Source organism: Neolamprologus multifasciatus, chromosome 16, assembly GCF_963576455.1.
Source record: "Neolamprologus multifasciatus chromosome 16, fNeoMul1.2, whole genome shotgun sequence".
In the NCBI taxonomy this organism is placed as follows: Eukaryota; Metazoa; Chordata; class Actinopteri; order Cichliformes; family Cichlidae; genus Neolamprologus; species Neolamprologus multifasciatus.
Window position 1 is genome coordinate 27393147 of NC_140454.1, and position 72089 is coordinate 27465235.

At 41.3% G+C, this 72089-nt stretch overlaps 2 protein-coding genes across 3 annotated transcripts; both read right to left on the minus strand.

The window, feature by feature from the left end:
• Positions 1 to 6736: 6736 nt before the first annotated feature.
• On the minus strand, positions 6737 to 33723 carry efnb2a (ephrin-B2a). Of its 2 annotated transcripts, XM_085135428.1 has the most exons (6): positions 33276 to 33723; positions 32544 to 33092; positions 20910 to 21193; positions 13911 to 14003; positions 12595 to 12702; positions 6737 to 10888 (listed from the first exon to the last, which is right to left on the minus strand). In XM_085135428.1, exons 2-6 carry the CDS (start codon positions 32654 to 32656, stop codon positions 10479 to 10481), a joined length of 1008 nt encoding a protein of 335 aa, XP_084991554.1. In that variant the 5' UTR covers positions 32657 to 33092; positions 33276 to 33723; the 3' UTR covers positions 6737 to 10478. The 2 variants fall into 2 exon arrangements, with proteins under 2 accessions (XP_084991554.1, XP_084991553.1); XM_085135427.1 differs by having other exon boundaries at positions 32544 to 33723.
• A 4585-nt stretch (positions 33724 to 38308) lies between these two features.
• Positions 38309 to 49795, minus strand: LOC146500957 (arginine and glutamate-rich protein 1-A-like). The gene is made up of 4 exons (XM_085135429.1): positions 49241 to 49795; positions 44661 to 44886; positions 41100 to 41183; positions 38309 to 39605 (listed from the first exon to the last, which is right to left on the minus strand). Exons 1-4 carry the CDS (start codon positions 49570 to 49572, stop codon positions 39441 to 39443), a joined length of 807 nt encoding a protein of 268 aa, XP_084991555.1. The 5' UTR covers positions 49573 to 49795; the 3' UTR covers positions 38309 to 39440.
• Positions 49796 to 72089: the final 22294 nt, after the last annotated feature.

Genomic DNA, 72089 nt, shown 5'->3' on the forward strand with positions numbered 1-72089 from the left:
TTATCTCACTCAGCTGCAGCCGAGTCCGGTTTGTATCTACCCACGAACGTTGCAAAGGAGAACGCTGAAAATCAAACGCATCTCGGATCATACATGAGTTTCCCTCCGAGCGCAGCATTTTGAAGTTACTGTGTTTGGTATGCAAAGAGAGCGCTCGAAAAAACAGTACAGCAAGCACAGGTCTGCGTTCTCAATGGCCTCCAGAGAGATTTCATCCCACTCAGGCTCAAACTTTCATTTCCCACCGAGCTCGTAATCAGGGCTGACACTGGAGCCTCCTGGGCTTTAAGACTGTGGCCCTCTGTTCTCAACAATGTTCAATTACAGACATGTGGAGGGAGGTTAGCGCCTAAAAATCTGACTACTCCCTGATGATAAACTCTTCAGACTCCTCAAAACGAAAAACCCATTAAACACCCGCAACGCCTCGTCGCCTCTCTGCAGCGCTCGGCGGTCCAAGCCATGAAGGCGAGGGAGATAAAAAGGAAAAGTTAAATAGGAAAAACATCAGAAAGCAACCCTCTTCCTCATCAAAGCACGAGATGCTAGGAGATGACAGACCGCCATGATTTGAGGCTCACAATTTGTTTTCTCTTTTTGTTTCCTCTTTTTTCTTCTTCTCCTTCTTTTTCTCCCGATAAACAGGAGTTGAGCTCTGCCGCCGTCATGAAGGTATTTTCATTTTCAGCTGCCGCCTCATAAACAGAGGGCTGTGAAGACAATGTGGTTAGAAATGATGAATATGTAGCCTGTGGCTTTAATATCTTTAATGCTCGCCGCCGATGTGGCAGCGCATGGAGGGGTGTATTGGATAATGATGAAAAAGAAGAAAAAAGATGGCGAGTCCATCAGCTCAGAGCTTTGTGCTCCTCGGGGACTTTTCTTGTAGCCTGTAATGCTTCACCCCGAAAAAACAAGGTGGCTTTTTACCATTATCAGGCTTAATACAGGGTGAAGCCAAAATAACAGGAACACCTGGAATAAAGGTATTCAATAATTTTTCATAAAGTAAAAATTTCAAACTTTCAAATTAAGTGTGAATTATTCATTTTGTCTTAATAATCCTTCTTGTGGTTTTTGGTTAAGCCCCTGCACCCCATAATGGCCGTGATGGGCCTACATGCATGTACTACTGTTTGTGTACAAAAACGTTTTTGTATATTTGTGGCATTTTTTATAACATTAACATTTAGCAGTAAATCATGACAAAATAGGGAGACAATTAAATATTTCTTCATATTTTATGTTAACTCAAACCTTGTGGTCACCATTATTATAGTGAGTGCAGGTCGTCAGATCAATATTTACCTCTTTTTTTCTTTTTTACCTATACTCAGTTGTTTAGATTGTTCAGATTTCCACTTTCTTCTGAGAATTCTCAGGAATCTGGACTCAGACAGCAACATGATTTGATGAATTAATGATGATTTTTAATCTGAATCATCATTATGGTAAAGATTGAAATCTCAGTGCTAAAGAAATGTTGGATAAGTGTAAGAGTAATTACATTGGAATAACACCGATTTAACATACTTTGAGTTATTGTTTGCTATCTGGGAAACTCTGTTTGTTGTTGTTTAGTACGGGTCTAGAATGTTAAGCAGTTCCATTCAGGTGTCCCGAACACGTGAGAATTCTACAAAATGAGGTGGATGTTAATCAAACTCATGTCCCACAAGTCATTGCACAGAAATCATGAACTGGTCATGATTTTTCATGCTTCCTTTCATCTGACCATCTACTTAAATGTGTTCATGTATAAAGAAATTAATATCTTTCACTTTTAAATAGTGAAATCATGATATGTCTATGGCACTAGTCCATTGAACTCACTTTCAGACTTTCCTTTATTAGCAACGATCAGAAAAATATTTTAGAAATCTATCACAAACTTGTCTAAAACCAAAACTTACTGAATTCATGTTTTTCTACGCAAATTTAAGGCGGCACATTGGGCTCCTCTGAGAATTCAGAAATAATTCAAGCGTAACACCAACAACTAAAACATTATTTTTCTGTTTAGGAACAAAAGTAAGTGTAATTTGGTATCTTATTTAAATAATAATATGCTTTACTACATATTTCTGCTTTTTTCTAAAACAGTAAATTTGAAAATTAGCATTAAAAATATTGTTTTGATTAAAAAGCTTGGGATACTGGTACATTGGTTAATTTATTTAGGTAATTACTAACACTGTTAATTTAAGGAAGCTGTGACATAAACCTTGGGTGGAGTTGTAATAGATTTGTCATGCATTCTACTTCCAACTGAAACCATATTTTTTTTAAAGTCATCGGAAAATTTGTATCAAACAAATAACTTTTCCTGACTAGTGAAATTTCTACTATGAGACGAGGGTGAACTTAAAACAGACCTCAGTGTTAGAAACTGTGCTCTGGGTGGTGGTTCTGGTTCTGGTACAGCACTGGGCGGGGTTCAACAGGCAGATACAGGAGTGACAGGATGTATTCATGACTTGCTGTGGAGCGTAACGTAGCAGAAACCTCCTGTGTAGTCACCATTTGCAATCTGGGGTTGTTTTGCACAGGTGTTACATGTTGGAGGTCTATTGTGTGGTTTACATTACACAGTCGGATGTTTGTTATTTTGTTGGTTCCTGAAATCGTGGAAATTGTAATGGTCTTCTTATCCTAATCATCCAGTGGCTGATTACAGCCACATGAGCAGAGACCAGAACAAAAGGTATGGCTTCAGGGCTGCGTTTAGAACTTTATGCTTGATGCTTCCAACCCTGTAACAAGGTTTTAATCTGAAATTCTGTGCTTCATCATTTATCAGAAAGCAAACAGAGACTCTGTGACTTAGTGTTGATACAAGAGTAAAGCCAAGAATCTGACCGCCCTAATCTAGATTTGGCCATAAATGCTGGCCTGCTGGATGCCTGGCTGTCACAGCTATAATCTTGCCTGTTGCTTGATACCCCTCCTTGCAAGCTTTGGCGGAACAGAGAGTTATGGTGGCGAGTTGACGGCTGATTTGGTGAGCGGTTTCTAGCCAGCTATAGTGGAAGTGATGCCTGGCTTTCTGCGGCTGTGTTCTGGCAGGTCCATGTCCTGACTCACTGGCAGCGCGGCTGGTTATACGGGCTAGATGCCTGGATATCTTGGACGACAAAACAAGACTGACTCACCGGCTTAGTGACAATTTGGCCCTGTGCTGGTGCTGTTTCACAGAGTAACATCATCCCGCTGATAGAAAACAGGATTCCTTAATCACTGTGTCCACATTACATCAACGGAGTGGGCCAACCTACCCAGCCGACACACCCTCACCTTCATACAGACTGCGTTTGTCTGCTATGTTGTGCAGTATACTGTGAGTCTTAACAGTGCATTAACCTGCAACCAAAACCATTCCACCGTCATATCCCTTATGTTAGAGAGCTGAAAGGAAATAAGATGGTGCAGGAAATACAAGAGAAAGATATAGATCCTGTTTCAAGTCCATTGGTTGTCATATGTCTGAATAAATACAAGTTGCAGCTTGGTGAAACTCAGTATGGGGAAGCTGCCAGATTATGGGTGACTGATCTGGGGTTTGGGTTTGTTTAATGTCTTCCGGGGCATCTTTGTGCCTTAAGCTGAAAAGCTAGTTTCACTGCAGCCTTGAACTTTTCAGATGGTGGTTTCGTGTGAGAATATAAATGTCATGTTCAGTGGAATCAGATGTCTTCATGGTGGTCTTTAACTTCTCACAATTCACCAGGTCTTCATCAACCCATCTTGGATTAAGGGTAAGGTTGGGGTTTGTTTTCGCCACATGCTAAATGGGCAGGTTTTCAGAAAGTAGAAGTACTTTTCAGATTAAGCCTTTCACAGTGACCTTGGCATTTTTGTTAAAAGCCTTTTCCATTTGGATTTACATTCGGACAGTGATCTTGAGAATCTACTACCTTCTTAGTACAGACTCCTCTGATGTCCAGTTGTGTCTATGTGAGAGTACAGCAGGTGATTATCTGGGACCTTCCTCCTGGACGTGGCATCACCAAAAACAATGGCAATCCCATTGTTGCAGACATCTCTTTGTTTGTCCATTGTTATATCCACTTGGTACACAGAGAACCACTTGACCAGGTTTTATACTTTCCGTGTCTGTGTGTCTGCTTGGGTCCCAACGACATAAATTTCATCATCAAGGCTTTGCACAAATGTCCGTGGTAGCTGCCTGTTTTTTGTGACCGCGCAGACTGTTCTACAGAGAATGTGTATTACAATTGACTAGTTACGGATGTGCCCAGGCAACAAATTTCAAACAAGTATAACAGCAATGACTACTCGGCCACCGGGTCCCCAGCTGTCAATGTTTGCAGCAAGAGTATAATCCAAGATTTAGGCTTAAGGAGGCATTTCAGCCACATGCTAATGAAGTCTAGTTGCAGAAAATACAATATATTGCTTGACATATCAACTACACCAACATGAAATTTGGCTTTAACCTCCTAGGACCTGGCATCCACATGCGTGGACATCACATTTTGGGTTGTCTAGACCAAAATACAGCATTTTGCTCTACAAGGGCCTGATATCCACTCACGGGGACATTATACTGCCACTGTTCTATCGAAATTTTAAACAAATGTCCTCATATGTGGATCTCATTTTCTCAGAAACAAAAATCAGGTAAAAAACAAAACAAAATCTGGTAATTCTTTGTGTTTACATTCATCAGGTCCCAATCAGCCCGAATAGCAAAGAGAAATTAAAAATGCATGCCATGGAAGAGTTCAGGTCTTAGGAGGTTAAATTTTTAAGAGTTCAATTTGTGTATGCCAAATTGTTGAACATGCTGGTTTGTAACGCGTTGAAATCCTGAGTCATGCTATCAAATGAAAACCCCGAAGTTCACACAACATGTCAAATTTTTGTGTTGCTTTGTTTTGTTTGTCAAACCATTAACTACACCTGCCAACTCTTTGAGCCAGTGAGGCAAACCAACAACCCACAGGTCTGACACAGAGACCAGCCACCATTCATGCTAGTAAAACTTTGAAAAACATGCATCTTTCTGGAGATAAATCAAAGTCATGCAGTTCCGGTGTTGAAAAAAAGCCAGCAGGTCTCAATTTCACCATTTTATTCAGGCCATGTTAACAAATGTGCTCATGTTTTGGTGCAGCGGTCATGTTGAAACTTAGATTCGTTAGCTGTTTTCACACCGTTTCATATTCAGCATTGGAAGCATTCATGATATTCACGGGTATTTCAGATGAGCCAGTCAGCCTTTTAGCTCCAGGTCTTTGGACTGTGGGAGGACAACTGATCACCTGGAGGAAACCCAGCTGGCAGGTTCCAACCCAGAAAGGTGACTAAGTACTGCACCACCCTGCTCTGTTTCATTTATAGCAGATTAACCCTGCTCCACACTATGTGTCGCAACAAAACTACCAAAACCCAACCTGGGCCCATTCACAGAGGAGACGTGTAAGAACTGCTTATACTCATATCACAAATGGCGCCAGGATGTAGTTACATAAATGAAACAGGATGCTGCTGAAGATTTGCTAGTCTGTCATGTGCTGATACATGGGTTTCTTTCCATTACTGACGTAGGACCGTGCAGCTGTACCCCCGTGAACATCACCTTTAGGTCAGGTAGTGGAATATAAATCCTACAACTGCAACATTAATTGTACTCTCATTATAAAAACAAGATCAAGTCAACTTTGACCTTAACATTTCTTAGTTATAGCTTATAGCTGCTAACTTAAAATTTAAGCCATTTACCCACTATTTTTAGTGACTGGCTCCAACTTTTTTGAAAAAAATTATTTGTCTTGAGCTACCCCTCATTTCTTTGGATTTTGCTTCCAAAGAGCCAGACTTTCTTACAACTTTTTAAAGTAGTCTTAAGTAATGGTTCTCCAGACTTTCTGAAGGTCTTTTAAAGTCTTTCTTTCAAAACTGACTACTTTTTCACTCATATTCAAGCCATCTTGTATCTGATAAGTGTTAGAAGTACTGGCCCTAAAAAAACAAGTTCCAAATTACACAAGAAGTAACTGAAAATCAGTGACAACAGGTCTGATGGAGCGAGTCGTCATGTATGGAGCACGGTGGAGGCTCTGTCATGGTTTGGCACTGAGTTTCAGCCAGTGTTGAGGATCTTATAAAAGCCGATGAAAAATTATAAACTACTGTCATATTTTGATCCACAATGCAATACCAGCTTGCTAGAACAGAATAGCCTTCATATACTGTGTTTCCATGCACGTTTCAGTAAATCACCGCATGTATTTCCTATTTTTCTTGCAAAATATAAAAGGAATGAGGGGTAACTCAAGACTTTTGAACAGCACTGTAGATAATATTTTAATTTGACCTTGAGTAGCCTACACAATACTCCTAACTTCAAACCCATTCAGGACCACTTTAATAAACTGGAACACACACTCTGAGTAAGACCTTATCTAAACACCCGGACGTAACTAATGCTCCTGTGGCAGAATGGGAGCATATCCCTGCAGGAATCCAACATCTTTTAAGCGTTTATCTGCAGTCACTTCCCACCAATATTTGGCAGGAAGATATACTGTATAAATAAAAATGTAAACGACAGAACGAACAAAGAGCAATGAAGTTTGTCCTCTAGAGCAACTCAGCAGTGATAAACATCTAAAAGAAGCCAGTGAAACTGTAATAAAGTTGCCGCGTGAAACAGTCAAAAACAGACATTATTTATTCATGCAGTAAGAAACACAAAGCAGGCAGCAGCGCATCCATAGGAAAAACATTTTATTGAAAAACATTTTCAGTTTGTAACAGACTGGTGGAATGTGTGTCATTTATCCTCACGTTGAACTTGTTTTAAAGTTTTGAATGTTAAAACCATTTTTCACAGCCTGGCCATCTCATACTGCGAGGAAAAGGGGAGAACCGTGACATGACTAAAGAAAACCAGGGGGGACGAACAAACAATGCAAATATAATACTGTGTTACTGATAAACCGGACTGAACTCAAATTATCAACAGAACAGAAGAAAAAGAAGAAAGAAACAAAAAGAAACTAATTCAATAAATATTTATGGTACACACTTATGGCACAAATATGCAGCAGTCAGTTTGGCAACTTTTCTCTCTTTTCTTATTTTTTTTTAAAACCAAATTACAATGGAAACAGTGCAAAAGGGGAGGGAGTGGGGAGGACACGGGCTTTCCATCGAGCGCTAGCTAAAATACATAGCAAAAAATTCAAATTTTATACAAAACATCTTACTTTAAGAGTTTATAAAAATGATTTTATTGGGTTCTGGTCAATATTTACATAAGCTATTTACCAAAAAAGTAGTATGCTCTGTTTTACTGAAGTGAATTCCATTTTTCTGTACTTTCCGCTTCCATTTACGTTCCTAAAAAGGTGAATAAGGCTATTGTAACAACCCAGGATCCATATACAATACAAACATTAATGTATTTACAGTTTCTTACCTACAGAAGTACGGTGCAAAATTACTGAGTCAAGTGACCAAGGGCTGACCATACGAGCAAGGCATTTTACAGTAGCCTGAGGTGCTTCTCTTAGCTTGCATGCTGAGACTCTCACGGCGTCGCTACGATATTTCCAAGCAGGTCGGAGCACACCTGTCGACGCTGGGAGAGCGTTAGCGAAGCTAAGAAAAGGACGCCAGATTCAAAGAAACTAATAAGATTGTCATATTCTGCCGCAGACAGACAGCAACTAAACAGCCATTTCTCTTTTCTTAAATACCTGTTTGGGTGTGATACATATGCTTTTTAATTGTTTCATTTTTCACAGTTTACCTTTGTACTACGGCACACGGTCAGAACAGAAGAGGTTCAAATAATACTAGAAACGATGCAGGAACTCAAAGCTAACAGCAGGCTTGTGTTTTGTGGTGTTGGTTTGTTGTTACATCTTTCAGTGGTTAAGAACACTTTCCATAGGTGTTTTTTTTTTTTTCCTCAGAATCGATTTAAAAAAATAAATAAGAATTGCATATTTGCAGATTTTGTAGCCTCTCAGAGGCACAAACCTCAGATCATACAAGGCTTGGCTTTTCGGTGAAATTTGATCATGTACGAATGAGGATGATATATGTTCGGGGGCAGGCCTACGCCAAAGATATTCATGAATGTGAAGTCACTGAAATGCACACGCACACACTCGCACAATCACACGGAGAACATGAGGGGTGTGTATGAGGAGATTCGGGCGCACTGGGTGTTCATGGGAGTTATCCTTTGGGAGATGCTACACTGAGTGAGCGTGGGAGACACAGCTATTCTGCCCTTGTGTACACCAATGTGAGCTATTTAGGGTCAGGTTCACTCTCCTCCCCTGGTCCTCCTTCCCAGGACCGAACCAGAAAGAATACGGGACTCAGATTAAAACCGCTTACTCTTGGTATTCCTTTAACTTTCACCAAAAATATACGCATATAACGGCCGACAACCGTAAACTGAGCCGGAAAAATATGGGACTTAGCGGCTGATTCCTGTATTCTTTCCATTCTCTCCATCTTCGCAGTCAACTTGATAATAATCTGTTAATTCGTAGCTAACTGGGTTGAAAAACTATGGTGGTCTGTGGCAGACAACAGATTTTTTTTTAATCAAGTGGGTAAAAATCTGAGACTTGGTAGCCAGTTTAAGGGCCAGTGTCCAGCTCCTGGTTTATTTTACTAAGTCGGGAAAACAATCCAGGACTTTGTGGTAAAAATAAAATATGGGATCCGGTAGCCAACTCCTGGGAAAGAGACACCTCTATTCTGGAAAAAATACTATACTTTTAACCGGGTAAGAAAAATAAAAATAACGGACTCAACAGCTAACTTGTGGAAAGAATACAGGACTTAGCGGCTGACTTGCGGGAAACAACACAGGACTCCCGTATTCTTTTCCGGACCTCAGCAGGATTCCGAGATATTAGATAATCAAAAACCTAGATTGCATATTGTGCACTTATACCATTAATATATTAACATTACTTCTTCTCCTTACCGCCTGACCACACCTGTGCTCTGTATGTGTCTATCATAAATAAATTCTGCTTTTTATTTTTTTTTTTAATTTTTCATCTTTTAATGTTATTTTTTTTAAATGTACATCTATTTAATTAAAAAAAAAGGAAGTAAATCGAAAACTCACAATATGGAAATGCTAATGAAGGAACAGTAACGATGTCCCTGTGCTTTTTTTTTTTTTACATGTTTTTTTTAAAGGAGAGCACCGTTCACACTGATTTGGGGCCATTTATTTTAAGGGGGCCCTTTTATTCATCACTGGACCCCTTGGGGTAAACGTTACAGTACCTAGAGCTGTTTCAGCCAGCTAACCTCTACAAGATCTCGGGCCTCTTGGACTTTTAATTCCATCACTTCTCCGTGTCAAGGCCCAGATCAGAGGTGACTAAATCTGCCGGGATACAGCTGCTCTCCCATCTCCATCCATCACTGCGAACCTCTCTGTGGACTGCGAAGAGTGGAAGGGCCAAAGAAATAAAAAATAGGGGGTTAAAAGTGCTGCACTATAATATGAAAGTCCTCCACTCTTCCCAGAAGCCACCTGGGTTTATTTCTTTTTTGGACACTCTTGCCACTCCGAGTCACCTGAACTATACCAGGATATGAAAAACAGTCAACCGTAAAAGGAAAGAGTGTGGGCGGGGTCTATTTTTCTCTTAAAACCTTCAAGTAAGAGAAGCGACAAAATGTGGGAATGAGGCAATCCACACTAACACCCAAACAGTTCACATCGAGAGGTGAGACAGTGTGTCTGTGCCCGAGGGTGGATGTGTGTGCGTGATGGTGGGTGGCAGGATTAATGGGGTGATGTCCGTGAGTCACTCAGGAAAAAAGTCCCAGAGAGGATTGATGGGTGCGAGAAGCTCCACAGAGTCTTTTTCTGGCCAGTGAGTGTCAAGGGGCGAGGAAGCCGCCGTTTGGTGGGTCCACGGTCAGACCATATCCTCTTTTAATTCTCCACCTCCTCATTTTATTCCATCTCTTCTCCTTCTCGCTTTCCAAGCAGAAGTCTCTCTTTACGCAAGGAGAAAATAATTCCTTATCTCATCCTCCTCAGAAAACCTTCACACCTGTCTGTCCATCTCCAAAAAGAAAAAAAACCTTCCCGATCCCACAAACACTCCCACAGGAATGCCGGCTGCCGCAGTGCACAACACAAGACAACACTAGGGAAAGAAGAGAACGTCTTCTCTGCTTCCCGGAGAGCAGCAGCAGTGGCGGCGGCGGCAGCAACAGCAGCAGCAGCGGTGGGCTTCACTACAGGGCCGCCATGCGTTCCCGTCCATGCCAAATCAGAGCGACAAGGTGTCAGCAAAACTCCCAGAAAGAAAAATAAAGTAGTGACAAAACATCAGAGAGGAGGAGTTGACAGAGTGAGAGAGAAAAAGAGTGTTCATTAGCAGGGTGTGCCGGCGGCGCCTGCCAAGCCAAAAACCCGCTCTGCTTCGCGAATTGTTCCAGTTCCTGCTTCCGCCTCAGACTTTGTAGTAGATGTTAGCCGGACTCTGAGGCGGCATCTCCTGAACTATGTAGACCGGGTGTCCGTAGTCACCGCTGACCTTCTCGTAGTGCGGGCAGAAGACGCTGTCAGCAGTCCTGAGCGGGATGATGATGTCGCTGGGCTCCGAGCCGTTATTGTTCCCGCCGCCTCCGCTCCGCTTCGGAGTTGCCAGGGTGCTTAGAGACAGCGTCGCTGCGTGTTGTGGTGAGTGCTTGCGGTGCCGCCGCCGGTACTTTAGTAGCAGCAGGACCAGCACGACGATGATGATGATTAAGATGACGCTGCCAGAGGCAATGGCCACAAAGATGGCCACCTCGGAAGGCATGACGTTTGAGGACTTGCCGTCGCTCCCGTTGTTTTCGTTGCTTTCTCTGGATGCTGGACCTGAAAGAAGAGAGAGAGGAAGGAATGATTAAGATGATGTCATTTATTTATTTATTTGTCGTACACGCTTTTTTCCCTCAAAAACAGAAGCGGTAAAACAGCACATTAAGATAATTTTCATTAGCCCTCCCAAAACCGTAACTATGACTACAAATTTTTTTAAACATATTGTAGTCTGCCAGATCCCAGGAAAAGCAAAGAAGAGAAATAGTCAAATAAAGCATTATTACTTCTTATAACCTAATGACAAAAATCCAAAAGCTATTACAATGCATCCCACTTTAACATGACACATTTCTGATTGGCTGGACCTTATAAACAGTAGGTTTCAACAGCAGGTGGGTGGGGCTTCCGTGCCTATGACATCATACAGATCCAAGAATAGAAAAAAAACTGCAGTCTCTAAACTGAGAGCTTTTTGGCTGTCAGTAATAAGAATTCCCATCACGCATATGAGGGAAAATAAGGAAAAGCAGAATAGCTCAATGTTAAAATCGAAGCTGATAAGGTGTTTCTCTTCACCATGCTGCTGTCATGAGCAGCTGAGAGTGAAGCCTATACACTGAAGGCGTTTCTGTAAAGGTCACATTCGATTGGTGGCCATTCAGATTCAGCAAGTGAAAGCAGCAACCTTGTAAGTAGGGCAAACGCAGCCCGATGGGACAAACAACGGTTGGGGAGACGCAGGCAAAAACGGCACTTAGACAATTAGCATTTAGAAAGAAAACAACAACAACTTAATTTTCCAGACTAATTGCCCTCAAAGGAAGAAAATCATAAAGAAATATTTGAGGTTATTATCATGGCACATCAGTTATGAAAGCCAAGCTGCTCTTACTCCTAGGGAATAAAACTCTAAGGTGAGCGTGCTCCCAAGAGCTCCTGTTCTCAAGATGGGAGTTTGTTCGTGGGCAGGGCAGAATAATCGTGTCCCCTCGTCTGTGGCTACTTCCCATAGGGCCTCAAAGTGCTGTGGTAACAAGAGGGAGGTGGATATGGGATGGCAGGCAGCCCAAAGCAAGGACCCTTCGGTTGTTTTACAAGAGGATTATGCTGCCTCAGCCTGTAGCACCCTGACGCCCATATGCTCCGATAGGATGGAAGGATTTGATATTAAAAAAAGAAAATGAGAAACGAGAGCGAGATGCTGACGTCCACAGAGAACAGAAGCTGAGCAAGGCCACGCCCTCACTGAACCACGACTGCTTATGTAGGTCAGCTTGTTTTTGTTCTTAGCTCCTTCTTGGTTTTTTTGTTACTTCACTACGGAAATTGCCTGATTGCCCAGTCCTGATTTTTTTAATGTATTATTTTTTTTATTTTTTACATGGGGAGATTGTGCTGTAATAGAGATAAGAGCTGTAGAAACTTGCAAGAACCGAGTCAGAATGGGTCATTAAGACACGGCAGACAGCAATCAGATCATTTTCCCGAAAAATGTCTCTTAATGTCCCGGGTTGGTGCTGGAGCGGGGCCAGTCTGGAGATACTGTGCAAGTCCTTGAAGGGGCCGGAGATGCCTATCAGTTTTATGGGCAACATTCAATTACTAGCTGACCTTTCATTCCTACACACAAACACACACACACTAGCTCAGCACTATCTGCTCTGAGATGGGCGAACAATCATGCGCCCCAAATGCCAAATTGTTTCGATAAATCCTCCCCTCGATTACCTCCCTGTCTCTGTATTTAGAGTAATTCTTACTTGATTTCTCCAGCACGTCGTTGGGGTTGTAGGGGTCCTTGTTATCTGGGTGCTTGGGGGAGGAGGGTACTCTGGTAGGGTCTTTGGGTGACACGGGGTCAGAAGGATCTGAAAAATGCAGATAAGAAGCACAAGGATTAAACCAGTGCTGTTATAATCCAGATCTCATGAGAAAACATGAATTTTAACTCAAATCCTAATATTTTTCTAAATCTAACAGGATAGTTTTTACTGTCTAAACGTATTAATACTTAAACCTAACCAAAAAAATTTTATTACCAGAATCTAAAACAGTATGTATATTTTTTACCGTACTGCATGGTTTTTATTACCTAAATATTGCCATTTATAATACTTTTCGTAATACTTTTAATGGAGAAATGCAAGATTCATTGCACTGCTCTCTGGTGTGAGAAGCAAGATGTTCCTTAAAAGTAAAAATGTAAAAGTGCATTCATATAAATTAGCAGATTTGAGACTGGAACACAAAAGACATCAAAAAGTTCAACTTTTGAAAGCTGAGGTTATTTCACGAACATTCGTGAGACGTTGATTTAAACAAGGTGGTAAAACTAACAGAAGGAGTAATGCTAGGATATAAAGAGTTTTTTTTATTTCTCATGGTGGTACAGCCAAATCTTTTCCACTGATTCCACATAAAGGCAAGCTGTTTTCCCTTCATGACTCTGATATGACTGTAATCAACCATAAAGAGCTGCTAATGGTTGAGTTTTAGCTTCCACAATGAACCCATATGGTTTTAAATGCGGATAAATTGTCTGTCAGCGTACGTGTTTTCTGGTTTAAATGCCGAACACACACTAAATGACGGAGTCATTCGCCGAGCATCTGCTGTTATAATCTCCGGGCTGAACTCTGTGCCGGAACCGCTCTCTGTCGAACATCGCTTTCAATAAATGCAGTGATTTATGCGGAGCTCGCATCAACATTTATAAGAAAACCATTTTCACCGTCTGTTCTGCCTTTCCTTCGATTAATTCCTCCTGACCCTCAATAGAGAGGGTCGACCCCAGGAAATTACCTCTCTGGTGACAGACTGGTGAATAATTATTGGTCCAATATGTCTGAGGTGTTGCATGCAGAGGCTCACAGATCAGAAAACTGGAAAGCCTTCGATCAGAGCGCATAGGAGCAGATGCTACCAGTGCATGGAAGCATACGGGATTACGTGTGTGTTTGGTTGAATTAACTTCTGCTAGATTACATTTCCTGGCCCATCACAGCCCCAGGTGTCATGGAGACAATGCTGCCACTATTTAACACACGAGCCTGCAATCCAGCTATGAAATACTCACTTTGTCCCACTTTCATGACAATCTTCATGGACTTGGTCTTGCACACGCCACCCTCCTGGTTGTCAATGCCCTCCATGGTGCCGTTAGATGTTGCTGCAGAGAGAGAAAAAGAGAAAGGTCTGAATTAGCCACCAGCGCCAGGGAAAAATCTGTAGCCACAAACGCCTTAAAGCTATCTCACAACAGCCAAAGACAACAGCAGCAGCTCGGCGGGAAGACACGACTCACACCCCCGTTAATAAAAATCACAATTTGCCGTTCATCGCCTCCTACAAACTGTATTAGCTCAAGTAAATGTGACAGTAATGTCTCTAACTGTCCTGACACGGAGGCAGTTAGAAGAGGACTGGGATGAGAGGGCCCATGCTGAAAATTCGGAGGCAGTAATATTGGAGTAAGCCGTAAGCCCTTTATCAAAGACGAACACGGTTTTTAGATAGTGAAAGACATTAAATGCTTCAATATATGATAAAATACTGAACTAAATTAAAGACAATTAAATGATTTGTTCACAAGTACAATTAAATATTTATATTTAAAAAACAAAAACTGAAATTAGAAAACAAAGTCCCAGTCCCAGAAGTAAAGCTCGGCTTTTCCTACATATAAAAATATTTCGGCACCCACCAAATAGGTTCTGACCTTCTTCCAAAGGAACATCACCAGGACTGTGGGGTGGGTTTTAATTTACTCCAGGTTGAAATACAATGCTGTTTATTAAATACCAAGAGCTAAGACGCAAGCTAACAGCCGTAACTATGCGTGGACCGGTCGTCCGTGAGAGCAACACCTGGTGAGGGTGGGGATTCAGAACTCCCTTTTAACCATAAAAGGGAGTTCAGGTAACCTCCAGAAAAATTATATTAATTAAGGCATGAAGTAGTTTTTCAGTGGCTACACCCCTAAGGCAAGCCTACCTACAGATTTGTTAAAAGGTATATTCTGGCCAAAAATGACTTCGAGCTCCCTCACAGTAAGACCGACCTTCAGAGTGAGTACCTCCTGATTTTTATATAGCTAATGGCAGTAAATATTTGGATGGCTCTCAAATGAAATGAATTACGAGATCTTAAAAAAATGTTTAAATACAAGGAAACAGGAACTCTGGAACGGCGGACATGCACAAATATGGCCCACTGCTTCACCTCTCCGCTGCCTCTGGAGGACGCTGGCGGAGTTGCCGCTAAATCACAACAGAGAACAGGCAAACACAGAGAGGAGGAGGATGAAGAGGAGGGGTTAGTGGAGCTTGTGGTCTATCAGGTCAGTAACACAGAGAGCTAACGAGCTGCCGGGGCTTAGCAGCTTGGCTTTCGGCCAGCGCTCAGTGGCCCGCATTCAGCGCCACTTACTCCCTGGAAAACATCATCACATCCCGATCGAAACAGGTCTGAAATTTTAACTGTGCCTCCTCCTCGTCCTTCCTCTCTTTTCTTTTCCTCCCTTGCCCAGGCACCAGTCATTTTGATCCAAATCCACTGGATTCAATAAGACGGTGATGAGAGCGGACACAAAGAGCATGTTAACAAGGACTCCCTCCTCCTCCTCCTCTCTGGCTGACCTATAGCTTTCCAGGAGAGTCCAAAAAGCACATTACAGACAAAGCTCCTTATAGGTTCCTCGTGAGAGTGTGATCGCTGATTTTATAAACCTGTTAGTTCAACACGCTTGAGTTTTAGCATCTTTAACCACCGTGAGGCGTTAACTACTTTCACCTCCTCTTCTTCTTCTCCCCCTTTTGCCCCATATCACCATCGGTAGCTGAAGCACCTCTCCTTTTTAAAATAAACCCCTTTGTAATCTAATCCCTCTCAAACATGGCTGCACCAAATAAAAACACACTTCAATATGGAGTCATTTTAAACTTTTAAATTCTTCTTCTTCCCCTTTAAATGTGAAAACACACACTCTCCGTGTGCCAAGGCTGCAGTCCAGGCGAGCCTGACTTGGATTTAAACAGAATGTGATTGTTGAATCGGCTCAGGCTGGCTGAATGACCAGGCCCTCCTCGGCCAGCCCGGCAATTGGCCACTTTTTCCCACTATCTGGCTAGCATTAACCAGCTAATCCATCCTGCTGGGGGTGTGCTTGGTGGAAAGAAGGAAGGGGAGGTGGGGTGGATGGGACAGACCCCTCAGAAAATAAATTTAGTCACCAACTACCACTAGAAAGAGGAGGCGCGTGACCTTCGGGAAGCACGGGGAGAGGAAAAAAGGAGCGGAAAAGGTCAGATTTTCCTTCAGAATTGGCAAGAGCAAATAAAGAAAGGCCAGACTGTGACAGCTCGTAAAGTCACACACCTTCACAACAAATGGGAGTCGAAAAGAGTCCTCACTCAGTGAAATCAGCCTCAAGCAAATCCCCCATCCTCACCCTCCTTAACTTCATTTTCTCCTGTTTATCAAATCAAGAGGGTGGAAAATCACCCTGTGTTTAACGAGACAGTCAATTGTGAGCTGAGCTGCAATCCAGATAAAGGCTGTAAGAGCAGCTCTCAGCTGGTTTTAATTTCTTTTCTCCTAAACAGCAAACGGCAGGAACAAAAATAAGGAAACCTTGAGGGCTCCAGATTTCTCAGCTGACTCTATGATAAGCATGTGATGCTTTAGAGAGACCATGAAGAACAAACTAAGCAGAGGAGGGACAGAAGATAACTACCTGGATTCTGCTGGTTCAGAGCCGCTGTGGTTTGACTAAAATGAACACATTAGCACAGGGAAGGATGGTGAAAGAGGGTAAAATAGTTCATGTTTGCCTCTCCCCAGTGGGTTGAGACAAACGTGTGACATGGCAGGAAGAAGATGCTGAAAACAGACCTAACTTCAGAGAAGAGAACGTCTAAGATGATCCATCTACAACATGAGGTTAGTCATTAATATGTCGCTTAACGTCACACTGTAATCTCAGTCTGCCCGAGTGAGATTCTTCTCTGACAACACCGTGAGTTTCTAAAGACACAATGAATGGCCTCATTTAAAAAATAAATAAATAAATAAAAAAGCTGTCCGAGAATGACTCCTGGAAAAACGATGAAGAGACCCTCAGATCCGGAAACACGGTCGATATGTCATCACTCAAAAAGCAGACTGGGATAATGTGGCACTATGAGGTCTTGAAGATCATCCATCCATCCATCCATTCGCTTCCGCTTATCCTTTTCAGGGTCGCGGGGGGCGCTGGAGCCTATCCCAGCTGTCATAGGGCGAGAGGCGGGGTACACACTGGACAGGTCGCCAGTCTGTCGCAGGGCCAACACACAGGGACAGACAACCATTCACACTCACATTCATTCGCACATTTACACCTAGTGACAATTTGGATTATCCAATTAACCTATCACCCCATCTTGAAGATCATTCAAAACAAAAATGTTCCTCTAATTCCGGATTTACCACTCTTTTGACATTTCCGAGTCCCGATTTGAGCCTTTCCCCTGATCTGGTTTTACGTAACTCTCAGCAAAAAGATTAATTATTTGTATTTCAGCTTTGTAAAACTGTCCCACTCATGCTGCCAGATTCCCTGGGTATAATTAATACACAATGCACTGCCGAAAGACAAAGCTGGGCCGCCCATAAATAGTGGAACAGAGACATGGCGGCAGACGGAGAGGAAAAGAAGGAAAAAACGATGGATGGATGGGTGGATAGAAGATGTGATTACCAGCCGTCGTGCAGTTCACGGGCTGGTTGGCGCCCATCACAGCAGCATGTCCTAATGGATCGTGACAGGAAGGGTCGGCAGTGACCCTCGGAAAGAGGTTGTGGCAGAGCCGGGTCATCGTGAATATCAACGCTCGCTCACACACGCGATTTTAAAAGCAGATTAACACGAAAAAGAAACACGCATGCGTCCACGTTTTGACGCATGCATTCAAATTCTTTCAATCAGACATTTAACGAGGAAAGTCTTTCTCACGAGAAAGAGGAGGAGAAAGGTGACGGTGGAGTTTTGGCTCCTCCTGCCCTCTTTAGCTCATCTTTCCCTTACTCTGTCTGTTGCTATCCTCCCTTTTCTCCCTCGTTAGCTCCCTTTCTGCCCCCTTTCCCTCCACATTCATCTCTCTCTCCCTTTCTTCTTCCTCTTCGGCTCATGTAATCATCTCGCTCGCAAGCTTCTCGGCTGCAGGCCACGCTGCCGCAAACAATCACATCAAACTCATCTGCTCCCAACTGCAGCAGCATTGTGTGCGGCTGCTTCAAAGAGGCACGCAGGCCGATACAGGACACACAGCTGCATCTTTAAACATATCCGACCAGTAAGCCCCGAACGTAAAGCGGCGAGCAGGGAGGTCGAACGTGCCTGTCTAATTTCGGCCGAGCCTTGGCACAATACTCAACGCGAGGCAGCGCTAGCTAATCCAATTGGTTGAGACTCCAAATCTGTGGCATTGGTGCGGGGGCCTCGGCAATTGTGAGAAGAAATGAAGGATTAAACAGCGCTTAATTAATTACGTATCAAGCGCTGCTTTCCAAAACACTAATGAAATGCTCGCCGTGAACTTTCCTGAAGCTGTGTCACACTTCGATGGAAGTCTGTATATCAGTTGACAAACACACACACAGGAGCTTTCAGTTTAAACATGCCAGACTTCAGGGCTACTTTAGGCCCAGCTATGGCACTTGTCAGGTATGACTCCAAGAAAACTGCAAGTATGGGCCACATTTGGCCCTAACATTCAGTCCATTTGGACCATTGTGAGTCCAAAATTGGTCCAGAGGTGGACTAAACAACCTATAGCGTTCCTAAAAGTAGAAGAAGGATGTTTGGAAGTATTATCCTAGATTCACCCCAAATGTGGAGCTACACAGGCTAAATGTGGACCTGAATCGGTTATATCAAGATTACCCAGATGCAGACCCACTCAGCCAAATCTGGGCTACCTTCAGTTCAAGTTGGGGTTAAGGTTTACAGGAAGTGTTTTGTGGGCCACACCACACCTGACATTTGATCCATGTAAGGTGGATCTGGGCCAAACATTAATTTGTATCTGGAATGGTGTTGATTAGGGTTAAGTGTCAACCCCACATGGTGGCTAATGTGCGCTAAAATGCTCCCAAAAGTCAAGGCTGACATGTGGGCCAAATGTGGAACCAGACAGCTTATTGTGGACCTACATGGGCCAAATCATGCTACATATCAAATAACGAACACAGATGTCACACCACACCTGACATCTGGCTCATATGAGGCGGATCTGTGGCTCAGGTGCGGCTGCCAAACGTGCCCTGAGTCAGCGCCGCCATTTAAGGCCAAATGCAGGGAAAGCACTTAGCACTGTCTCAGGTGCTGGCTCGCTTTAGCGCTGCAAGGTAATGGCAACTGCACGCATCTTTTTTCTTTTCTTTTTTTGTTGTTGTTGATGTTTACTCGTGCAAAGCGCCACCGTGCAGCTGTTAAAGCTGCAGAAGTGGGACCAGAGCTAACAGAGGAGAAAAGTGAGGCAATTAAAAGTAAAACTCTTCCTCTCTCCCCTCTTCGGGCTATGTATTAGCATTTTGAGGGGAGCTGTGAAGGGAGGAGCGAGGATGAATCTGCAAGAACTGCAAAATTGGATTTTCCGACCATCTTTTTTAAAAATTGAACTTTCCCACCGCCCCTTTCTCTTCCAACTTGTCGACTCGGCAGGACGCTGAGTTTTTTTAGCGTGAAACTGAAGGATTTACAGAGCGAGAAGGACGCACAGCGGACGCAACCTCGGGCTCCGTGCTGTGTAAACACCAGCTCATCAATAATTAACATCAGCGTTTGAGGTGGAGGGAGCTGAGGAGGAGACATCGCGTCAGTCAGAAGCCTTTGTAGTCCATGTGCACCTCCTCTAACACCAAAGTGAGCATACAGAAGCTAAAAGAAACATCTAACCTGCTATATTTACCTGAATACAAACCTCACCTGCAACACAGTTCAAGTACCTGTCAGACATGCCCCACCATGCAAATAACCTGCAGCTATCACCTGTTTGAGCAGCTACTCTTACATGTTTGCTTGAAGTTAAGAGGAAGGTGTTGTACCTGCAAACCTGTTACCTGCACGTTTGTTTTGCAAACATTCAGCCTCCTGGATAAAAAGCAGTATTTCCTGCTCTCCTTTCATCCCCGCTTCTCCCTGCTTTCTTCCCCTTCCTTCACTCAGAAATATGGCCTTCCCCTTCTGTGACAGCTCACAGATGGCAGTGGCAGAGACTCGCAGATGGTCCCCCCACCCTCCACCCTCCGTCAGCGCCACACAGATGGTTCAGTCCACCTCCCGTGTTTCAAACCAGGGGGCCCTCGCTAAGCCCCATACCAGCTTCCTCCCAGGATGGTGTTAATGCTGCACATCGCCAGCAGTCAGCAGCCACACCTGCACCCACAGGACTACAACCACCAAAATAATCGAAGATGATTTTACAGTCACAGGAAACAACACCCAACTTTAAATTTAAACGGACCCAATATGTTTATTTAATAGTTGGATATTTCTTGGAACTTTGGATTTTCCCTAACTTCTCCTGGAAGCATTTCTGTTTCGATGGCCATCTTGGCAACACCTCAGGGCAGTTATTTGAAAACCCCAATTAAAATGAATGAGGATAAAGCCACAGGTTTAACTCTATGGTAACCCAGACTTAAAACGTTTGCTGACTGTGTATAAAAACGAACAACATCATCACTGACTAGATTCAAGCTTAAACATTAATATTTTGGCAACTAGCATGTTGTTGATTTTGAGCCAAAGGTGATTATGTAACGAGTAACATGAAAATGAAAAACTGCCACACCTTTAATGTTGCAAACTTTAAGCCTTGATACAATTTCATGAACCTGTACTGTGCAACAACACGATTGGCTATTTGGGACCAATATGCCACAGTCTTCTTCACCATCTTTGCGCTGAATTTGAAGAATCTACAGACATCAAACTAGACTCTGAAATTTAAGGTATATATCTGTTTAAGGTTAATTCCCCCTTTAATTTATGTAAGCTATAATCTACCCTCCTGACTCAATGGATACTTACAGATGATGTAGTAGTCTCTTCCCCTGAAGAACTCCAGTCCCCACAGGTTGGGGCTGAACTCCTGAAACTTCAGGGTAAACTTGACGTCCTGGTCGGGCTTGACGCAGTTGAGCAGCGGCGTGTCGGCCTTGGTGATGGTGCAGCTCTCCAGCTGCTCCCTGGGCACCATGTACACCTTGTAGTACTCCACACCCTCGCCAACCCCGCCGTCCACACGTGGGCACACAATGTCCAACTTATCCCCAATCTGGGGGTATAATACCACGCCTTGGCCTGGCACGAATCTGAAAGGAGAGAGGGATGTTAATGAGGCACCGAAGAACTGATGAGGAGTCATTCATTAAGCACTGTGGATTGGAGTGTTTGCCATTGAGCCTCTCCATACTCACAAAAAAAAAGAAAAGTCGGTTTAATAATTGATGTGGTAATTACTGATTGTGTCCATTAATTTTGGATGATGAAGGATAATGGAGGAATGTGAGCTGTGTGTGTGTGTGTGTGTGTGTGTGTGTGTGTGTGTGTGTGTGTGGTACAAAGTGACCCCAGTATCTGCAGATAAAAATCACTGAGCTTTTCTGGAAAGAGCGAATAATTAACTGGATAAATGAGGAGAAGGCGGCACGGTTGAGAAAATGGTGGAACATCGCTGGAATACAAAACAGGAAATTAAAAAAAAAAAGTAAAAGCTCATCTCGGAGTTTCAGCAAATCCACAACAATACTGTCACAGAGAGGCAGAGCGCCTGGAGGGTTGCAGCTGAATTTCCCTAAATTTCTTCCCAAAGTAAAATAATGTTGTCATTTAGTCTCCGAGTGATGAGAGCCCCTGCAGCATTCCAGTCACTACACACACACACACTCAGAGGTGAAGCCTCGTATTTATCTGCTAAACAAATTTTCCCCCACGCTCGAACACAATTTGGAGCGTTAACCACGGACACCCTGGAGGCTTTTTACGGTGTGCTGCGAATACCGGTGCACGTAAACACACACGAAGGCAAAGCAAATAATGAAATGTACGCTGGGTTTACGACCAGGAAAATGGGTCTTTACCCCAAAGAAATGGAGCTGAACAGAGAGTCTTACTTGACATGACTCATTACATGTATTCTCTGCTTGTCGTGTGTATAATGTGTCTCTATAATGTATTTTGTATAATTTGCCTAAGAGTGTAAGTGCAGCAAGTTTCCTTCTTAAATTCTTTTATTTTTGACCATTAATATGCACAGTTCCTATCAAAAAAATAAATAAATGATACAAAAGCTACTTGATCATTTACTGCATCTTTATTTTGCTTTTGTTGAAGATGGAATAAAATAATTTAAGGCACACATGGTATAAAATAGCAATAAAGAAAATGTGGAATGAATTATTGATATAGAAAAAGTGGCATGAAGCAACAAAACGGTAGAGTTGGGATGGTGATAATGGTATATAGCAATAAAGTAAAGGTAAAGTAGGATAGTAGGATAAAAAAAATTATTGGGTTTGGATAAAGTACCAATACTGTAACGGACACGGTAATATTTTAAAAATTCTTAACCCTAAACTATCAATAATTATTGATAATAATTATTATCAATAATTAATTAATAATTAATTAATTAATAATATTATTAACAAAAAGATTTTAAAAACAATATTTATTTGAGAAATTTGTTTGTTAACGTTCATCCTCATCATGTTTTTCCCCTCACAAACCTGCATCCCTTCATACATATTTACAGTAAACATAGCATCTCTGAGTGAACTCTGACCTCTGCCTGAAGGGTCGGCTCATTTCTGAAGCACTGAGATGGAAAACAGTCCTCTGAGCTCCAGGATTTCACAGTTTTTTGGGTTTTTTTCTTTAAAGCTGACTACAAAGACAGGCACCGCAGGGCAGCTGCAGAACCTTTACACAGGAGACCTGATTCATAATTAACATATTTTACACAGGAATACGTGTTTTAATGGCTCTGTTTCTTTTCTCATAACTATACTGTTTCCTTTCTCTATTGCAAATATTATTAAATGTTCTAATGCGCATAAATATAGCTTTCAATCTTGTAATGCAAAAAGGAGCATCATCAAAACGAATCGTTATAGTCGAGCTGTTTTTTCCATCCTCCGCAACTTCTACGCTTTATTATACGCTTTAATCCTGCAACTTTGGTCTGTTAGCTATCATGTTTAAGTGGGGGAAAAAAAACAATGTTAAAAAACAAAAATGTACTTCCACACAACTTTCCATGATCTTTGCCAGAGCAATGATCAGTTCTCGTAAAGTCCTGTAGTCACGAAAACGTAATCGATTTTCCCTGTTTTTCACGCTAAAACAACATCCAGGACTAAAAACATGGTCTCAGGTGTGAGCCACATCCTCTCTATCTCTGAATGTGGACTTCTTTTGCCTTTTAAACAGGGAAAATATTAATTTAATGTACACAAACACCAATCAGGAACATTTTAGATTAGAAAGAACAATAACTGTGATCAGCAACATGAAAAACCCAATATCTGTGTCCAGAAACGTTATTCAGTAGTTTAGAGTTCATGACTGTTTCACGAATTTCCATGAGACTGCTGGTAATAAAACATCTTCAGCCTGGGTGACGTATGGAGAATAACATCTTTTCTCTTAGGCTTAAAAAATATATAGAAATATGCAAATCTGTCAAGGCTTGAAAGATATCTGCTGTTAAAAAGAGCACTATAATCATGACATACATACAGTATGTCATATCATATACAGTGGCTGCTTCTCTTCTTCTGCCTGTCTCTATCGCTCTCTCTTTGTCTTTGAAACGTCCACATGCACACACGTACATTATTCCTCTGCATCATCTCCCCCGCTTCCAGTACAAGCACACACACATGCAGTGGATAACTAGGCCGAGCGAATATTTTTTATGCCCCCCGCCCCCCTCCAGAGACACACTCTGTGAAGATACAGTACGACCAGTGATGGACAGACAGTGAGGAAGAGGAGAGGGAGAGAGGAAGGGTATGCAGCACCATCTGGCATCATCATCTCGTGTGTGGATGTGAGGGAGGATGTGGAGGAAGGGAAGGTCCTCTGAAGAGCCTCGGGGCTTCACTCGAACACAAATACTGTAGAGCTGTGCGCTTTAAAAACATGGACGCGTATATGTGTGTGTGACTGGAAGTGTTCATTCATGCGTGCAAGTGGGCATGTGTGTTTGTACAGGGGTAAAAGCAGGCAGGCATGCATGTGCTCATTTTAAACGTCTATAGGGCAGATTTACTAACAGGCCTGCACCCGTGGAAAACCGACTTTAGGATTTATTAAAGAGCTGCAGTGACGTTAGCAGCTGAAAGGCACGGACACGGTTGTTTTGTATGTATCTGAGAGCACAAAAGCTCAGGGTATTATTTAAGGCAGATAATGATGGCCAAAAGATCAAAATCAAGGCTTCAAAAACAACAATTAAACCTCCTTTATGCTAAATCAGATTAAACCCACCCTGATTCTAGCTACAAACCTGAAACACGACTTTAAATTCACATAAAATATTTTAAAAACGTGTGTTTTGCCGCACACAGGCACACGCCTCCTGAACACACATACACGGATGAAGCGAGTTAATAATTTCCGATGTTTTTCTGATAGCAAATTTGATCAAAACCTCTGTAACAATATTATCAAGCAGGGAGTAGGAACTCCTGCTCTGCTGCCATCAGTGCTATCTCTACAGGAAGCTAGCTACTAGCAAGAAATCAAGCATGACTCAGATATTTAAGAGCCACATGAATACACTGCAACGCCAACATTAAGCAGTTATTAGACCTCGCCGGCTCCTCCCTTTATGCCTCAAACACCCACTTTAGTATGACTTCAGCCCCATAATTTAAACAAATAGCAACACCCAGGGCTACTGTACAGTTTTAAAAATCACAAGCAATCCTGTTTCAGACAACAAAATAAAAACAGAACCCAGCAATTGTCAAAAGAGCAAATTACAGTCCATGTAACAGACATTATCTGATGCTTTTATTTGCCACAGTAAAGTCACAGTAAAGTGAATCTTTTTAGGAGATTTTGGACAAATACAAGATCTAAAATGACCTTTGACATCAGAAGGTTTCATATTTTTAATGTTTTACAAAAGCCTAGTTTGAATTTTGGAGGTGGCATTGCCTGTTACATTGCTTTCTCTTCCCTTAATCTGTAAAAAAAAATAAAAAATACAGTTACATGTATGTACTCACAGAAAAACCACTATATCCCAAAATAAAGTAATAATTAAAGGACAAAAACTCAAATAATTAATCTTACTTTCTCTCTTAAACACGCCATCAACAAATGTAATGCCTACAGGGAGTTAACGAGAAACTTGAGTCATTTTCAGTCCAGCGGGATTCTTGTCACCACTTTATGCGTTAGCCGGAGGTAAAAACACAACCATCCATCATATTTCAGCTGAAGTGCTCATAAAGAGAGAGTTCAGCAAAAAAGAAAAGCAGTAGCTGCTTAAAAGGGGCTGAAAAAGAAACACAAAAGGACAACAACACGGTGTTACCGGATACCTGGCCCCCCGGTGGGCAGGTAAGGCCGAATACAGAGAGGCTGATGACGCTGCCAAATGGGGACACACAAATACAAGCCTGCCCCTCCACCTCATGATTGTAAATGCATTTGACCCCCACCGTGCTATAAGGCCCCTCACCCCGTCTTTAGTGACCCCCCCCCGGCCATGATAAATATTCCTGAACCAAAAGAGCCCAGAGTATTCTGGCACGCATTCTTCAGAATAAAAGAAAAGAACTTCCACAATATGTTTACCAGCTTATAGGGTGCTGATTTCCTCATTAAAAAGATGACCTTTGACCTTTAATGGACTGCTGTTTTTTCTGCAGTAAAAAGTCACATGATGTTAAACGAGTCTGTTTCTTTTTGACCAGGGTGGTTAAACAGGACCTTTACTTCACGTTATTTTAGTTTATGTCATTTGATCAATTGGAAATTTGTTATGTAAAGTGTGTTTTAATCTACTGCCTCCATTTTAGTCACTGACATGGAGTAAAAACAGAAATGCCTTTTCTATGACGCGAGGGAGAAGCGAAGTACTGTTAACGCAGAGTGAAAGCCCTGAATTCAACATGTTACGTAAGTAAAAGCAGTTAACTATTATCCAGAATAACACATTAAAGTATTAAAAGATACATGAAGCTATGACTAGATTATTATCTCACATTAACCCATAAAAAATGGATTTTATGGTTTATTAAAGGGTTGAAAATTCTGAAAAGTGTCATCAAAAGCACATTAAAGTAAACAATTTACTATGAATCACTAATCCAAATGTTGTTTCCGCCCTTCAGTCTGTGTGCAAAAATCTTATTTTTCAAATATGTCTAACTAGCATTTTGAGTTTGAAACTGTAATAAACTTGCCTCAAAACACCCCGCATTCAACATGTTACAGCAGTAAAAACATGTAGGTATAATCTCAAAAACATCTGTTAAAGTACTAAAAGACAGATGATGACATGACTGCATTTTTCCCACTTACGTATTCGTTTTAAAAACAGGATTTGAAACTGCAACTAATGACGACTTCGATTATGATTTATCGAATCAACAAATTTTAGTTACAATTTACAATTCATTAAAATGTTTGAAACTGTGAAAAACGCTGTGGTAAGAGCCCTTAACGTGCCAATTTTCTGTCAGATCACTATTCCCCTCATTGTTATATGCTGTACTCAATGATCTTCACATGTTTGTGTGTGAAAATCTCTCAGAAAAACGTACTGTAGTAAAAATGCAGTGTGTTGGGGATGTACTGGAGCACAACAAACTACAGCACGTCAGTCATGAAGCAGTGGAGAAAACATGTTAAAGCATCAGGCAACAGCCAAAATTAAAAGATGAACTAAAAGAAGAAGTCAGACACCTGAAAATCCTTATACGTAGCTGCTGAACCCATGAACAGGAACCGTGCCTTCTCAGGAATCACTCTAAATGCCCTTTACACGAGTTTGACAAGAAAAACTGACACTGATCAAAAAAAAAATGTCCCTGTGACTAAAATGACTGATTTTTCATATCGGATTCATAATAAAACAGGAGTTCCCAGTTTTGCACCACTGGAGCACATTTTGAATTTTACATACATTTTATTGTTAACAAATGAGCTGATTAGATCCTCTATTAACTGACTTGTCTGTAAACAAGTGAATGCTGAGATGTTCATAGTGAAATTATTTAAGAGAACAACGTCTTCATGTTTTCTTTGTGGAAATCTGAATTGTCATAGTAAGCTGAAGCTGTCAGAGGAGTTACGTGAATTTAAAAGTGCAAAGAACAAAAGTAAAGGTGTGAAAAGAAAAGTCCTTGAAGGGCGTGTAATGGAGTTCATAACACTACTAACTTGGCCCCGTCTCTGTCTGTTAATCTTACTGCAACTTCCTGGTAAAATGAAAATAAAAATCTAAAAATAAACATCCCAACACTGCCTACGCCACTGAAACACAACGTCTCAGCCTTTAACCCTCCAGAAAACTGTGGAAAAACTTCTATATTTACATTTATTTGTTTGATTATTCAGCAAAAAGCAGCTAGAATTCTGTCAGTAATTTCAAAGTTTACAGAAAAGCTTTGTGTCACCCTCACACCAACAATTTAAACCTGTTAAAGTCAAATACTTGCTGTGTGTAAAAGGACCGACAGTGTTAGGAAGCCGTTAAACGACAGTAAAAGTTTCCTACGGGGCAACAAAACCTGCCTGGAGAAACCGGTTTAAATAAGATAATCAAAAATTCTAATCCATACAGCAATAATCATTACTATCACACATACAGCTTTACAAATTCATATTCAGAAAAAAAAAGATCAAAGTCAAAGAGCCAACTTTTCTTTTGTTCCTGTTATAACTGGATACACAGTCAGATTGGAGTAAAGCGTAGGTAAAAAACAAATAACACAAAACAATAAACCACAAACACGTAGGTGGACAAGGTGGGTTTTTAAAACAGCGGGAAGAAAAATAACACTTGCATATTTTATATTTAGTTCAACAAAATCACACTGAAGACATTGAAAGCTACAGCTGAAAAGGATTTCTTTCATTTATGTGTCAGAGTTTTTGCAGTTTCTATTGTTTGAGGCACTTAAATGTTAAAATTCATTAAATCTATGTAAATCAGTATAAAATCAGAATGGAGTTAGTTTAAAAATATGCACATAAGGCATAAATTAATGACTTTCACTCCTCCCCGACACACTTTTAGTTTACTTTACACTTCTGTTGCGACAAACTGCCAACTTTTTTACTACTTCACACACTTAACTGTTAAAATACTTAACTATTAAAAGTTTTTCCCCAACAACTGTTAGTGAACAGGCAGAAAATCATTGGGAGAGGAGCTGGATGGAGACCCCGGGCCTCACGGGGCCTCTGTGACGGCACAGAGAGGAGACGAGGACAGACGGGGTTCATCTCTACAGCAGCAAAAAGGAGTTCAAGATTTTTTAAGGTGTAACTTTGCTGTGATGAAAGTGACATAAATCAGGCTCACAGGTAGGCGACACCTGAGTGAGTCTTCAAAGGCTTACATCTGTTTTCTCGTTTATCTTCTAAGTGTTTTTAGTGTTTGTGGAGGGCAGGGTGACAAAAGGAGCCCAATGGTAGAAGAAGAAAAGCAAACAGAAAGAGGAGCATCCTGTTTGTCCCTCCACTCTCTCTATTTTCAGACTTTCTGGTGGATTTGTGTGACCAAATGGAGCCGCTGACCTCTTCCTGCGGCCCTTAAGTCATGAGCAAACGGCGAGGGGAGCTGGATGTTTAGCTGCAGCGAGGGTTAATCGCCCTCTGTCGGACGAGACGTGGCGGCCTCGTATCTTTCATCTGACCCGAGGCAGCTAAACATAACCACCGTAATCACCCAGAGAGATTTTCGTCTTCTTCTTCTCTCCCTGTTCTTTCATTATATAGAGGCAATCACGAACTGCTTCTCCAACTTTTCATCTGAATCATCTTTATGCCTGAGACTGAAATGCTAAATAAACATTGGGTCGGCGTTAAAACACAGAGGAACCCAGCCAGTATGCTGACACTGACGCTGGAATAACATTGATTTATAGCTGCCGTAATTGTGATTGGTTGAGCATCTGTTTCTCTGACAAACAGCGTTGAGGCAACACATAAACCTCCTCTGTAAATATGTCAGGCCAGTATTTATTTATTTTCTAATGTCTTAAAAACTGAATATTCATCAAACACATGCATTTTATTTTTACTTACACTGTATATGTAATCATTCGTGGTTTTATTAAACACCTCTAACACTTAACCAACTAACATAACTAATTACAAATAAAACATGAATTATTTTACACCACTGCCCTCAAGGAAGTAACACTAACTTTAGTCATCTCAATTAGCTTACCAGACAGTATCAGTTAGCCTGGACTGGTTAAGTTACCTAGGATCAGCTAGGTTTGCCTCACTCAGTTAAGTTTGCTACTATTTCAGTTATCTAGGATCTGTTAAGTTAGCCAAGGTCACTTAATTAAAACTGGCTATCTTAGCTAGTATCAGTTAGCTAGGACAGATTAAGTTAGCTAGGATAGGCTAGGTTTAGGATAATGGAAGTTAGCTAAAATAGGTTAAGTTAGCTAGAAGAGGTTAAGTTGACTGGTATCAGCTGGCTTGGACCAGCTAAGTTAGCCAGGATCAGTTAACTAGGATCAGCAAGGTTTGCTGATCTTTGAATTATCATGGTTCAGTTTACCAAAAATCAGTTGTGTTATTTAGGATCAGTTAAGGATAAAATAAGTTAGCAAAAATACTACTACTAACAATTTTTTTCTTATTATCTACTGTAGTATAGTTATATTTCAGTTGCTCTAACAAAAGACTTGAAAAATGTTTTCCTTAAACTTGTTAGCGAGGATCAGTTAGCTATGAAGAGCTGAATTTGCTAAGATTATTTAAAAGGGATCAGGCAATGCACAAAGGGAGTATATTTTAAGGTAAAAAGTCAAAAAATCTGAAGAATAAGACAATGTGCTGCTTTCATATGTTTTCGTGTGCTGTGTTGGCTTTTTGTAAATGTTTTACTTTTGCGTTTTCTGGTCTGACTCAGCAGAGTGACTCAGTTACAGCAGCAGGACAAGAGCAATCTCTTTAAAAATGACAGAAATAGAAATTATTTTGATTTAATGGACACAATACGTGTTAGAGCCTATTTTTAAAGTTAAGTTAAATGTATTTATTCACCATAAACTGAACATAAACCCTAGCCTAGCTGCACATGAAGCAAGGCGAGCTGGGTTTAATGTGCCCCGCCATCACGGCCTCACAGACACAAAAACACTAGAATCGGACTCCTCGTCACTCATTCAGGAGGTTTCTGCATCTCTCGCCCCCTCCCTCCGTCCCTCCCTGCATCCCTCCACATTCACAAAAGGACCCCGAGAGGTGCCCCTGTCACTGCCCGGTCACAAAGGGCCTTCGGGGGCTGCTGTGTAATCTCTTAATGAAGTGCAGAGGAGGAGAGGGAGCGCTTCTTTTACATAAAACCATGTAAAGCAGGCCTCGCTTTTGTTTCTCCCTCCCAACTACAAAATGGATTACCACACGAAGGAGGAGGAGGTGGTGAGGAGGAGGGGGTCATTCTCTTGTTTTTTGGGGGTTTTTTTGGTGTTGTTTTTTGAGGGCAGTAAAGTAGTAAAGCTACAACAATGAGGCTTAATCCTTCAGATTTCCAACATCCATCCTCAGTTGAATAGTCAAAGAGGAGGAAGAGGAGGCAGGGGGAGCTCCGACCTGCTGATGAAGACACTAAGGACTTTCAGGGTGTTATTCAACCCAAGCAAAAGACGGAGAGTTTAAAAACTACCAAAAAAAGAAAGAAAAAGAAAAATCAGCCAATGAGATCATTGTGTGACCTCTGACCTCTCCACTCAGACACAGGAATACTTTTGCTTTCTCCCCCCCCTCCTGTTTGTCTGCTTATCAGCAGGATTATTCTTAAAGGTCTGCATAAAAATCTGAAGAACTGAGTTTAACTTAGACGTGATGATCTTCCAGAGCTAATCTAGATCCAAATCAGGGAGTTTTTAGAAGGAAACTTTTGACATTTTCAGTCAAATGTCATAAAAACTGACTTTTTAAAAATAATAAGAAAAAATAAATAAATAAAACAAACGAATCCAGTTCCTGCAGGTGAGGGTGCTCCTACGTCTTTTTAAAATAACTACATAAATAAAACTGAACTGAAAGTATTTTTACTAAACACTGTCTCAGGTGTGCAAACTTCAAATACTTAAAGATTTAATTTAAAGATTAATCACAGCAATCTCTGAAATAACCCGAAGATAAATAAAAAGAAACTAAATTATTTAAAGTGCGCACACACATAAGATAATATTTTTGATCAAGATTAGCCTCTAAAGGTCCAGACTAAACCAGCATCTAAACTGCGCCCTGCACCAACACTCGCCTTAATAATTTTTTTAAAAGCGCATTTTTTGTGCGTCTTTTCTGAAATTGCGCTGATTTTCTGCATCACAAAGGAACACAGCACCAGTCAGGTTAAATTTCCATGACTTACACCTGTTCTAGTGCGACCACCAACCAGAAAACGTTCCCGCTCTGGAGCCTTTTGGCTGCAGGAGTTCGCCCGTGACCAAACGGCCACAAAGACGGGCGCCCCCCGCCGGGCTGCACGCAGGAGTACCACCTCCTCTCTCTCCTCTTTTATTTTTTATTTTTAATTTCCATTAAAAGAGTTTAACCGCCTCTCTGAATATTCACCAGAGCAGAGTTCAACCCCTCTGAGGCCTTTTCTGTGAGTCTGGCAGCAGCGAAGAGCGGCTGGAAGCGTTTGGGTTGCCGCCGGTTCTCTCCCAACTTCCAGAAAAACTTTTCACGTCCTAAACACATTTACCCCACAAACTAAAAATCCACCTCATTGCTCAGGGGGTTGAATTCACTGTTTTATATTTACCCCCCACACGCACTCTCCCACACACACACAACCCGCAGCAGAGCATCTGAGGCCCGGCGGAGCGTCCCGGCTGCCCCCGCGGAGACTCCCCGCTTCTCGCTAAAACGAAACATTAACATTTCAGCCACTGAAACAGGTCCAGTCCTCTCCCCTGTCACCACAAACACGCGTGGCAGCAGATTATTATCACAGCAAAGCGTGAAAATTTCACTTCAGCCGCAGAAATCTGCCCCAAACACGCCGCCGTGACGCACTGCCGAGCGGGCCCGAGCCGAACGCTGCGCGTAAAGACGCCGCGACGAGCCACAAATCTGACACGGATCAGAGTTTAACCTCTGAGAAACTGCGCCGGAGGAGTGAGGGAGCACACCAGTGGGCTATTTTCTAACCAACCATTAACGTGAAGCCCTTCGAGATGACACGAAGGGTTAACTCCGAAAAAAAACCCAGCTTTTCTCGCTCGACTCGAGACAGAAACCCAGTAAAAATGACCCTGAGAATACCAGCCCAGGATTAAAATCCGAAGCTCTTTGTTCCGCTCCTCTGCGCGCTCATGGGATGGATTTCAGTCTAGTTATTACTATTATAATTTTTATTTAGTTATTATCATTATTATTATTATTATTATTATTGTTACTACTACTACTACGTCTGGGGGGTTTCCGAGCGGCACTTACTTGGTGTTTGTTGTGTTCCAGTAGATGGACTCCAGGATGAGCGCCCGGCACAGGTCCACTTTCAAGGCAATAAACAAAACTCCAAAATAATATCTCCACATCGAGTCCCCCATGGTGAGCCTGTGCGCCTTCAAACCAGCCAAACGTCCACACTGGGAGGAGAAGGGGGAAAAATAAACAACAACAAAAAAGGCTCCAGAGAGACAGAGAGGGCTGAGGAAAGTGTTTTCAGCTTATATTCCGATCCAGAGGGGATGCGCACGGACCACAAACCCCGATCAGAGCATCTCCAGATGCACCAAACACCAAACGGCAGCAGTTCATTCGGCGCACAGTGCGTTTGTATTCTCCCCGCTCAGCGCGTAAAGGCTGAAATACATCCCATCAGAGAGCAAATCAATACCAATATAAATCCCTCTGCGTTATAGTCCAGCAAAATCCAGCAGCAGCACAGAAAAGGAGAGATGGTTGGTGGCGGTGGTTGGTGGTGGCTCTTGTTGGTGGTGGTGGTGAGATATTCCCTCTTTCTTTCAGCTGGTGAGCAACAAACTGTGGGTGACAGCAGCAGAGAAATGAGGAGGGCGAAACAATGAGGTCGGGTGGTCAAAATGAAGAAAATGATCACATGTGAGAATGAAAGAAATAAAAGGAGCTGGGATGGAACTTCTCATACTATACACCCCTCCAAAAACGCACACATTCACGGATATAAACACACACATACACACACACCAAAGTGTTGCTGCTGCTGCGGCGCAATCCTGCAGATCCGTCCTCCCGCAAAATAAACCAAAGCGCGCAGGGAGGATGAAGCCTCAGCGGCTGCTCCGAAACCTGGATGGAAAGTAACTGCAAGGGACGGCTACTGGGAATATTTGCTGAGCACAGGCCCCGCCCCCAGCGGCCGCTGATTGGTCCTCGTTTGGCTGGGGAAGTCAATTGGAGCCGGGCTGTCACTCAAAGAGGGCAACTGGTTCAGTTCAGAGGGGCGACTGTGCGCAGAAATGGGAGCCGAAAACCCACCGACTCACAGTCCAGCCAGAGTCCGTGCAAATTCACCCACATTTTAGCATCAGGAATAAACCGAAAAACGAGGGAGTGCGAGCGTAAAGCTCCTCATCTCACCTTTTTAAAGGTTTACGCAGCGCCCCGGAGTCCATGTAAATAAAGTGCGTTTTTACTCCGCAGCGCGTTTATTGCATAAGAAACATCATGAAAACATTTGCTCCCATCAGGCTCGTACACGGGACTGTGTGTGTGTTTGCTGCAGGAGCTCACACACATACACACTCACACACACTCGAACTCAGCAGGTCGAGTTTTTCCGCAAGCCAAGAGCGCCCACTAGCGGAAAATCTGCACCAGAGACAGCCGAAGAAAAAGATTTAGGTTTATCTTACTTCTAAATTAAAGTTTAAAAAGAAAAAAAGGATAAAATATATAGTTTTAATTAAAAAGGAGTGACTCGGGACAGAGTTTAATGAATTTAAAGGAGGAATTTAAACACTCTTAAAGGTTAAAAGGGAGTTTTTCTATGTTCCAGTTTTTTGCCCTTTAATAAACGTTTTCCACTTTTCTAGAAACTCAGACTGATTAACATGAGTCATGACCTGCATGTTCACTCTCAGCTGTCATTAAACACGTTCAGGCTCAGAATGACGTTTCAGGACTCGGTCCCTCCAATGAAGACATTTTCAGACTGTTAACATGCCCACACTTTGTCTAATGCACTTTTTATATTTTATCTCATACCTGTATATTGACATGAAACACATTCGCACTTTTATGAAAAAAGGGTTTTACAGGATTAAAAAAAGAAGTTTTTTCCCTTTAATAAATAAAAAGCCTTCTAACATTCTCACAGTTGGTTGAAATATTAAAAACGAGACTTTTTACCCGTTTATTCCCCTTTTATTGAAATTACAAACATTTAACCCTTTTGAAACGTCTTTAGAGGCCCCAAACCAGTTTATTTCTCTGTTTCAGGACTTCCCCCTTTAATAAAAATATTTAGTATGCTCAGACTTTGCTTAATTACTTTTAAAAACATTATTTCCCGCCTGTGTGTTGCCTAGTAAATTAAATTTACACACATTCACACCTTTAAATAAACATTTTCGGGGGATACAAATTAGTTCTGCTGGGTCCTAGGACTCCTTTCCTGTAATAAATAATATTTTCCAGCCGTCAAACATGCTCAGTCTTCGTTCAATTAACTCTACAAACATTATTATTACTGTTTTATCTGTTTATTGAAACGAAACAGTCACACCTGCTGACTTTTGGTAAACAGCTTCTAATTTAATGAGCACTCCTCTCTGTGAAGTTTTCACACTCTCTCACACTTCACGCTTTCTGCGGTTTTAAAGTGGATTGCGGGTGTTTGTTTTGCGGATCTTCACCCGGGAGATAATTGAGGAGTCCCCTCCGTCCTCCCCTCTCCTCTGCCGGCCCGGAATCAACACACAGAGCTGCACTCGAAGCTGGATGTTTATTGTCAGAGCTTCACTTTAATTGAATTTAGATGCCGGATGGGCACAACTCTAAATATGCTTTACTGTATTAGTGCTGCTGCACCTCTAGTCTGTGACAAACCTACAGCAAATATATATATATATATATCATCCTTTTCTCACCTGAAAGTCCTCACGAGCAGCCTTTAATCCCCACTATTTGTTTTTATTGACGTTTCTAATTGTTTCTGTTTGATTCAGGACAGAGGAAGCTTCTGCCAGGCTTAAAAGCTCTTCCTGAAGCCGTCGGGCCACGAAAGCGTCTGTGCGCAAAGATCAGCCAAAACAAGCGTAAAACACACACACGCACTTACCTGTGACCGTCTGACACTTAGAAACAGGAGGTCAGTCTGCACAGGATTTCAACTCGCCTCTGTGTTTTTTTTCAGCATCGTTAAAAGATGTAGGGAGTTGCGTGGAAACTTCATTTCATTCAAGTTTGTGGAAATAAAAGTGGTTTTAAGTTTCGTGTAAGTTCGGTTTAAGAGAAATTCAAGTTAACTTCATTTACAAAAAAACACCTTTTTTTCTTGCAGACAGGTGAGGAGGAAGAGGAAATAAGTTCATTCCAGGTAAAAGGAAACATACGGGACGTGTCTCTTATCCAAAAACACACTGTCGTTTAAAAACTCTCGCGTTTCACTGTGTTTTAAGGAACTCTACTAAGGCTCAGTTGTGTTTTTACTCCCTAAACTTGCTCCAGCAGGTCCGGGCTCCGGTAAGCTGCAGCGGGACACGCAGCAGCACTCAGCCCGCAGAGGAGCGCACCGCCGCGGGCTGTGGGTCCGCCGGGCACCCGGGTCGGGCGCTGGATGTTCCCGCAGCTTCTGTGACAGTCTCACCGACGTGTGGCTCCAGACTCAGAGGGACCGCCTGACTCCGGCAGGAAGCCACAGTACGAATAAATGAACCAATATTTTATTTTGCTCCGGTTCTGTGCACCGCTTGGAGAGCATTAACAAAAATAACAAAGTAAGTTGTAACCTGCACCTGCAGGCTTGGTTTCGGTTTGAATCATATGAGCTATTCTCACCGCTCTGTAAATATTATTACATTTAAACTCAAGGCTTAAATTAAGCTTTCATCCATTCATGTTTTAATAATTTTATTTAGTGCCTCTATAAAAGCCGTGGAGCCCTAATGGCGCTGCTTTGTTCTGTCTGCAGACACTTGGGTGAGGTCTGAAGGTGGTTTACATGTTTAAACACCGCAGTTATTTACCTCTGACATTTACACTCACAGCACCTTTTCTAGTTTCAGATTTACCTTGAGAAATGAACAGCTTATTGTCAAAATATATGTAATGTGCATTGACCATGCTAAAATAATTCAAACTGCATAACATGTGTAAATAAACAGCAAGTCAATGTAATTGTCTATAACCTCAATATTTAAAAAAAAAATACTAATTTAAAACTAAACCTACATATTTAATTCTCAGGCTGACTTGTGATTTGAGCTTTATTAGTTTGAAAGGAGGTAAACTGAAACAGATGAACTCCCAACTTAAAGTTTAAATAATAATTTAGCTAATCTAGGCCATCTTAAGCTACTGGTGCTAATTTCTTTAAAACATTTATCTTTTATTATTTTTGGGGGGGGAAAAGAAAAGAAAAGCACAGAAGCAGGACTTTTAAAGTGCGGGAAAAAATCAACTAGGCTATAGCTACAGCTATTACTAGCTAACCTAGCCACGTTATTTAGAAAATAGCAACCAATGCCAACATTTGTTTCCAAAGAGTATCCTCGGCCATATAAACCAAATTAAAATGAACATAAATATAACATGTACTCATTAAAAACCCACAAACACAAGGACAGGCACAAAGGAAATAATAAATAAATTATTTACGTAAAATCAGGTAAAACTCCTTATAGAGGCAACTAAGGTCGGCTAGGTTTCTGTTCACTAAGCTAATTTAGCAATTTTTGTTTAGTACCATTTATGCGATATAGAACTGAATTACAAAGTTGATTCAGCAATAAAATGAATCTTTTTTTTTTAAAGAGGGAAAATGGTCATTTTAGCTAAGCTACAGTGAACGCTATCAAAAGCTAACTATCATCTGACATTTCACTTAGAAAAAGAAAATCAAACCACCATCAAGTAATTAGCTTTAGTGCCCAAACCCAACCAGACAATTAAAACTAATTAAATAATATAAAAATAATTTACTAACAAACATTTTTTCCAGCTTGCGTTAGCTAGCAAGACTAGGCTTCAACACGGAAAAAATTTATTCTATCCTGTGAAATCTCAGTGCTTCTTGTTAAAAATATTAAACATTTAAGTAGGTTCACCAGGATAAGCAGTTGGAATCTGCTCCGGGTTATTTGCCGTCTATCCCCATGCTTTCGGTCTCCCAGCTTTTCTGTGCCATAATAATTAAAGATAAATAAATAAATAAAACATATTTTAGTATTATATTAAAGCTTTAAACTGACATTCATCATAAAAAAGTAGTTTTATTAATTTATTATTTGCATGTTATATTGTTCAGGCGTTTTTCTGGTTTTATGACACTAAGTGAAATCCAAACATTTCCAAATATATTAAACATTTCTAGAGTAAAATAAAGAAAAATGTGGTCTTAACTGTAGTTCTTGTATATACTGTCAAGTTTTGGGTTACATTTTTCCTTCAGCTGTTTTATTTTTAATTTATTTTAAATAAAGCTTTGCTCTTTGGTTTTATGCTTAGTAGAAAGCACTTTGGGTTTACCCGTTTTAAAATGGACCGCAGCATTTTGGGTTGTTCCTCCGAATAGCAGAGCTCAGCCTGGTGACCCGAGTTTAGTAACTCGCCACATTAATATCACCAGCCGTCACCGCGTCACTTACACCCTCAAACGCATGTTGACAGTTTCGATTGGATTCATTAGAGTTGGGTTTGAGCTGCATTGAAATGCAGGTTTGCCGAGGTCATTTGTCATCCTCTGTAATCTAGCGAACGGTCGGCTTGCAGCGACCTCACTTGCCGTTGCGAGCTGGAAACAAACCAGCAGCTGCAGAAAAATCTCAAATTGCAGCTGCCAACTAATTAGGCAATGTTGTTACAGGGATTTGGTTAACCTGACAGTGATGTATTGACTCAAGAGGAGAAAATGGATCGCTGCGAAAAAAATAAATAAATTTCCAAAGTGGTGCCAACAGCGCCATTAAAATTTGTCACTGATGGGGCTACCTGATTACAGATGAAACTGTGAAGGACTGAATTAAATAAGATAGAAGCTCAGGAAAGCATCACACGGGTCAGTGTAGGCATTCAATGGATTTATTGATCTGTTCAGTCCCTTGACAATTGGGGGGGAAATTACATGACAAATTCAAAATGCCACAACATAACAAAAAGTCTTTATATACCCACCTGAGGTCAGCCACATGCACACACTCACACATTCACACACACTTAAAACACATCCACGCTCGCGCTGACCTCAATCCTCGTCTTACCTGAACTTGTGCGAATCAGTCCTCTACGAATCAACACTTACCTCGCCCGTTAATTTACTAGCACATGACTGAGGGACAGAACACAGACTGTGGCTTTTTGTCTCCTACATATTTTTATCTCTAACTCGGAGTGAGGAGGGAGAGGCAGCACATGATATTACATCAGACAGGAAAACGCCATCTCTCCTCAGTTTACTGCAGGAGGTTCCAGCAGTTCGATCATGGGCAGTCTGGGAGTCGAATGGCGGGTTCACCTCATTTCTATTTCTTTTTTTTTTTTAATTGTTCCTCTCAGGACAACATTTAAAAGCCAAAATGCACGCGGCAGGCGGAGCTGAAGCAGAGCCACAGAAGAAGAGGAGCAGGATTTTTAAAATGGAGGGCGAGCTGGACGGGAAGTTTGCTGTGCTTTTTTAAAGTCTGTGATTTGGTAACCACAGAGTCTGCAAACAGGAAACCCACAGGCCGACTCCCATGCTGCACATGAGCCGAGCCGAGCTAGACAGAGTCAGTTGCCTATCAGGTCTGCCTTTCAGGCCGTAAGAAGAGCACGAGAGTTAAGACTTAACCGGGTGGCAGGGCGAGGGACACGTTAGAGCATCTACATCAAAAAAAGTTCAAGTTTTCTAAAAAAAACAAAACAAAAAAATCAAAATAAACAAACAAAAAAAACCCCAGAAGCACAAGAGTCATCTGTGCAGCAGGGTGAGGATGAGGAGGAGGGGGCGATGGTCCTAGGCTGAAGAGCTGCCTCCTCTTCAAAGCTGGGAGGGAGCGAGTTAACACGCTGGTTGCGCCCCCCCTTCTTTCAGCACTTCCAAAACGAAGCGAGCGTTCCACAGAGGAGGAGGAGGAGTGGGGCTGAATGATGAGGAGGAGAAAGGAGCTGGATGGGGGAGCGGGATGACCTGCGGACGAAGGGGGAGCAGTCTTATTCTGTGGCCTTCAGGGTGAAGGAGAGCTTGGGCCTGGACTTGCCCTTGCCGAGGATGATTTTCTGCTCCTCCTTCTGCTGCTTCTGCCGGTCCTGCTCCAGCTTCATGCGCTCCTCGTGGATCTTTCTCTGCTCTTCCACAATACGCAACTGATCCTCAGCCTGCGGGACAGACACAAAAAAGGAATCAGGGGCGGGGTCACGCAAGGCCATGATTACACATACCGGCTCATCCAAAAAACAAAACATTGGACATAAAAATCAAGTAAATCCAAGTAAATGAAGCTCCTTAAACGTGCCGTGTTTCCCAGAATATTGCTGCCGAAGGAACTACAACAGGTGTTTGTATTTTTTTTCCCCATACTAACAAATAGTACTAGTAAGTAGCAGTAAAATTACTTCATTAAATTTAGGCAATAAAAGTTATTCTGTTAGATTTAGCTGATTATTTATTTTTCTATTACACTTAAACAATAAAATTAATTCTGTAGCAATTTTATTAAACAATAAACACGTACTCGTTAGATTGAGTTGTTAAAATCCATTCCATTCAATTTAAATAGTAAATACGACTGAGATTTAGACAACACGTGATTTTACTTTTAGACTATGTAATTAGATTTCTTTCTCATCACCATCATAGAAGCATTATTGTACTGTGTAACTTGTTCTACGGCTCCCTTGTAAAAGCAAAATAAAATAAATAAATAAATAAAAAACACAATACACAATTTTGATTGGTCCTATTTTTTCCTTCTTCTTAAACATTCATTTTGGTTTTTGAAGTATTACAGGAATGCTGGTTTTCTATAGTTTGACCCTGATTCAAATAAACAAAACTCTGCAGAATTTATTTTTTCCCTGTCCCACTTATTTGCAGATCCGTTTCCATGGCTGATAACCATCAACTCAAAGCCACTGCGTAGACGCTGTTTCCTGCCAGCGGAGTGTTGCCATACCCAGTAATGTCACAGCAAAAAGCCTTAAGGTCTTAATCCGTCCTGATTTTTGGATTAAAGATGTAGTCACGACATTAAAAGCTGATGAATGTCAGTTTCTCAAATCAATCCAATTTTTCAATCCAACTTCAGTCTTTGAATTAACCACTAGACCTCTTTCTGACCTGGGGTCCCTTCATCAAAGCCAAATAATGTTTAAACTATGTTCTTGCATGTAAATATGCAACGACTCAACAGTGCAAGGATTTCTAGAACATACACTTTTCTGGGGGGGTTTTGAACATTACTTTGATTTGAAATTTCACAATTTATGTTATCGATACCCGTTTATACAGCCCAGTATCGTGGCCAAAGAAAGCGCATTTTCTTGTTAGCATAATTAGAACGTTAAACGTTTTTCCAAATTGCATAATTTGCATGTTGGCGACAAATTAGAAATTTTTGTATTTTAACTCAAAGAGATCTTTCTCTGAATAAGAGTAGATTCATCACGATAATCAGTTTTCAGTGTCTAGTGTGAGCTGAATATTTTATTCACAAACCCTAAATGAGTAATCTAAATAGTAAACCAAACAGTTTTGCCTTATTTTTAAGTTGCGTTAACTTTTATGTGTTGATAATGTAAAATTACTGCTGATGGTGAGAACACTGCTCAGTGGATGCTAACGACAGAAAGTTGTGTGTCTGTTTGGCGTACCAGTTTGGCCTGAGCCTCTGCGATCTTGCGGTTATTCTCCTCCAGGATTTTTTCCAGCTCCTCCCGCTTCGATTTTTCTTCTTCCTAAACAAGCAACACGATGATATGTTAGCGCAAGAACAGGCCACAAAAGGCACGCACGCACGCGCTCACTCACACACTCACGACAAGTTTGTTCAGCCTCTCACACATTTTTAAAAATCCCTCTAATGCTGCCTAGAGAAAAATTAAAGACTAACACACACCTAGTGCTGCATGATTACACTCATCAATAGAAGACAGATATATAAAAAAGACAGACAATCAAAGCTGCTGCTGCTTTTTAACATGTTTATAAGCAAGAGAAAAATAAAGGAGGGAATAGTTTTGGCTCACCAATGCACGTATACCATTTTCCTGTGTACCTACACAACTGGTGAAAGCGTTAAACGGTTGAATATTTACTGTCTCGTCCCGACTGTGTGGCCCCTGCAGAGACAGGAGCGCTCCTGGTGTGGGTAGGTAGATATGGGGGTTTCTGCCATACGGCGCCATTCCTCTTTATTACTGATCAGTTTACGGCTTAGCCTGCAGCCGCGGTGAAGGAGTGCAGTACAAAGATGTTTGTCTGTGTTTGTGTGCAGGTGTGTGTTTGTGCAAGTATGTAAGTGTGTGTGTGAGAGAGTGTGTGTGTTCGAAGTGGACCCGCCCACGGTACACTTACAGTACAGGACGCGGGTCACGGCTGAGCTGAAAGGTTGCAGGTCAATGCTAGTTAGGAAGGTGGTGTTTCCAAAAAATTAACAAAAAAACAGCACAAACACATTTCCAAACTGAGCCTACAGGAGAAGCAAGTTGTCAGCACAAAAAGTAAATCAACACATTTTGTTCGAAAAGCTCGACAAAAATCATCAACAGGTGACACAGGTGAGAGGGGATTAACCTGTCAGGACAGGAAACAGGAAATGAAGCGTCCCTGTAATGTTCCCCTCCCCCAAAGAGTTAAAGAGCAGGTGAGGTGGATTAAAACAGACGTGATGAACATTTCTACACATCGCTGACCTTTCTTCCTAGCAGTCCTGAGGGTAAACAAAGAGTTGGGGGGTACATTTCTTAGCCTATTAGTCCCGAGTCAGTGGTCACTGCACTTTAGCTGGACCACTCATTCACAATACTGTGATGTAAACAAACGCCATTTTTCTTAATAGTGCCCAGGGAGGGGAGCCAGGGTTGTTTATTCTTAGTTTAAAAAGGAACCTTTAGGGCGACTAAGCATCTGAACAGAAATCAGTTTGAATAAAGTTAAAGGCAAGACCCCAGAAGACCTTACTTAGCAGATGTCCTAGCATCTTTCCTGTGCAAACTCTCACTTTTTGCTGGAAAACAAATTAAATTACAATGTTTTTGTCCATCTGACCTTCATCAGGTATACAGGCTATTACCAACTGAAGACTAACGACATTAATCTGATTATTACCTTCCAAAATTCAACAAATTCACAGCACAAATCAGGTTTTAAAGCAAAACATTTTGATAGTTAAAACATGAGCAGGAATACCAAATGAACCAAACAATGTCACACAAGTACCAAACTAAAGCAATCAAAACAATTAGTATGTTTATATAGTAACTATCTAAACTCATCTTATGCTAAGTTAAGAATTAAAGCTAATTTAACTAATCTGAACTTAAGTTCAAGTAGTTTCACACAAATTATTATCAAGTATGAGTAAAAGTAAGTTACTGTGCAGTAAGTTGCAATAAGCTCAGCTCAGCTATGTTCTAGAAGTTAAGCTTTGGATAAGTTAACTTGAGGTAAGTTCAGATAAGTTAAGACAAGTTAAGTTCAGGTAATTTAAAATAAGTCCGTATGTATTAAAATAATACACTTAATCCCAAGAGTTGGAAAAAATCCAGCTTTATCAGCTAAATGAAGTTAAACACAGCCTAGCCTAATAGCCTAAAGTGCAATACAATGACAAACACCTCAACAAGGTAAAATGTGGAATAAAAATACTCACACTTAAATTAGCAAAAACATCTGTATAGCTAAAGATTACATAATATAAATAAATAAAAACTGCACTGTGAAATACTGAATTCAAAAGACTAATTACCTGTATTCAAACAAATTGCCTATTCATTATTCAATTAGAAACCTGTGGGCTTTTTTTTTTTTTTAATGAATAACTAAATCAGTTCAGATCCCTGGCTGATTAAATGAATAATCCAGAAGTCTCTCTTCCACTTATTAAAAAGTCATGGTCTATACCTTGACTATGCACAGAAACAAGTTAAATAACAGATGTTTCACACCACTGAAGATTTCCCTGATAATAATTGAACGTAAGATTCGCAGATAGGACGTCTGTAAATCTTACGTTCACTTATTCTGATAAAAGACGGTAGAAAAAAAACTTTCAATTTAATAAATATTCCAGCAGTGAGACAGGACTTATGTAACTGCCTCTATAAGTTTTGTTTTCACCTTGAATATTTTATATCACGGTTTTGATTGTAAGACTCAGAAAAAATTGTTTTGGGGCCCGGGAAAGAAAAAAAAAATCCACCCTAATAATGGCAGTTACAATGTCAGACTTGTAATAATTGCATAGTATATTTTTTATGTTTTTAAAAAGCCTTAAAAAACAAAAGAAACCCTAAAATAACCACTGACAGGCAGCAATGTAGTTGGTAAAATTTAATCTTTAAATTTAAAAGAAAAAATATATATATACCTTAAATACAAAACTAAGAAATTTGAGTTAACCAGAAAAGAAATGAATATTGCTTTGAAACCCGCCATGGCAAGACTTTCACCAGCAAGTTAGAAATGCAGTGCTATCCTCTAATCTCTTTTAAATTATATATTTTTTTAAACAGAAATAAAATGTCAACTTTTAACCTTTTAACTGTAGCACGTTACATCCAACCAAACTCAGGGTAGACACAAGATAAACTATATAAAAAATAAACACATAAACAATATCATTTTTCAACTACTCGAATGTGTAAAAACATATCACCTTACCCATGATTTCAGGAATAAGTGAAATTTTTTTGATAAACAGCTGGAGAGTTGAGGTAACGTGGTAGTTTGTTTCGATTTAAAACCCATTGGATGGTTTTTCACTGTGAGAGGTCCACTCACTGACTATTGAAAAGAGAAACTAAGCTAACAGCCTGAAAGACTCCCACACTGAGCTGAAATGCAACTACTGCAAAAAAAATGAATAACAGGAATTTCGTTATTATTCTCGTCACTGCTGTTATTATTACTTCAGTAATTTACACCAATGAAGAACATTCATTATACCCTTGGATATATTGATTTGCTTTAGTACCTGAAGCCAAGGTACTCCCTTTTCCTTTTATTCTGAAAGCTGCCACTTCCCTTCAGCACGGCTGCATCCAACTGTGTGAAACTTGTGCCATGGCTGGGTTACACTTTAAACAGTTAAAATAAAAGACCAAAGACCCAGTCAGAGTGGGAAACTGAGAGGTGAAGGGAGCTGAAGGGGTTCGGGTACGGGGTGGTGTAGGGGTAAGGGAGGGGCTGCGTTCCAAACGACCGAGCGTTACCTCTCTGGCCTTCTGTGCCGCCAGCTCGGCTTGCCGCTGTCGCTCCAGCTCCTCCAGCAGCTGCCGCTCCATGATGCGCTTCGCCTCCTCGACGCGTCGCAGCACTTCCCGCTCAATCTCGTCTTTCCGCTTCTCGAGCTCCTCCTCCACACGTTTGGCCACGAGCTCCTCAACTCGCCGCGCCGTCTCCTCCTCGATCAGCTTCTCCTCAATCTCCTGCTGCCGGCTAAAGGAAAGAACAAAAGGTTAGCATGTCGCTAATTCGTGTTTCGGTTTTAAAACGGAGGACTATTTAATTGCTAATCAAATAAACCACACCGAACCGCTTTGAAATATCTCAATATAACAGCTTAGTCTGTATTTACCCAATGCTAACCAACCAGTTTTTATTCATCATACCTGACAGAGTGGTTTTTACGAGCCATACCAAACCCAATATTACAACACAGCTGATCAGGTAAAAAAAAAAAAAAAACAACAGAAAGGCTATTGTGTAAATGGATATTTAAGAATTTACTAAGCTGCTTTAAACAGCTCTTAAATATACATAATTCAACAATGAGGACATTTTTAATTTCAAATGTGAGATTGGGCGCAATTTAGACTGTTTTTCTGAGTGTTTTGTGGAATTTAGATGGAGGTCACCTGCCCTCCTGTTTATCTTTTCTTTAAACTGTTCTTTTTGTGTGAACAGGAACTTATTAGTAGCGATGTAAACACACACAGGCACACACTCTCCACCCTCTCAGGGATCTGGTTTCACTCTGTCAGGCTGTGGAAACCAGAAACTGGACCCAGCCCTGCCCAGCATCCTTTATATTTACATTCGTGTGCCTGGTTAATGGGCCCTGTGGCTGTTAGGCAGCAGGAGAAAGCAGGCGGGACAGACAGACAGGAAGCCAGGTGTGGGCTGTGTGTTATATTACCTGGAGGCTCTCACACACACAGACACACACCTGAAAAGCTGCAGTCAACATGGATGTATTTACGGTCACAGCTGCTTCATTAAAATCTGAAATTGTGTGTTTAAGTCAGTTTGTGATGTTTAGCTGTTGCAGCAGGTTTTGTGGTTGTTCAATGCGTCCTGATCCTCTCTGCATCCTGTTTAAACTAGAGATGGCACAATACCACTTTTTTATGTCCGATACCGATACCGATATCATAAATTTGGATATCTGCCGATACCGATATGAATCCGATATAGTGTGTTTTTTAATCAATAAAAGTTTTTTTAATATCTTGCTGCATTTTGTATAAGTTTATACTCAAGTTTAAATAAATAACAACACTAAAGCTATTCTGTTATACCTGTATGTAAAAAATACACTGCGCCCAAAATATTTCATAGTTCAGCAATACTGATCAATCTAATAAACTTAAACCTACTCAATCCTTCCTATTCTGGTATTTTAAAGAGTACTTAGCAGAAATATTAAGCAACCTAACTAATAGGGTTGCAAACTCCCAGCAAAAATAAATAGGGAACCACCCTCTACCTCATGATGCTTAATCGATGTAATCAAATTTAATTTGATGCAGGGGGAAAATGCACAGAAATAAATTATTTTTCAAGAATAATTAAATAGATTCAACATCTTTCTTCTACAGAATTGCAGACTGCACAGATGGTACTTTCCCAAAGGAAAAAGTACTATAGCTTACTAGGGTATATTAGACTTAAAAGTTACTATATACAGTAATGGACTTCTATATATTTTACATCAGATTAAAACTTTGGGTGTAAGAGTCAGATAATTATTTATTAAAAGCTAGACATTTTAAATGAGAATAAGAAAGAAAAGTATGTCTTTGTGCCCCCTTTTCCCTGTTCATGCCCTATCGGCCCCCCTGGCTAAACTTTGCTAGATCCGCCCCTGCACAGTTACCAGCCGTCAGCTAGGTAGAAAACAATCCTGGTGTAGAAAGTAATATTAAATAAATTCTAACAACAGCTTATCAAGCTTAATAGTGCTGCTGTTGTTCAGCCGCTGGTTTCCTCTTTCTGGTGAGAAGTGGGCCAAAAACAAAGAAGAGAGACGGACTCGCGACAGAAAAGCCGATCAGCTGATCATTAAGCAGTTTCACGATTGAAGTAGCAGCAGGAGAGAGAGGCAGTTGCTCCATATATCTGTTGTTAAGCTTAACGTGGGAATGCTTTACATTCAGAGATGAACTTACACATTTGCTTTACTTCTCTCTGGGAAAACTTCCTCGGAGATGAAATGCTGGTTTGGTAGCGAGGTTACAAATACACACAGCTGCTCTATCACGTGATGCATACTGCTGTGACATGCTATGGTTATGAGCCGAGTTACGCCATGTCGCAAGTTTTGTGAGGTGCTTTTTTTATATTTAATGGATCGGATTACATTTTTTATTTCTCGCCGATATCCGATCCAGTAATTTGGGTCAGTATCGGACCGATACCGATACGTAATATCGGATCGGTCCATCTCTAGTTTAAACCAAATAAGTTTTAAATATCAATAGAATTTCACTTTAAAATATGCGTTCCTGTTAAAGCCAAGTATCCACTTTTCACTCACATTTGTGTTTGTTAAATTCAACAAGTTGTATTACTTACTTTTGCGGGAGTACTGCATTAATCGAGCAGACTAATGACATGAAGAAGAGCTGTTTTTTCACTAATGAAAACTTTGATTTTTCCTCTCAGTGGACCACTGTGTTCACATGTGGACTACAGGGTGAGACATTTACTGAGTTTGGTTTCAGTTGATGTTTTTTAGCTTTTTATTTTGCTTCTACTGCAACTGTGAACTACTGATTATAGCAGTATTTGTACTGAGTGTTTGACCAAAGAAAAGATGGCCAGCTGCTTCAATGGAGATGTAGCAGCTGTATGAGAGTTTGAAGAACAGCAGGAATCAGCACCTGCATACCTGCTAACACCATGAGCCAAACTGTAAATCGAAGGTTTCTGGTTTGAGTCCCTGTGCAGATGCCTGTATATAATCCCTCACAAAAAAATAAAAATAAAAATCAGCACAACAGAAACCCGCCTTAACTAATAATAAACAATCTAGATGGTTTTAACTGCAGGCATCAACATCTGTGCATTTATTCTCTATAAGAGAAACAAATTCTCTCCAAATGCTCAGAGCTACAGCTGTCCAGCTGTTTGTGACTACAAAAACACTCATTACTAGTACAGCTACAGCTGAAGTGAGATAAAATAATCAATGAGTAAAGTTAATATTCAATAAATCAAGAGGTTTTCACTGAATGTCTCGCTCTCTAGTTTATATGTTAATACAATTATCTCTCCAGAGGAGAAATCAAAGTGCTTATTGGAGGAAAAACACTCATTCAACATAGAAATCATGCAAGAGCATCATCAAGAACAATTCAACCCCAAAATACACCTGTGAGTGCAAAGTTAAAAGCCCCAGTGCCCTGCTACCAGTCAGAAAATATGAAAATGAGTCTCAGGACAATTTCCTGACTTTCAAGACTTTTCTTCCAGAAATTTAATCAATATACATCGAATATATATTTTAGAAAACTAAAATTAATAGCTTACCCACTGCTGGAACTTTATTATTGTATGAACAGTATTTTTAAATTTGCCTTTAAACTTTTTTCTGAGCATCTTGGCTTTATAGAAAGTAAAGTGACTCATTTATACGAGTTAGAGCAGATTGTGGGGATTTGGTTTTATTTACACGAGGCTGTGATGCTCCTCGCTCTTCTGGATTTACATCAACTCCACTGCTGTTTGTCCTTTCAGTGTCCTTGTTTTTTATTTATTTATTTATTTGCATTTGTATGTATGCATTAATTAGTGAGCACTCCAGGTGTTGTCAGTATACCATCAGCTCTGGTTTAATATTGGGCTCAATGTTATTAGATCACTCTAACTGTGCCAGATTTATCCTCATTCTAAATGCAGGATTTTCAAGAATCTATGCACTGAAATTCAACCCCTGATGTTTGTGGAGAACCTGGAGCTGAACCCACACAGATCGCTTTCTCTTCACTCAGCATGGAAACGCTAGGCATGTCAGTAACTGAGCATCAGCATCTCCTGAAGCATCAACATCACTACTGATCTGACCTTCAGTGCAGGTCAGAGAGTCAAATCTCTGCCTGCTGGAGGAAGTTCACGACTGCAGGATTAACCGACAGACCTACACACCAATAGCCACTCATTTGACATATTTAAACCTTAAAAGAGGATCCAACATGCATTACTTCGTTAGTTCAACTTTACCAGCACGATGTGTTTTTTTTTTTTCCAAAGTGATAACTGCAGGTCAGTGAGAACAACCTCACAAATCTATTATGATGCTTAAAATACGAGTTTATAGTTATGTTTATCTGAATTAATGACGGTAGAACTAGAGGTGTGATCCACCTGAACAGGTAAGCTTTCCTCTGACAGGCGCCTGCGGCCTGTGCAGCCTGTTAGGGTTAGCCAACTAGCTCAGAGAGCTAACGATCGCCATGCAAATGACCGCAGCTAGCCTAGCATTTAGCTTAGCTTGTAGCCGAGCACGGGCTGGGGTTCAGTACCGTTATGTAACAGTTTACGTGCTGGTTTCTGTATTAAATATACCCACATCTTCCTCTGCCGCTCCATCTCTGCCTTCCTCTCCTCCTCCTCCTTCCTTTGCTTCTCATCAAGCGCGTTCCTCTTGCTCAGTGTCCGGCCGAAGATGTCGATGCGCTCCGGCGGTGAGGCTGCTCTCTCTCTGCGGGACGACGCTGTGTTGGACCGGGATCGGGACCGGGATTCTCTGCGCCGGTTCCTCTTCGACTCTCGGGACTTGGAGCGTTTCTTGGAGCGCTCCCTGTCTCGAGATCGCGACCGGGACCGGCTCCGTTTCTTACTGTGCTTGCTGCTTTTGGAGTGCTTGGACCGGGACGAGCTGCGGCTCCGAGAGCGGCCCATGGTGCCCTGCGGACTGCTGGATTCTACGGCTGATATGTGTACCGAATCAGGCCCTCCACTCCGCCCGCTCCTCTTTAAGCTTCTTATTCACACGAACAGCTGATGTTGCGCTGCTCCAGCGGGTTAATTTTGGAGAAATAACCCTTCAAACTAGCTGTTGTTTTGCCCTACTAACTCGCTTTAAGGAAAGATGGCGGTTTGATGAGTTTTCCCAGCAGGCACCGCGGGCTTCGGGATTTTCCGTCGGTCTTCGGCATTTCCCGCTCAAAGCAAACTAATAGACTGAAAAGACCAGAAACCAGCCAAAACATTTCAACTAATTTAAGTCCTTTATGAATGGGAATATATGATTTGTATATAATTTACACATTTAAAAAAAGTGTAAAATGCATTTTATATATGTAATATATAACTGGGATACATAAACTTATCTTTCCACAAGTGAAGTAATCACATATTGAAGGCTTAAGAAAAGTTCTGGCGTTCCATTTTGAACTTTGGATTTTAGAAGACTCAATAAAAAGTTTTCTAAACTAACGCATGATTTTAATTTTTCTTTTAACGAAAACATGTACACTTGTATTTGTTTGTTATTCGCTAATGAAATTTGACGTGTGGTCAATTCTGGGAGTCTAGAACCAAGTGGGTGATGTTAAGGAAGTTAAATCTGTATTTGTATTCAGTCTGTGGTTTTAACATCACACCAAAGATAAAGATGACATTTCAACACACAGCTGTGTTGACTTTCATCCATCCTCTTATCAGTCTGTTTCAGCTCCAGTGATCTCTTGATTAGGGCAGGTGTATCGATAGGTTGCTAGACACCAAGTTAGCTTTAGTTTGCTCCTCCTAACAAATAAGTTGTGAAAAGTAAAAAGTGGTGTAATTTCTGACATGTTACTGGACATTGACTGGATTGCATCCATATTACTCTGTGAAGGAATTTGTTATTTCTGTTGATTGAATCCAGTTTGAATCAGCATGCTGCTTGGTTTCCTCAGTCTGACAGAGAGGTAATCCAAAATACTGAGGCTATAATGAATGGATAAAAATCTATGGCTCTCTTCCACAGCATGTCTCTTGTTTTGCCTACCTCCCCTCAAACCCAACCGGTCACAGCAGATGGCCGCCCCTCCCTGATCCTGGTTCTGCTGCAGGTTTCTTCCTGTTAACAGGGAGTTTTTCCTTCCCACTGTCACTCATGTGCTTGCTAATAGGGGTCATCTGATTGTTTTGGTCTCTCTGTATTTTAGGGGGTTTACCTTACAATATTGAGTGCCCTGAGCTGACTGTTGTTGTGATTTGGCTCTATGTAAATACAACTGAACTGAAGCAATGGAACCAGACCATCTTCTGCACCATTTACTGGACATGCAGCTGAGCTCAAAACATATTTTCAAATTTTCATCACCTCATACAAAATACTTAGATTCATTTGAAACTCATTGTCATGTCATATTTGCCTCTAATTTTCTGAGTTCTTTACTTTTTGTATTTTATGTTTACTTGAGCTCCTTTAGCTTTTTGAACTATTTAGTTCTGTGATATTGTGTTTATTTTAATAAGCTAGGTTGTTATTTCCAAGTGTTGATTTTCAGTCATTTTAAATTTTTGAGATAAACTCATTTTCATTCTTTTTTATAATTAAACAGTGCTTTGGGGCCTTTAAAGACCCAGTCCAGCGGAACTCCCAACCCATGCACTTTTCACTCATTTCTCCTCAGTTTATTTTCTTCATGTGGTTATGTGAGGTTTTTTCAATAAATTTTACCAACTCACTGTCATTCAGGGCCTTTAATCTCTACTAGGTTAGTAAATTTAAATGTCATTCAATACCTTTTGTGAAGCTACTGTTATAATATGGGGTTGACACAAAATCCCAAACCACATCATCTGGGACCAACTTGGCAGGTGATCTCATTTTTGACAAAAATTAAGTTTAAACAGTAAAAGTTAGAGTTAGAGTTGTAAGAGTAAGAGTTGACTGGACGTGTTGCTCTGCTGCAGGGGCTCGACAGCGATTTGAAGTTTTGTCCCTGTTTGACCCATCTTTAACGTCGCCGTGTCCATTTTTAAAAGCTGTTTTCATGCACTATCAGAGCTGAAAATGACGCTTTTATCCAAGCTTGTAAATATAGAGACACGAACATCAGATAACAGACAGAACGAGGGAGGAAAAAGAGAAACGCAACTTGACAATGACACAATCCTGCACGCAACGTTTGCCATCACGCTCTGGCAAAATGAGGCCATTGTGATAACTCTCCCCGGAGTGCTGCGCTCAAAATAAACTGCCATTACTATATTTAAAAACACATAACTCACCAGCCCAGCTTCAAAAAGGTCACACTGCTCAAGCTCAAAATGAAAGTGTTCTTACTTCAGAGGGATTTCTCTGTTTTGTTTTTTCTAATTACCTGCAGCGGCATCTAATTTTAGTAGAAAGAAATAATTTGTTCACAGGGAGTCACACTGCGTGCTGCCTCGATTGCACATCAAAAGCACTTTTACTTGTTGTGAACTGAGTTGTCAGATGACTCACTTTTATACCCACACAGATGGAAAAGGGCCTTTGTGTTGAGCTGCTGTGCATTCATCCGTGAGCCTGTGGTGTCACATTGAGTGTAAGCACTTCCTCAGAAATACAAATTTCCTCTGAATTAAAGCAAAGTCAGAAATGAGGTAGTTTTACTGACACAAATTGAGGGCAAGTCGCAGTTGATCCGTCCAGGAACAGCTTCTCCTCCCTCCCTCTCTGCTCCTCGTGCCTCTGCTTGAAGCCAAATAATCAATTTTCTTTAACCTTTATTTTAATGATCCGCGGCGTTCTGTCCCGCAGATGAGAGGAATCGGCATTAAAGCACCAGAGATGTCTTGTTTTTCACTTGGAAAAGGCAGAAGTGCTTAAAGCCCCCTTTTGATGAATAATAGAAAATGCTTCATGGAGGTGGAGAGGAAAGGAGTTCCAGTGTGGCTCCGGTCGGGGGGAGAGGAGGAGTCAGATTGGAGAAGCAGAGGATGTGTAAATGAAAGACTTTGCCTCAGTTTGTCTGCTTTGCTTCTGGGTGGTGTGAGGTGAAAGTAGAAGAAGAAGCAATAGAGTTGGTTTAATGTTTCTCTAATCCTCTTTTGAAAGAGTTCAGAGGTAATCTCAGGAGAAGCAGTTTGGATAAGTCACAGATAATAACGTCAGTCAAGGCTTAAAGGTGTATGTGATACAGGAACGTCACCAACTCCTTTGAAGCACAAAATATCCACTGAAGTGGCCAACTAAAATCTCAACAATGGACTTCAGTCTTAGTCCATGTACGAGTGTCCATCACACCATGATTGGAAGAAAATGATACGTTAAAAAATGGGTTTCACACCTGAAAGCACCATTGACTCACCTGCTTTCTTGTCCTGTGGCGTCCCTCAGGGCTCTATTCTTAACCCTCTTTTTTTGTGCCTGCTTCCGTTATAATATATATTTAGATAGATCCATTTTCATTTATATAGATGATGTCCAGTTTTAATAACCCAAACTCAAACTACCAGCAACAGACAACAATACAGCAGGAAATAACATGACAGGCCAGTTAATCTTGTTAGAGATGCTGATCAGACAAAACTAAGGATGTGAAGATGTCACCGGTTACTTCATACTGAGAAAAGTCTTTGATAAATTAAAAGCTGATAATTGAATGTTATTCAAAGGTTATGTGAGAATTGTAAATCAGTGCAGACTAAACTGGGTGGTTTGTAATAGGTAAATGGTACCATGTACAAGCTATGTTGTTATCATCACCATCATCATCATTATTATATAAGGTCAACTGTCATCACTTTGATGTTTTAACCAGTGATGCTCTTTCCACATTTATAGAGGTTAGAAAGCAGCTGTGATGAATCCCATGACATCTGCTTATAGTGTATACTTTCAATGTAGTTGGATGAATCCACAGAGAACAACAGCACAGGTTAGCTGATCACAGCCCGTCCACAAAGAAAACAACTGAAATTATCTGACTTATTTCTAAGTTTATTCTTTTCCCCCATGCTGTACTGCAAATCTCACGTTAACCCCTGATTACAACCCTTCCTGTTTACATGCATGAGTGGAAACAGTGCTTTCAAAGACGGCGCATGCTGTTGCTTCAGGGGGGAAACCTCTGCTGATCCCATTGATATTCATGTGTTGAGATGAACCTCAGCAACACTGATGCTCAAAGCTGGGTATAGAAAAAAAAATATGCTGAACAAAAATGATATTGTTACAACTCTTGGAGTGGATATAAAACTGTTTTGGTTTCAGTTTTAGCAGAGTTTAAATGTGTTTTTTAGCCCAGAAAGTTTAATGTAGATGTCTCCTGAATTCATAGGGCTGTAAGTCATGACATCTTCATATATGTTGGCAAAGTTACTTTAGAAAATATGAGCTGATTTAGACCGTGTCTCTGAAAGGGTGGGAAGATTCCTTTAATTTGGCGGATTTTATATGAAATGTCCTTCAAATAATTTCCAGTGTGAGCCGTTCTGTGTCAGACCCGTTTAATGTACAGATTGAAGAGTTTCTTTAAAATTAATTCAACATTGATCCGGGAAATCAGAAAACCTCCCCGGCCTGCTCGGCTCAAGTTAATCAAAAAGTCCGTCCTTTCACATCATGTGATCAAAGTTCACCCTCTGCTTTTACAGCTCCCCTCCCCTGCCCCGTGGTGGCTCTTCAGGGGCAGAAACACTTAACAAACACAGGATCTCTTTTAAAAAGCCCCGCCACATTGTCACATTGTCATGTTGATGGCCCAGGGGTCCCAGCATAAAGAGCTATTGAGGAGGAGGAGGAGGAGGGGAGCCTGAAAGGCCTGAATGAGAGCAGCTCTTTCTCCTCGGGCTGGGTATGGGAGAGGTGAGGAGCAGAAGGAGACAAAAGGGGAGGATGGTGGAGGTTGTAGGAAAGGGAAGGAACTGAGGAGGGAGGACTGAGCAGTGATACCAGGAAACAATCGTTACTCACTCATTAGAGCCGTTTTCTTTTGGGTTAAATGTTGGCGGTGTTGTATTGTAAGTCCTCTCTGGTCCACCTGATTCCCACTGACTGGATTTTTCTTTTTATACGCCCACCTTTGACTGGCTTTAGGCAACAAACACGCTACAAATTTACCTTCAGCTTCATTTCCTGCCATCCTAACAGTCTCACAGCAGTGAGTAAAACCATCATTTCCCACACTTACTTTTAGATTTTTCATTCTCAGACTGTGAAAACGTCCACATTAGGAGGCGTGACTCACACCAGATTAAACTACAACAAGAAGCCTGAAAGAGGAAGACAGCAAATAAACAACAGCACCGACGTGATGATCGCTTAATAAAGAACAGCAGGGAGGTTTTTTTTTTATCTGAACCGTGCAGTTTGTGATTTGCTTCACAGTTTTAGTCATTACTTTTTTATTTTCTCTTGGGAAAAAATGTTTTTTTAGGATTTAAGTTGGGTGGAACAATCAGATTATTAATAGTTTTTCTTGTTATTTGTGCAAGAAAACACCTGGTCTGCTTTTGTAACAACAAAATACAACAGTGGAAAATGTCATGTGGGCAGGATGTGGCCTAAATATCACAACACACCTGACATTTAACTCATATAAGGTGAACACTGTCAATCCAGGTCAAATGTGACCAAAATTAATCTGCAAAATCTACACCAAACATTCAAGCAATCCACAATTAAGTGCATTAAAGGTGAACCAATGCAGGCCAAAGCAGACTCTTTCTGGCTGAGTATTGATTCCTCTTTGTGTCATCTCACTGTGGCGGATAGGGGCTAAAACGTGGAAGCCGTTGATCTTAATAAGGTGAACCCACATGTGGACCTGTGCCAGGCTGATTGTGGGTCTACACAGGCCAGATGCACTAAAAAGCTAAATAAAGTGAGTCCACTGAGCTAAAACAGGATTTCCAGAGAGCAGCCACATTAGGCCAGATCGGGGCTACTTTGGCACTTATGGCTCAGTTACAATGCTAACAGATGTTGTGTGGGCCAGACAGTTGGTGTAAAGGGAACCCTGTAAGCCAAGGCCCAATGGAGACCAAGGAAAATATCAGATGTGGGCGATTTTTGGGCCAAAGGTGAAAATTAGAAATCTTCTCTTATGATATTCATGAAACTACCAACTTATAAGAGCTTCAGGTTTCCAGTATTACAGTTTTGTTTGGTTAAACTTAGCCTTTTAGGCCTATTTTTTCTATAATTTTTGCCTATTTAAACAAGCTTGAAACAGCCTTTACTGATAGTCCACCCATCCATACATCCAAAAGTTTCAAACAAAGAGAATCAGGCCCAACTCTGACCCTAGATGGGTCTCCGGTGACCTGCTGGACAGTGTAGAGGTGAAGACTCTGCAGATAAATGTTGCAAAAAGTACTTTATAACGTCCAAGTCACCCTGAAAGCCTTCATATAGCCACTGACCAGATGTCCGTGGTCTGACTGACCATTTCTCACAAACGTTCGGCTCCATTCAGACTCAGAAGCCCTGAAAAGAGCTCTTCATTCCCTTCGACTGCCATATGCCCGATGTCCTCCCTCTGACGGTTTGCTTGTCTCCTTCCTCTGAGGAGATATAATTAAGTGTTAGAAGAGCTTCAGAGATGACCCCTCCTGTCACCGCTGCGTATAGATGGCAGCGGTGGCTGTAGTGGCGGTGGACAGCGCCTGGGATCATCTTTCTTAAGGAGAGACAGGTGACTGCGACTCTGAGGTCAGGGGTCGGGTTCTTCATCTGAGACGAGTGTCTGCTTCACTTCCTGAAGGTTGGGGGCAATTATCAGGTGAAATTAAAAACTGCGAGCGAATGCAGAGAGGTAGGGCCGTGTTTGCTCAACTGACGAGGGCGAGAAGATTGACAGGAACATGAGCTGCAGCGTGCGAGGGAAAAAGGACCGGACTTAAAAGACTTCCCAGGCCTCCCGAGTATGTTTGGTGTCCGAGGGGATGAGATTTACTCCTGCGCCTCTTTCATCTCCCTCCTCTCTTTCAGAAAGCACGGCTGCAGAGTGTGTGCTCGCAGCATGGGAAGAAAGGGCGCTCCTGAGAAACTACAAACAGGAAGAGACACACATCCATCACAGCCAAACGCACACTCACGCTCGCCGCTGTAACAATGGCCGCTTCCTGCAGGCTCGGGTCACAGTTACGCTGCGAGTCGCCGGTTTTTGAGCGCTCGAGAAGGAGCCAAGGTCTTACTCAACACCCAATCGTCACTTTTTCCTGAGAACTGCTTTCATATTTCTGCACCCGTTTCCTCCTCGTCATCTTTCAGGAGCGGCTGCAGCTCGCCGCTTTGCTGCTTCTCAATGCAAAACGTCTCGGTTCAATCAGATCTCAGATCTGTATCTGCTTGCAGAGCCGGAACAGCTTAAAACTCTCAAAAGTGGATTTTCTGGCTGCTGTTCAGGAATCACCTCATCGGGACTGACTCACAGGAGCCCGTTTTGATTAGTCTGATGCCTTTAATGCAGCGGCGAGCTGTCGTGTCGCTCTCAAGCCTTCTTGGCGTCTTTGTCGAGTTTGCTTTGAGTGAAAAGGCGCTGCTCTGTCACCCTCACAAAGCTCACAATGGTTCACATGAATAGATGAGTTTAACCCCTCGTTCCATACGCTCCATACAGGTCATCCCCTCTGACAATAGCTCCCTCGACCCTCTCAGAACAGTAACTTTATTCATGCAAAATTTTACCTTCACGCTATCATTTTTGAGCCCTCAGAGCTTCTTGAACACACCAGAGAGAAACGTTAGAGCTAAACTGTAACCTTTTGAGCAATTTTACTGCACTTATCTGACAAATACCCTAGATTGCTGTGCAGTACAGCTCATGCATGGCTTGTTCTGCAGAAAGCATCAGATTTTATAGGAAGCTTCACAAAAACAGCGACATGCCTGATCATCTACTTCAGTGCTCCCCCAAAAGGCGACTGAAGAAATGTTCTTGTTGGCTCTGCAGCTGCTGTGACGGGCTGATGCGGTCCAGGATGCTGTAAAACACGTCGCAGAGGCAGCGAGTCATTGTCAGCTGAAAAGCCAGCTGTTGATCTCAGCTAATGAGCAGTTTCCTCCTTTCCGGTGTGGAGATGATGATGATGATGGCCACACATCAGATGACCTCCACAGGAAAGCAGAGGAGCTGTCAGGTCGATCATCAAACAGCTGCGTTTGCTGCGTATTTATTTATTTATTCATTCATTCGTTTATTTGAACATCAGCATGTTCTGCTGTTGAATTTTGAGTTTACTTCTCATTAAATATTGAAGTGGCTCAGTGATGGTTTGTGAAGGGAGGATTTAATCCTTCAGTCCTTTGTGTTGTTTCTGAAAAGGTCACACTGACAGCAGCAATAAATAATAAACCTAATTTCAATTAATTATACTTCTCAAAATATTATTATAGCTTTTCGTCAAGTACAAACTGTATGATTTGTTTGTTTTTTCATTTAAAAAAATATGCATTTATTGATGAACCTGTCCTTTTAACATGTTTCAGGGTAATCCACCACAGGTTACACAAACATGTCATTTTAGAATTTTGTTTTTCATATTTCTTATTTGATTGAATTTATTTTATTTTAATATATTTTATGTTTTTATTATGTGTATTATTTTAATATAATTTATATTTAGTGTATTTATATTGTGTAGCATATTTTGTAGTATTTTACTTTATTGATATACAACATTTTATTTCCTTCAACTTTTAATTTGTTAAAATACATTTTTACTATTTTATGTATATTTTCACTTTTATTGAGTTTTATTTAAATTCTAAATTAATGAGCTCCTTACTCCATACAGCTTTTTAAACAATGTATTTAGATTCTGAATTAGTTTAGTTCACTTGCTTTTTGCGTACTTGTTTACATTATTTAAAGTCATTCAGTATCTTATTTAATGAGGTATATATTATTCTATTTAATCAGCCATTATACTTTAGAAGATAACTGAGATAAATAAAGTTATCTCATCTTATCTAAGATGGATTGTTGCTGTTTCAGACGACGACTCTGAATTTGTGTTAATAAAAAAAGAAATCCCCGTGTGGCAGCATTCAGTCCTTCGATCTGTGATTTCCTGATCCAGACTGTTCTTAAAAAGTCAGATTTAAAGTATCCCCTGCTGTCATCTCTGCACTCAGATTGATAGTTTTCAAACTCTGACTATGTTTTGTGTTGTCAGTTTTGAGCTTGTTGACCTCCTGCTTTCTCTCTTTGTCGCTTCTTCCTGGGATTTAACAGGACTTCTCTCTGCTTGTTTAGATTTACGGCCTCCTCGTTCGTGGGTTAAATGTGGTTATAAAGAGCCTGCAGCTCCCCTCCTCCCCTCCTGCCTTCGAGTTGGGTGACTGATGTCCTGATTAAACAGCGAGGGTGATTGATCCATCATATCCATCATTCGCCTGCCTCTGGCTCAGTATGGAGTCGTCCTTTTGCTCCTTTGTGCAGAATTCAAACCTTTGTACCGCACACGTGTGCGCTCCCCGGCGAGGGGGTGACACACCTAATTCAATCATCATCATCAGCTCGAATCTGATTCCTTCTGCATGTGTGTTTTAAATGTTGGGGGCAGCATATGTTCACTGTGTGTGTGTGTGTGATGTGTTCAGGTGTCAAAAGCAGGCTAAGATGTCACAGACTCTCCCTCTTCCTGTGTTTCCCCCCTCATCCATCTCACTGACAGTGGCAGAAACAGTAGCCTCCCCGAGCTCTCCTGCCGGGCCCTCTGCGAGCAGCAGGAGGCCCCGCCTGCATGTATGGACGCCTTGTCTGGAGGAGAAAGCCTCTTCACAGCCGGGTTAACTTGTTGAGGACGCCCCACCATCTCCGGGTCGACCTCAGTGTGGATCTGAGTCCCAAACCCATTTGTCTGCTGGATAGTTTAACACCTATCTGCGGCCCCTTCACATTTTCCAGAGGTGTAAGAGATACTCAGACAAATGATCCGACAAATCCAAGCGGAGCGCTGCCAAAGGAGCAATTTCACCTCCACTTGTTTTATTTTTTAAAAAGTTTGGATTTGGCATAAACCAAAACAGTGTCTTTTAAACGAACAGGAGGAAAAACTAGCTGCTGGTAGACATGGCGGGGATCTGTGGACCTGCTGGAGCCAACTGAGGCTAATTAAACCAACCTCGGCCTGTTTTACATGTCCACCTGTAATGCACACTAGCAAAGGCTGTGGCCTCTGATGTCCTCCATTGTTCCAGTTTCAGAGACCTAACAGTCTGCATTAGGAGGCTGGAGGGGTGGCAGCTGCCTGTAATCACATTACTTTTTCAGTAATTTAACAAGTAACAAATTACTTTCTCCTGGGAGTCAAAAGCTGATGTAATGCATTCAAAAAGTAGAAAGTGCAAAAATTCTGTGTAAGGTTGTTGAGACGGAGACTCACATCCTGTCGGGACTTAATTCATTTTATTTTTTGTGATGTAATTTTATTTATTTTTATTCTAGTCACTGGTTTTCAGACTCACAGTTAATAACTCTGTGTGTTAGTTTACTTTATTTCTTTGTTTTGTTGTTTTTATTGAATTAATACATTATAGAGCCACACAGTTTTTATGTTTTCAGCTTTTACAGTAAGTATACTGAGTTTACATGCAATGACATTTGCTACATGAATAAAATTGGCATTAACATCGACACTGATTCATCCTTCCACCCCTGTGTGTTACAGCAATAATCAGACTCATCCGTTGTGTTTTGTTTTTAATCCATGATCTTTAGGCTCTAAACCAAACTAGTGAGTACAAACTTGAATCAGGACACGAAGCTGCTTCTTCTGGGTGAAAAACCTGCAGCTTGTAGTTACGCAGAACCTTTAGGTGATGTCGTCATCTCTCTGTGTCTGAATTGATAAAATCACACTTCATCATCAGCTGCTTCAGGTCACTTCGCCGCTGCGGAAGTTTGTGTTTGGGGAAAAGACACATCACCTCGATAACAAGACAGCCATGTTTAGGGGTGTATTTTTACATCTTGCAGATGATGAACCTTAATGAGGCTCATTGACTGAGATTTGAAAGCAGACTTTGGTATTAACTGCTGCCAATAGAAGATGATTAATGTTCTCATGTTAGTCATGCCTGTCTCTCATCGATTGATTGATTGTTCTTCTGGTTTTTAAAGCGATCGTTTTGGGTTTCCATCCATGAATTTTTAATTTTCTCTTTTGTGTGCTGGTGTATTTGTAAAGATAAATATACAAGTTATTGGGAGATATTCCATGGAATAAGGTTTTATTTTTATATACGCTCCGATATTTGAAGCGAAATTCTTCAAAAAGATTGAAACAGTCGACACGACCTCTAATGAAACAGAGACATCAGCCTTAAATGCCAGTTTGTAGGAGGAAAGAACAAATAAAAAGACCTGAGAGCAGATTTCTCTGTTTGTTTTAACCTGTCTAAAGTGCCAGATGGGTGGAGATAGTGGAAAAACAATACAATACAAGTGCCCTGCATTGAGACAATCGCAGGAAAACAATAGAAAATCACTGACCACACACACACACACACACACACACACACACACACACACACACACACACACACACACACACATTTTTCTACCCCCACTCACGTGGGAATCTCAGCAGGTCACAAAAACAGTAAGGACTAATTTGATAAAAGGTTTGGGACCCTGCTGTGTGGAGAGGGAAAGTGGGTAATGAGTTCCAGGCTCAGGAGGACAGGGACAAACGGAGAAACAGGGATGAGTTAAAAGTTCATCCTGATTTACCTTCAACGTCACCGACGCCATAGAGAGAAACCAGGAAGTCTAACCTGAATTAAATCTGACTAAGGCTCGTGGGGGAAGGATATTTTAAACTACAGGGAATTAAGTTGTTTAAACTAAGCAATAAAAGCATGGGAAGGACAAAAACATGGCTAAATAGTCCAACAGACAGTAGAACACAATAAAAAGCAAATCCGGGAAACAATCAGAGCACGGCACAGTTCGGTCCAAATGGTAGCTTCCGAAAGCTTCCACAGCCAGCAAGCAGTCCGGGTCACTTTTCTCACCGTCAGCGGTGTCCAGCACGCTGCGAACAACAATGGCAGCGTTTTCCTTCATTCTTTTTTGACTCTCCTCTAATGTTTTTATGCACACCTGTGAAAGAGCTGATCACACCTGTACCTCTAAATAATTATGCAATCTAAAAACAGCTAAAGCCAAGTAAAATAACACAAAAGAAATCGAGTAAAAAGTTTAAAGCTGTAAATAAATGTGCAGATAGGCATCTTCGTGTACCTGTAAGCATAAAGCTGCACATCAGAGATGCAGCAGGAAGCCTTTGCTCGCACAGATCTGTAATTATCATATCAGTGACAGGTAGAAAAAAGCATTTTCATTTTCTGAGATCAGCAGGCTGATAGCAGCAGAGCCAGAGGGCTGCAGACTTCAGGACATGAAAGACAATCTATTCACTTATCCAGACAATGGGGCTGCACGGCCCCCGCCCTGATTCACATTCAATATGGAGCTCGCTGCTCCTGCATGACACTCTGCTGAAACACTCGCTCCCTCTCCAGGGTGCAACTAAACTCGGGCGGCCCCCTCACCTCCGAAGACAAACCTCTGAGCCCTGCAGGCTTACCTGCTCCTGTGGTAAAGGGCAGGAAAGTGAAGCTCTGTAAAAGCCGTGCTCTGGAGAGCTGTTAGCCAAAGACGCTGATGTTCAGGACAGTAAATTAATTCAGGTGTTTGCCAAACTTCAAAGATGTGCATGTGCGCTCTCGTATAAAAGCCTTGAGGGACAGGTGCGTTGGAAAACTCACTCCCAGGGCCAATGAAAACGCTCCCAACCTTTAACTTGACGTTTTTCCCCCAGAGTTTGAAAAGTTCTCCTTCAGCAGATATCAGCTTAACTTAAACATCCTGAATAGCAGATCTATTCTGCTCATTTTCCAGCTCTGTGTTTTATTCTTGGACTCTACTTTGGCAGCTTTGCATGATTCACAGTTCAAAATAATCCTTCTTTAGTTTAGTTCTCGGTCTTCAGTTCAACCTCTGTCTGAAACAACAACGCTTATCAACCTTCTTCCACCTTTAAACCAACTTTCTCATAATTAGCTACTTCTCACAAAGAGAAGGTATAGGCGTAATCCTTCTCTGTGACATCACACAGATCAAAGAGTAGAAAAAACTTTGTGAAACTAAGTGTTCAGAGCAGTCTGAAGCCGAAGCTTTGAGCTTATACAAACACTGACCTCATTATTGGAAACAGCTTTAGTAATGTTTAATGTGAACATCCACCTTTAGAACAAGAGTTATGCCACCCTCAGCAGGATACTTGAGGGTGTGTTTGCCTGTGCTTTAAAGACTTGAAGTAATTTAGGTGCACCTCTCAGGATGCCCTGTAGGGGGAGCATGGATATATCTGGCCTGTTGTGGGAAGTTCCAGTTGCACCAAAAGTGCAGAGGGTATCATGTTTGCTAGTTTGCTCTTTGCTTTTCATGGATGTTCCAGTCTTGTTGGCTTCATTCATTCAGCACCTCCAAGTCTGAAGCTGTGGGTTTCATCCAGAACAGGGAGGAGTTTCTGCATCAGTGAAGGAGTTTAAGTTTGAGAGTGAAACAGGAGATTACGTTAAAGATGATCTGTGTTCCCACCCTCACCTGTGTCCTGGAGCTTTGGGTGGTGACCAAACGAAGGAGGTCACAGATAAAATCTGATGTGAAAGATGTCTGGGCCCAGCCTTAGAGAGGAGAGCTGCTACTCCTCCACAATGAAAGGAACTAGGTGGGATGCTTCGGTATCCAACCAGGTGCTTCAGGAATGCCCAGTCTGGAAAGGTGATGTCTCAGGTGGTTTGGGAATATCTCAGTGTCTCATCAGAGGAGTTGGAGGAGGTGAGGGAGGACACTCTTTCTTACTCTTTCCACTTATCTTGATCAGATAAGTGGTAGAGGATGGATGGATGCATGGATAACATCTGTTTCTGCTCTGTTACAAAAAGGTTCTGATAAAGTCTGTAACACTGACAGTCTGAGGAGGTTTTTTAGGCGTGTGAGTCAGTGAAAGCTCAATCCTGACACACTTCCTGCAGAAAGGAGTTTGAGTCCCCAGAGATCTGAAGGCAGTGACTAATCAATTCTTGTGCATTTCACAGCCCTTTTCTCTTTCACTCCCACTTGGCACTCGTCATTTCTTTCCCTCGCCTCTCTCAGACGTCCCCTGACTCATTTAGTATCCTCTTGGTGCTGGAATTTGATTAGTCAGCGTTCCCCGAAGACCTCACAGCCATGTCGGGTCGCTCCTTTGGGCCTTTTCTTTCTGCTGTGACTGACGGCTGTATGGAGCGGGATGAGCGCCGTGACTCCGGCTTTTTAAGCTGCTGATTGGGGCGTGCCCAGTGGCCTCATGACACCTGATGAAATGTGGGCGAGGCAGAGGTTTTTAGCACTGTCATGCCAAATAAATGATGCCAAGTAGTCCATTTAAAAGCACAACAGCAAATACAAGAGGTTATTTTTGGGGGGGAAAGTCACAGTGGCTCATCTGAGGACATTATGGTCTAATGATTTTGACCTGCAGTGTTAAACTGTATATACCTTTATACACATATGTAGAGGATTAAATACCATTGAATGCAGAAGAAGTGACCCATACACCATGCACAGATAGAGGTGCACAAGCTCATTGACAGCCCTGCAATTATCCTTCCTCTGCACCGGCATAATGTTGAAAAATACCGGCCTTCCCTGCAGCAAATATGGCCATTTATCACTTTAAAACTTAATCAAATATACACTAACTACATGCCCTTGATCAAAAATGCACATTTGGCTCCTTTCGTTGAACACTCTTGGCAAACACAAACTGTAAGTTATCTAATTAGCTGGCTGAGAGTCTCCAGGCGCTCTGGATGCCAGGCAGTGCTACTGTAAATACACTTTCACCATCTGGACTGTGTGACTGTCGTCTCTCTGTTTCCTCCGTGACCCGAGGTAGCCTCCTGATAGGTGGGAACAGCATGCCAGGCATTGGACAGCTGTCTCTGTCTTTCATTTCCCTGCAGTGCCATCCTTTACAATCAGAAAGTCCTCACAAAGTTCTACAACACAGAACAAAACTTCAGCTGCTGGCTTTGTGCGTTCAGACCTGTTATGCCTTTTTAAACTTGGCATGTCAGTATCCGTGTTGCGTGGCGGGGTATGCGACCTATCGCTGACCCTTCGGCCACTTTCCTGTCCCAGGTTAGCTGCTCGGCCTCTGGGGAATGCGTGCCGCCCACAGCCTCCAGGAGACAGAACATATCTGCCCCGACCTGGGGTAAATCAAGAGTTAACAAGCTCTCTCTCATTAACACTTTAAAGGTGCTGCCTGGTAATAAAACCTGTTCACGACGCCCCTGCAGGCTTGTTCTCGAACCCTGTACTCCCTGTATTTTCTGCAGTGCGTTCACACTTACTGCTATTATAAGATTAGTCTAAAATGAACCTCGAAAACACCAGATGACAGGAAAATCAGTCAGTGAGGAGGAGGAGTTGTAAGACTTCTGCTTTCATTTGAGTTTAAGAGACAAAAGCAGCCATCACAGCTTGTGCTAAAAAAAAAAACCTGCACGCGGAAAAACCATGCTAAAAGGTATTACCACGCAGCACCAGTTTATCACAAAAACCACTGACCCAGCTGATGAAAGTTTGGTGAGAAAATGGACTTGACTTGTTTAGCACATAAATATGATAAATGAACTCCTCTTTAATAATAATTTGAAATGGTGTCTATGAATAGGTATGAGATATACAGCTAAATTAATACGCAGTAACTAAAAAAATAGAGGACGTAATATATTTGGTTAACTGTTTGTATATTAATCACTTAGATCCTAATGATAGCCTTCATGATGCTATAAAAATATTATGCTAGACATTTTTTTTGCAGGGGGGCTAGCTGTAAGCAGATTGAGGAAAATATCTGGATGTTATAACTTATGTTTCAAGTGTTGGCTAAATTAGCAAAAGGCTAATTGTAACTAAAGTCATATTTACACTGATGTTAGTTAGCAGAAAGCTAGTTTAACCTATACTGACTAAAATTTAAGCTAAAGTTAATCAAGTAAAAGTGAACTACTGTTTTGGGACAGGTGTGTTATATGTAGATGGATTTGTGCTAGAAGTTATTGTACTAGTCACTTTTCGACAAGAATTTAACATGATGCTAGCCAAAAAATGTCTAACACACAGTTAGCCTGAATAATGAAAACAAAGGGGCGGTTCAGTTAGCTATGGTCTATTAATCCACTACTAGCATGCTAGTAACACTGCATTAGACATGATAAAACATCATTATTAGCTAGATAAGAACTTCTTCTCTTCTACGATTTCCTGATAAGCTAACTTAAATGTTGTGTAACAACTTTTATTGACCTAACATATAACTCAAGCTATTACATAACCGGTTGTAGTTACCGCCACTAAAAGTTACCTTAAATATGCTAAAGCTTATTACCATCAGTCATATCTAATTACCAAATTTTAATTTACTATGAAAAATGTTAGACTAGCTTTTATGGCTAACATACAAGTTGATCTGAAAACAGCATTACATTAGTCCCAGTAAACTATAACATTATGAGCAAAGTTAAAACTTATTTGAGCTGATATGTCATGAATGAATGGTGCTGATTTTATTTATTTTTTTATTATTATATCTGCAGCTCATTTAGAGCCCTGACAAAGAAAAGCGTATTTGAAAAGATGACTAAGCACAATAACTGATGTCATGGTCACACAGGCCAGTACTGCGAAATGCTAAAATTTTTAGCAAAGCCTAATTAGCAATGCAGTGGAGATGTCACACATCTTCCACATCATTTTATTAGCATTATACATCATGAGGAACATGCACTGTCGTCACACCCCACAGCTCTGAAGCCCCTGCAGTTGGATAGAGCCATCTGGCCACGGGATCATACATATTCAGAGAGGAAGACAACCTGACATAACACCCACAGCCTTACCACCCCTCACTGAACCATAACGTGTCACCTGATATATTTAGATCACCTTTAACTAATCCACTGGCGAATCAGGTGTGTCTGCAGAGCTTCAGTGTTTATGACGTTTCTTTTTCAGGTAGCTAACTGTGTTCAGTAGTGATTTCTGACCACCAAGGGTGGTCACTGGAGGGGCGACCACCATCTCTGTAGGGGTCATACTACCATCTGCTACTGTCATACTTACAGTGGATGGAAGTATCTCAGCTGAGTTTCACTCTTCCTCATGACGAAGAGAAGCTAAATATACCATGTTCTGCCACAACAGGAGGCGGCAGTGATTTAGGCTGTGACGTGTTATAGATCCAGCACCCCAGTGAACATGAAATATCTAGACAGGTTCTATGTGAAACTGACTGGTTCTCTAAAAAATATTTAAATAGGTTCTTTAGGAATTTTTCACAATCCTTCAAATGTTTTTACAGAAAACCTTTAGACCAATGCCATAAAAGAAAGAAACATAATGTTTACAGCCCGAGTTTGCAAACCAATGGCAAGTTCTTTGTCCATCATTTATATACAGTGTCTGCATCACCTTCCACTCGTACTAATGTGACCATAATAGACTAAGAAAAACACAGAAAGTCCAGAAAATAACATGACTGAGGTGATAAATAAGCTTATTAATTTATTATTATGCACAACTTCAGAGTTGTGCATTTGAACAGAGCATCTCTGTTTCCCCACAAATCTCCACCTAATAATCAATAACAACACAAACAAACTGTGTTTACTGCTACGATGGATTGTCATCTTTAGGAAAGGCAGTGTCAGGCGAACAGCTGTATTTATCCTGCAGAGATTTAATGAAGGAATTCCCACATTTGAAGCAGCGTTGTCCACAGAGCTGCCTCTACATTAAGTCTCTTTATTTATTTCCTCTGTGGAATTTTTTTCCTGCAAGATCATCAACACTGTGACTTTGGGCTGCTCTAAGGGATGGAGGGGAAGTGAGAAAAGAGACAAAGAAAAAGGGGATGAGGAAGCAGAAACTGAAGGTGAAAGATTAAGAGACAAAGAAGAAATGGCGAGGAAGAGTCACGGGCTGACAGATGATGCAAGCGGGAGGGATTTGTGGGTAATGAGGGCGAGGAGCAGAGGAGGAGCTGATCGATAGACAGAGGGATCAATTTGTTGCCCAGAGAGGAAGACCGATCAGGATAAAGGGCGCATTCCTCATCAGTACAGGTACAAACACACGCATGACTTCAGAGGCTTGTTTTAACACAACCCTCAAGCTTTAACAGCAGCTGCAGGTTTCCTCCTGTAAACTCCTGTTTTCACGACCTGGCCGCGACCTCACAACCAATTAACCTGCCAAATATACGAGATAAACCCCTAATCACAACAGGCCTGCTTGTGTGATCTGACTGAACACACACACACACACACACAGAGTGATATGGTGTCGCGTCGCTGTGCTCTGTCACAACACTGGATGCTCCTGAGATAACAGGGCAGCTCCTCCTTCTCCTCAGCAGCTGTTCTTCATCCAGCTGGGTGGTCACTCACGCAGGCTCGTGGACTTTTAATCTTTTGAGTCGATGTTTGTTTTTAAAATTAGACGATGAATCTGTTATTTTCTGCAGTTCCTGTAAGGTCCACTAGAGGCTCCAGCAGTGAGTCAGTCCCCATAGACTCCAATGTTAAACTAGCCGTCCCTGCCTTAAACGCTGCGTGGGGGAGAACGTTTGAATAACTCACCTTTTTGAATTGTGTTAAAGCTTACAGTTTGCATTATTAGGGGCGTGGCCTCTTTAAATGACTACAGGAAGAAACTTGTTTACTGAAAAATTCCCAATCATTATTTATTTGAGTTTCGTATCATAAAAGTGTGATTTTAATTTGTCTTCATGGGTCTTATTTTGATTCTTGAAATTTGCTTTAGCTGTTTTTCACTTTTTTTCTATATTTTTCCCGTAAATATGAGGCTTTTTTTTGTCTATAAATTGTATTTGGCTTTCTTTCTTGTAAATTTTTAAATTAAAAACATATTTAAAATGGACTCTAAGGATATTTCACTAAGGAGTCCACTGTTTCTGCCAGCTTTCCTCTCTAAAGCATTTTTATTTTACTGTAGGTTAAAATGAGGCTCTGCAAATTCCTGACAGTGATTCCAGAGGACGACGCCTCTGGCTGTGTTTGGCAGCTTCTCCGTGTTCATGTTTATTACCGTCTGACATCATTTCCTCCCAGTGGTCCCAGCCGATGGCTAATTATAGCAGCAGTATCCGATCTCACCTTTGATTATGAACACTTAAAAAAGCTCTGCAGCCTCTGCAGCTTTTTTTGTTTGTCTAGAGTTCATTATTTGAATTTCTCCAACTTTATCCAGATGTTGCTACTGCGCTGTGAAATGAAGTCGTTAAAAAAATATTTTCTGCTGATTCTTTCTTTTAAATATTGGATGTGAAACATAAAGTACTGACACTAATAGTATTTGAAGATGTTGTTTGAAGAGTTAAAGCCAGTTTTAAATGCTTGATATTAGTGGTGCAATGGATCAAAAACCCAGTAGTTTTTGTAATAGCTTTAGACCGGTCGGACTGGGCAGCAAAGGGCTGCTTAAGTACCACAATCTCCTCTGCTCCTCCATTTGGACCGCTAGCGCTGGCCATAACTATCGCTTGACAGACTGACCACGCGCAATCACGCGAAGTTGAATCCTGCCCTGTCTGGAAGAGCAGTTAATCAGCACATTACTGTAAACTCAGTAGGGAGGCACAGTGACTCACATTAAGCTGTGCTGAGCACCTGAAACTTTCTCAAGGTGTAAAGGTGAGGAAAAGTCTGAGCCCTGCTGACACTGGAGGTCACGATGCTGCTGAACAGTTGGCAGATTTTTTTGCCTTTATCTTCATATTGTCACTCCAGCTCCGCAGGGTTCCTCACCTTTGGAAGGAGTCCATCATTATACCTCTGCCAAGAAAACCAAACTCCAAAGGCACTTAAAGACTACAGGCCTGTGTGAGTCACTTGTTAGGGATGGGGACTTTGGGTGTGGACCCACTGTTACAACTGAAGTGTGCAAAGATTTTAGTATTACTAGTTTGTGTTGGGTTCTTCCCATTTACATGAGCCTCTCAACTTTCACAAGACTGCTGGTGACTTACTGACTTATCTGCACTGAGGTAACCAGTGTTACCTGCACACTCACCTTCACGCTTTAAACCCAGACAAAAACTGCAGTTCCTCTAATGTCCACTTGAGGAGTATAGGAAAATAAAAGTGCTTACTGGAACTTTCTTCAAAAGGATTTCATTAGTTCCACAAAGAAATGTTCTCCTTCAAATAATCTTAAGGAAACACTTCAAATAGGTTCTTTGAGACACCGTAAATTGTGAAACTCTCACCGAGCACTTTCAGTTTGGAACTAAGACTGGACGCTGATACTTTGAAATGAAATGCCGGCGTTTGTGTGGCCTGTCATTTAAGAATGGCAGCATGTACTGACGTCTTCATAAAAGCACACACGTGCAGCCTCCTGCATGCATTATTCCCAGCCATTGTTGTGTTTATGGCTGTATTCAGATGCTCCTGCGGTGGGAATCTCACAGTCAAGAAAACAAAAGACACAGAAAGAAAGTCGCCGCTGTCATCCTTCGAGCTCTGCGGTCACCCTCTGGTCAACGTGTTATTTTCATTACTGGACGGTGGCCAGCTGGCCGCCAACAGACAATAACACGCACAGACAGTGGACACACGAGGAGAGACAAGTTGGAGCTCCGTCTCCAAAACAATAGACATAAATATAGCAGCCTCTGGGAAAAAGAATACAAACACTGCGTCCATCCCTGCATCAAGGAGCGACGCCCAGTCCTGCGTTTCCTGTTCCCCAGCCCCCCATGCAGAGAGGTGAATGCTGGGAGAGCCTTCCTCCTCCAGCACCAGCCCCTCCAAACCTGAGAAAACTACTTCAGATTCACAGGACAGACTCTCTTTACTTAGATCACTTCAACTTATTGTTTTGTTGCAGAGATATTCCCAGGCACAGAGAGCCCGTGGACGACCCTTAATTAGTGTTTCCTTAGTTATTTGTTTGGGTCCACAACCAATAAGAAGTCCTTCCGACCCCCAAAGAGGCTCCACATCTTCCTGCAATAGCTGCACTGTGTACAACAGTCATTACTGTGGCTGAACTTTGTTACTTCAAAACTGTTGTTTATGACTTCAAAGACTTTGTTAGGATGCCAAGTTAAAGGCTGTGATTGGGGATGAAAGTTTTCCTGTGATGTCAAAGTTACCACCTTTGGGGAAAACTGGAATTTTAATGTATCAGGTTCAATTTTACTAAATAACACGTTAAATGGTGTTCTTTACCATATTCAAGATGCCCAAGTTAGCATCGTTTGTTTTTTTGGGATATGCTAAAAAGCAACCAACTATGTGCCTTTAAAATGCTTCCTGTTGACAGAGCACCCCTGAAAACTACAAAAAAACCCAAAACAATTTCTTAAGGTCTGTTCGGACCATGAGGAAGTGATGAGTCGCTCTGTGATGTAGTGGTTAGCACATTCGCGGATCCTCAGCTGGTGTTTCAAGTTTAGGTAAATGGGAACGTTGCATGAGTAATGGCGTCTGGCGTTAAATCAATCTGCTGTGGTTACCTCTGAACAGCTGAAAAGACCATTTAAAACATATTTGACTAAAAAATGATGGATAATTTCATTAAAAAAGAAAAAAAATCTAAATGAGCAGGTAGCAAAAACAATGACAGATGTTTAATCAGTTATCTAAGCGTTGGGTAAAACTAGGGTTGCCAACTCACTGAGAAATAAATAAGGGACACCTCGTGGCCAGGGCCGGGCGACCCAGTTGTCTTCACCCTTCCCAGTGTGGTGAATATTTTTAGCTCTTTTTTTGTGTGTGAAATTATTTTTTTAACCATTTGACTTGAATTTGATTTAAGTAGATGCGTATTCTTTGTGATATCAACACATGGGAAACAAAAGTCATTTAGCCATTTATTTTTAGCTCAAAATGACAACATTAACACAATAAAACAGGTGTCTTTCTTAAACAGAAACCTGTCATGCTTAACTTTTGAGAATAAAAGTAAATCTTTCTTTAAAAGAACTCTGTCCTGCTTAACTTAAAATTATATAAATTAATAGAAAACAATAGAAAGAAAAATATTCTTGTAACAGTGCACATTTAGTGCATTTAGTGCAATTGGCTTCAGTAGAGGCATTATTTCAGCTTTTGCTCCCGTTTGTAAACCCACTTGTTCCCATGATTACGCATCATAACTCATCATCATTATTCATCTATGTATTACTTTTATGTATTACTCATCTATTTGTTGTAATCTATCCTTGCAGTTGTTTATTACACAAAATAAATTATATTATCACACTTCTGGCCACATAGCGCTGATATTCACTGCACATGCCCATTTTAACCTTAACCAGAGGGTTTAAAAACAAACAAACCAGTGTTTACATACCATATCTGCTTCTGCCGTGGCCTGGTGGACAAAAATTGGTTA

What these genes read in the sequence shown, in the direction of transcription:
- efnb2a (XM_085135428.1), bottom strand. Translation starts at nt 32,656, where the DNA reads ATGGGGGACTCGATGTGGAGATATTATTTTGGAGTTTTGTTTATTGCC. An exon ending in AAGAGACTACTACATCATCT is followed by an intron (nt 14,004 to 20,909) that starts GTAAGTATCCAT and finishes CTCTCTCTGCAG; the next exon opens with CAACATCTAACGGCACCATG. An exon ending in CGACGTGCTGGAGAAATCAA is followed by an intron (nt 10,889 to 12,594) that starts GTAAGAATTACT and finishes CTCTTCTTTCAG; the next exon opens with GTCCAGCATCCAGAGAAAGC.
- LOC146500957 (XM_085135429.1), bottom strand. Translation starts at nt 49,572, where the DNA reads ATGGGCCGCTCTCGGAGCCGCAGCTCGTCCCGGTCCAAGCACTCCAAA. An exon ending in CGGCACAGAAGGCCAGAGAG is followed by an intron (nt 41,184 to 44,660) that starts GTAACGCTCGGT and finishes TTGCTTGTTTAG; the next exon opens with GAAGAAGAAAAATCGAAGCG. An exon ending in CAGAGGCTCAGGCCAAACTG is followed by an intron (nt 39,606 to 41,099) that starts GTACGCCAAACA and finishes TCTGTCCCGCAG; the next exon opens with GCTGAGGATCAGTTGCGTAT.